The following is a 62500-nucleotide window of genomic DNA, read 5'->3' on the forward strand; positions in this document are numbered from 1 at the left end:
TGAGGGCATGTTCATGTTTTATGTCGGTGTCATGCTCTTTAATTCTAGTGATGAATGATCAACCTATTCCTCCTATGTACAAAGTGCCACAAGAGAAGATGATCTTGTAGACACCCGACTCTAAAAAGTCATCCTTCAAGTCCTTGAGTAGGATAACATGCCTCTTTAATGTAGAGACAAGTTTGAAGGCACAACAAAGACCTTTTTTCAAAAGGATTTTTGATATCTTGTAGGAAATGCCTTCAACATAAGTAAGAGAAATGAATACAGGAAAAGAAGGATGAGAGGGCATGGGTTTAGAAACTGAGATGAAATAGGATTTCTCTTGGTGGAAGGCCCAAGAAATTTTCTTGTTAGAGTAGTCATCCCACCTAAAGACAACGAAAATGAGAGAGCTCATGGTTTAAGTTACCATCGTCATAAATACAATGGGCTCTTAAAGAAAGGGTTATGTATACATGTGTACATATATATATGAATATACATGTATATATATGTGTGTGTACAAATATATATTGTAAAGTGGAAAATTGAACCCCAGTGGCTCCCCACCTAGGAGAGAGAAAGGAAACCACCGAGATGATTTTCACTTGGGAGATATTTTAAATTCAAAAGAGAGGCTTGAATCCACTAGATCCAAATCCAAGGGAAATAAGGATGTGAATAAAAAGTGGATTTCAAGGATTGGAATGCAGATTACCCTCTTTTGTAAGTAGAAGAGTTGACTTGTTGACTATGCATAAAAGGGAGACAAAATGGATGAAATAAGGAGCTACCAGTTCAGGATCGTGTTGTAACTTTGGATCTGAGATATTTAGATTGATACGGATTTGCCCAAAAAATTTGGAAAAAATTCATCGAGACCAAGTTGAAGTTGCACTTGGTCATCCTAAAAATCCGTGCACCAAAAAGGATTTTTGTGTCTCTGGAAATGAAGCCCAAACCTACGATTATAGTTGCCCAGCTACAACCTACACACAGAAAACAAGGGAAGAAGGTTTATAGATAGGGGTTTGACTTAGTCAAACCCCGGTTGAGGAATCAACCTTGAAAGAAAGTAATTACAAACACTTAAATGTGAATAATGGAAATGTATACCTTGTAGATCTGCAATTTGTTGATGATGGTTGTTTTTCTTCTTGAATGTAATCACAAGTGTTGCATGAAATGGCATGTAACATGACAAAACCCTAACACACACACATGCTTGCAAATGAATATTTTAATGTCTCTCCAATGGGTGAATGAAGAAGACACATGAAGAAGAAGAGGTTTGAAGACTTGAACACTTGAATGCTTAATAATGGAGACCTTCCACTTGTTTACCCATTTTTTGCTTATTTTTTAGTATCTATCAATGAGAGGATTAGATAACCTTTTATACTAGCCTAGGAGGATTAATTCTTCTCACCAAAGGCTGACATAGGGAGATTAAAATCCCGAAAAGAAAAATGGGTTCAAGGGTCAGATGGATCCATTTTAGGGCCACCCAAAGAGGTTGGATAGGGGCACCACACCCCTATCCTACCCTATTTTGGGGCCTAGACAGGGTTACAAAGTAGCACAAAAGCTGAAATAGGAAAAGACTTAGAATGATGGTGCAGAGAGGGGTCCAAATTGAGTAGGGAAATGCAAGTGCAAAGGTGAGGGCCGAAAATGCAGTCGAAATTGCAAGGGTTGCAATTTTATGATGCTACATTTAGCCTCCACTTTCGCAGGACTATGGCTTACACCAATACTTCCGATAAAGCAGAAGAAAGGGAGAGATGTGGATAAATACCACAAGGAGTATAAGACATCACTAATCTTGAGGAAAAAAAGCCCCCAATCTCAGGATCTTAACTCACTCAAACATATGCAAGAGCATAGAAGAAAAAAGAACAAGACAAACAAGACAAAGCACAAAAGACATATGAATAAAAAAAACACACAAGACCACAAATCAACTAGCCAAAGAGACCTCTATACTTAAATGTCTCACCGACTAATTAAAACACAAAGACTAATACCATCACACAAATACCAATAATCACATAAAAGAGAAAAGCTAACATCATCCATGAACCATCAATAGTAAAACTATGAGTTCATGAGAGGAAGAAGAGAGAGAACATGAATACACACTTTGGTGATCAATGAGAAGAAAGGCGAACAAAAGGAGCCATGGACATCTTGCCCCTAGAATTATGTGATCCATGGAGAAAAGAGGACATGGAAAACTAGCCCCTAGATTTTGTCTAGGTGATCCATGTAAGGGGTGAGAACACCATTAGTTCCACTCAACCTCGTACGCGTGTGTCCATGTGAGGTTTGAAGCACCTCATAGGAGTCTATGCCCACGTATGCTACAACCTGTATAAGATGTATAGTACAAATGACAAGAAAGGTGTGACATCTTTCTCTAAGAAACTATGCTCTAGTTTCGAGAATAATCACCCTGTATAAGAAAAAAAGTGGTGAAATCTAGCTCTAAGAGGCTTCCCTTTGGTTCCGAGAATATCCTACTATATAAGGGAAAAACTTGGTGATATCTCACTCTAAGAGGCTACCCTCTGGTTTCAATAATGACCCACTGTATAAGGGGAAAGTGGCAATATCTCACTCTAAGAGGTTGCCTTCTGGTTCTGAGGATGACCCACTGTATAAGGGAAAAGTGTTGACATCTTGCTCTAAGAAGCTTCCCTCTAGTTCCGAGAATGACCCACTATACAAGAGATACAATGAACGAGAGAAATATAGTACAAATGAAGTAGTGTGGGTGCCCCCCCCCCCCCCCTCGTTAAGATGTCAACATAGTTTAATGTTGATATTTTAAGAAAATTAGAACAAGGATACCTTCCTTTGTCACTAAGAAGATATCCATCTTGCAACAATCTCATAAATCCAAGAAAGAGATGGAATACTCTTCAAGCAAGGGTAAGATAGTTGAAAAGAGATATCTTGTTGTAAGTGTAAAGGAGATCCTTGGAGGAGAAGAGATCTTTGTTCAAAAGGCATCTACCTCCAAGAGGAGTTGTCTTTGACAAATATAACATCTTCTAGAATGAAGTGCAAAAGAGAACAAGAATTCAATTCTTCCACCTATTGCTAGGTGAAAGGGATTCTTGATGAAGGATGAATCACTTTTTACCCAATGGGGATGAGTGAATTTATTATAGATGTACTTTACCAAGTGTGAAAGAGGTTGTAGTCAAGGACTTACACCTCTTTTATTAGAGAGAACCCTTGAGTAAACAACAACAATTTCACTCAAGGAATGACATCAAGTAATAAAACTCATACCACTCACAAAATAGGAAAGAGTGGATCCTTAGAGAAAGAGAGAGAGAGAGAGAGAGAGAGAGAGAGAGAGAGAGAGAGAGAGAGAGAGATCATTGCAACCTAAGTGTAGGGACAATGAGAAGAGCTTACACAATCTTCTAGAGAGATTAAAAATAAGAAAATCCACAATGTATTTACATGAATGCATGCAAGAAAAGATATTAGTACATGTAAAATTCACATCTCAAGAATTGGTAATCTTCTAAGAGAAGAGAGAAAGAGCATCACTTATTCCTTAAGGGGGGCTAGTCATACCATACACATATGAAAAATGAAGCCCCTAAAGAAAAAAATGATAAATAAGATAGAAAGAAAGAGAAAGGAGCGGAATCCTTGCCACCCAAGTGAGAAGAACAAGGAGAAACGTGACAAATCTTCTAATGGTGATTATTTTCAAGTGATATGCCTTCCTAATAGAACAAATCAAGTCTCAAGGAAGGGACGTGTACTTCACAGGAGACTATTCCATGCTAGGGGTCTATCATACTTGTGAATAACTGAAAACATAGGAGAGGTGATCTTTCCAAGAGAATGAAGGCAAAATAAGAAGTGTATTACTCATTAAAGATGCTCCTCTTCAAGAAAAGAGGAAAATCAAAGATCAATTATATGCTCACATAATAATAACCCTATGCAAGAAAGGAGATCTAATAATGAGCAATGCACAAAGATAGAGATAAATCCATGGAAAGAAGAAGGAAAATGAAATTCATGTTGCTACCCCAAGGTGTTTAAAATTGAAACAATACTACCACAAATTATAAAGATCCCCTAGTTAATTTGGTGACTTATGTCATAGGGTAAAGAGAAACATGAAGAGAAAAGAAGTGCTAAGGCACTATATTTTTGCCAAGAAAGATAGCTAGATCTATTGTAAGACAAATTCGTGCAAGATCATATTGATTTTGAACAAATTTATTAAATGCATGAAATTTACCTAGAGAATGTGAATATGAATCATGAAAAGTGCAATATTCATCACCTTTCACTTGCTCAAGATTGTTGTTCTATTTTTTAGGAGGAAAATAAATTTTCTCATCATATTTCAATCTCCAATAGATTCTTGTAGCTAGTCTTTCAAGATGATAAATATGTTTTTATTCATCTTCTTGACATGGAGGAGAAATATTGTTAGAAGAATAAGGATCATTATCCACAATTCTAATTTTTCCATTGTCTATGCCTTCTTGAATAGATTTTTGAAAATCAGGGCAATTATTGACATTGTAATCGTGGGTTTGATGAAATGAGCAAAAGGGATGTTTTGAAGAAGAAGCATTCTTGCGGGCTCTTTTAATTTATTGTCTTTGGAGATGGTTTTTAAATTTTTGGAGCCTAAGGAATTCGTCCATAGGGAGAGGAGTCTCATTTCCTAGGCCTTCTATAGTAGCTTGTGTTGGAGGGTTTATAGTGACACAAATTCCTTGTTCAAACTTATGAAGTCCTTGTCCTCTAAAACCTTGTTTTGTTATTATATAAAAGGCATGACTATAAGAATGTTGCAAATGACTAGGTGGTGGAATAGGATCATGAATTTCTTTGAAATCTGATGTGTAAGGGGGAATAAAAGGATTTGTAGATGAAGAAAGAATATCATGTGAAAGGATAATCTTCTTTCATGTATCAGGCTTATCCTTTTTCGGAGATTGGGAATGGACATCTTCATCATATAAAGGCTCATTTTTACTTATTTATATGTGATAGGAAAGATCATGAATAAAATGCATAACATCATCCTCTCTACATATATTTTGATGTTGATTACAGGCCCTGGGAGAATAAGGAGGGTCTAAAGATGTAAGAATATTGATGTTTTGTTTTTGGCCCCTTGCTTAGGGGTATGTGTATGAGAAGAAGATAGACCCATATTTATTTCCAATGCTTTCTCTTTGTCAAAAAGATCATTGGTTGATATATTAGCTCTCATCTCATTCACACAAGATACCTTAGGAGAGGTACGAGGATTAGGATCTCTAAGATTGGGATCTACAAAGAACTTAAGGTAATTAATATATATGGAATGCATTTTGTTAATAACATCACCATAATGCAACATAAACGATACATGAAAAAATTGAGATAAAATTGAAACGGAAATGAACTTGAAATCCTAACAACACAATATGACCAAGTGCTATGAATAAAAAGAAAAAATATGAAATGCAAGAATCCATTATCCAACACATGATTGTAATAAATATATGTTAAAAACAATGTAATCATATGTGAAATGGCAAATAAATCTAATCCATTGATATCCATTGAAAGTCTCTTAATTAAAATCTTAATTTACTGAAAAAAAAGATCTAAAATTAGGACCTTTTTATCAAAATTAATTTAAAAGTTAAGAGTGTTGAAATTTGAAAAAAAATTCGATCTTAAGAGGTTTAAAAATTGATAAAGTACGCCAATTTCCTAGATTTAAGCAGAAAAATATAGTCAATTCCAACTCCCAAAATCTTGGGAAAAAAGCTAGGGACAGGGTACAAAGTGTACCCAGTCCAACCAACTTTTTCCAAAATTTTCAGGGATTATCAAAATTATGATTTTATTGTAGAATCCAAAAAAATAGTTGATTTGGACATGTCTAGATCGGTCAAATTAGTAGTCAAAGGTCGAAATAAGAGATTCTTAAAAATTAGGGTTTTACTTTTTAACCACTTAGTTTTCAGAATGAAAAGACAGATTTGAATTGCAATTTTGGAATAAAGATTAGATCTAAAACAAGCAACTGAAATTCTATACTTCACAAGCTTACTTTTCTAATGAAAAATTAGGGTTTTTATGCAGTTAACCTCTAAAATTTGCAAAAAGATTAAATTTGGAAATGAAATTTTGAAATTCAAATTGCACTTACTCATATCTAACAATAAGAAATTAGAATTAAGGTGTAAGATGTCGGGTTCACCAAAATGTAAAGTGGAAAATTGAACCCTAGTGGTTGCCCACCTAGGAGAGAGAAAAGAAACCACCAAGATGATTTTCACTTGGGAGATACTTTACATTCAAAAGAGGGGCTTGAATCCACTATCTGAATCCAAGGGAAATAAGGATGTGAATACCAAGTGGATTGCAAGGATTGGAATGGAAATCACCCTCTTTTGTGAGTACAAGAGTTGACTTGTTGACTATGTGGAAAAGGAAGACAAAATGGATGAAACAAAGAGCTGCTAGTTCAAGATCGCGTTGTAACTTTGGATCTGAGATATTTAGACTAATACGGATCTTCCCTACAAATTTGGAGAAAATTCGTTGAGACCAAGTTGAATTTGCACCTGGTCCTTCGAAAAATCTGCGCACTGAAAAGGGTTTTTCCATCTTTGAAAATGAAGCCCAAACCTACAATTATAGCTACGCACATAAAATATACACACAAAAAAGAAGGGAAGAAGAGTTGTGGAGAGGAGTTTGCCTTAGCCCAACCCCAATTGAGGAATCAACCTTGAAAGAAACTAATTGTAAATACTTAAATGTAAATAATGGAAATGTATACCTTGTAGATCTGCAATGTGTTGATGATGGTTTCTTCGCTTCTTCAATGTAATCACAAGTGTTGCATGAAATGGCATGTAACATGACAAAAATCTAACACACACATGCCTGCAAATGAATGTTGTAATTTTTCTCCAATGGATGAATGAAGAAGATATGAAAAAGAAGATGTTTGAAGACTTGAACACTTGAACGCTTAAGAATGGAGACCTTCCACTTGTTTATCCAATTTTCGCTTATTCTTCTATATCTATCAACGAGAGGATTATATCCCCTTTTATACTATCCTAGGAGAATTAATTCATCTCACCAAAGGTCAACATAGGGAGATTTAAATCCCGAAAAGCAAACTGGGTTCAAGGGTCGGATGGACTCATTTTAGGGCCACCCAAAGAGGGGGGACAGGGGCGCTACACCCCTGTCCTAAGGGGGACAAGGGTGCCACACCCCTGTCCTAAGGGGGACAAGGGTGCCACACCCTTGTCCTGCCCTATTTTTGTGCTTGCATAGGGTCACAAAGCAGCACAAGAGCTGAAATAGGAAAAGACTTGGAATGATGGTACAAAGAGGGGTCCCAATTGAGTAGGGAAATGTAGGCGCAAAGGTGATGGCCTAAAATGTGGTCAAAATTGTAAGGGTTGGAATTTATGACACTACATATATATTTGCTTGTTAAAGTAGTCATTCCACTTGAAGACTTGAAGAAGATGGGAGAGCTCATGCTTTAAGTTATCATTGTCACAAATTTCTCAAGCCTTCCACCAAGCCAAATCCTATTCCATCTTCATTTCTAAACCCATGCCCTCTCAGCCTTCTTTATCTCCATTTGTTTATCTTCCTTATCTTGAAGGCGTTTCCCTCAATATATCAAAAATCCTTTCGATAAAAAGGTCTTTGTTGTGCCTTCAAACCTGCTTCTACATTTAAGAGGCACGTTCACCCACAAAAGGACTCGAGGGATGCCTTTTTAGAGCTAATTTTCTACAAGAACATCTGCTCTTGTGGCACTCTATACATAGGAGAAATAGGCCGATCATTCATCACTAGAATTAAAGAGCATGACGTCGACATAAAACATGAACGTGCCCTCAAATTGGCCTTAGTTGAGGATTCGTCAACCACCAAACATCATATTTTTTTGGAGGATACTCAGATATTGTGTAGGGAGGATAACCTTTTTAAAGGGAAACTTAAAGAGGCTATTGAAATTATCAATCATCCCTCCAATCTTAATCATGATTATGGGTTTAACCTTAGTATCTCTTGGCACCCGTTGCTTTCATTCCTCAAGTACCATCACCGCCCCCCTCCTTGACTTCTCACTCCTTTCTTTGTCCCTTTTCCTCTGGTCTTTGCCCTTTTATTCTATTTTTATGCTCTCCCTCTTTGGTATTCTCCCTTCTTGTGTTTGGGTTCCGTCTTTGTCTCCTTGCTTTAGTTTTTCTCTCTTTTTAGGAGCTCTATTTCGGCTCGTTGTTTTTGTTGTGCTATCTATTTGGCGGTTGGTTGCATATTTTTTTGTTCTCTTTCGCTCTTTGTTCTTCTCTACACACCCACACATAAACACAAGCACATGCGCGCCCATTTATGTATAGGTATACTTGATTGTATGCTTATATTTTATGTACATATATATTTGTACACACGCACACACACACACACACACACACACACACACACACACACACACACACACACACATATATATATATATAAACACACACACACACACACATTTCTTATTTATGTGGGTAGGTATCTATATATAGGCCTTTTTTATGTTGTGGAATGTTGCATGTTTTTGTTTAGGTTTGCTATATATTTGTTGCTTGTAGGCTTTTTTTGTTCATCCTTTGTCTTAACTAATGCATTTAGCTATATTTAATTACATACATACATACATACATACATACATACATACATGCATGCATACATAAATACACACACACACACACACACACACACACACACACACACACACACACACATATATATATATATATATATATTTCTTCTCTTTCTTTGGTTTCTCTTTTATTATTATTTCTATTTTCTTTATCATTGTTGTGTTGTTTCTCTTTGGTTTTTCTTTTTCCTTCTTTTTGTTAGTTTTTCTTCATTTATTTTCTTTTTGGTGTTATTCTTTAAGTTTTTGTCCTCTAGTTTTTAGGTGGTCCCTTTCGTTTTTTCCCCTTTTTTATTTTTTATTTTTTCTAGTATTTTTCTCCCTTGATCCACGTGCCCTCTCCTTCCCCACCTCTCCTTTTATTCTCTCTCAGATCTGCAACTCACTATTTTTCATCTCCTTGGAATTCGTTTTACATCCTGATGATGAATCATAGAGTATGATTCAAAATATTGATGATAAAAAATACAAACAGAAACAAATCCAAAAAAAATTAAGAGAATACAACATGGATTGTATAAATCCCATAGCATTAAAAGTTGGCCTTATGATTCACTTCCCTTCTCACTATGTGTGTGTGTGTGTGTGTGTGTGTGTTCTTCAATTTGTATCAAATAATAATCCTTTGAAAAACCCTAGTAGCATGAAGGAATGATCTTAAGAACACACATGGCAAGACAAGAAGGGTTTTCTTCAAGCCAAGCTCCATGGTTTTATGGGAACAACTATGCTTTTTGGAGTTTTAGAATGTGCACCTATTTGATGGCCCATGGATTGGATATATGGAAAGCAATTGTGGATGGCTATGTGATGTTGTCAAGTCCCACCCTAGAGAAGATATCAATGACCAAGAAAATTGTCTTATTTATAAGACTTTAAAATTTTCTTTGGGAAGACAAAGATTATAAGATAGAGAATGGTGACCCATAGATATGAAGTGATCCATTAGAAGAGAGCGGCGACTAACCTTAAACATGAATAAATTCATCAATAATAAGAAGTCATAATCAAGGCCAACTATGATCTGAACAATGTCTTAATATAAACAAATATAGAAGGTGGTACACTTGATTACTATGAGATTGTTTTAGTGAAGACTAAAGGTGGTACACTTTATTACTATGAGGTTGTTAGTACGGTTGATGTCATGTATAAATAATTGTGATAACTTTGTATTTGTTGTGGGTGTGTGGATGAGTGTGAGTGTGCATGTGCATTGAATGTATACATCTTTTGAAGGCAGAGAATAAGTGTGAAGAAGAAAGTTGTTTTGTGTTTCAATGGGACTAAACCAGGCATTAAGAAGATGCTATTATTCATTCATAATTTCCGGAAGTGATCTGTGATTGCTTGTATAGGCAATGAGCCTTCACTGGGTGGTGAGACTTTTTTATTTTGAGCAGTGAGCTCTAAGTAGTGTGCCTGAATGCATGTGCATTCCCCATTGTGGTCTTATCTTGTTGTTACATTCCACCTTTTGTGGGTGATCCACCTCTTGTGGAATATTTTATTATTTCTCTCGCCTACCCTCACCTACCCTTGTTTCTCATTGAGCCACATGTCATGCTTGTGTTCTCACGTATCCATATGGCTTTGCCTTTATAAGTAGGCTCATCTACACTGTATGTAATGATCCAGTTGATAGCATTTGCATCTTGATTAGAAAATGGTTTATTCTTATCAAATCTATTGTCTCTCTTATTGTGTTATTCATTGTGCTCTATATCTTGGTAATATTTGACAAATTCTTATAATACTTTTGCATATATTGATAAAATGAATACTATTATACTTATGATTGCACGTGCTACTAAATTTAATTCAGATCTTCAGCAAATGGATGTTTAGTCAACAATTTTGAATGTTGATTTAAAGGAAGAAATTTATCTAGTTCAACCTAAAGAATTTGTAAAGAAGGTAGAATAACATTTTTGAAGAATGTTAAAGAAAGAATTAAATATGGTCTCAAACAAGCACCAAAATCATGGTATGTGAAAATAATTAAATTCTTCTTTCAATAAGGATATATCAAGAGTAAAAATGATACAAATTTGTACATAAATAATGACGAACATGGGAATGTTGTTTCGATTCCATTGTATTTGGATGACTTAATTTAATAAGAGGAAGTGCTAAAGATCTAATTGATGAAATCAAAGAAAAATTATCATAAGCATTTGAAATGAAGGATTTTGGGAAAATGCATTATTGTTAAAGAATTGATATGCAAGATTGTAAAATAATATGTACTCTATTAGAACATAATTTCAAGTTTTGTTGTGATTATGATTTTTCAAAAGTCAATGGGACTTTCTATAGACAGATTGTGGGAAGCTTGAGCTACATGACCACTACAAGGCCTAATATTGCATATTCAGTCAGCATACTAAGCCAATTCATGGCTAACCCTCTTAAGCCTTATTGGAAAGAACCAAAGAGAGGCATTTTGTACTTATAGGGTACCATAAATTCTAGCATTGAATATACAACCCAGTTGAATGTTGAGTTGACAAGTTATTTAAATTTCGATTGGGTAGGTGATCTTGATGATCATAAATCAACAACTAGTTATCCATTTTTGACATAAGATTAGATGCTTTTTTTTGGAGCAACAAGAAGAAATCAACTATTTCTTTATCATCTACTAAAGATGAGTACAAATCATTGTGTAATGCTACCTATCTACCTATGAAGTTGTTTGGCTAAGGAGAATTCTTGAAGATATTGGGCAAAGGCAAGAAGGACCAACTCCAATCAAGTGTGACAATCAAACTACAATCAAGTTGGCAAGCAATCTAATTTATCATACAAGATCCAAGCATATTGAAACTCAACAATATTTTGTAAGATAAAATTCAATCTCGAGAAATAGAGCTCTAATGTTGTAACACAAATGATAATATGGTTGATGTAGTCACTAAGCCATTGGGCAAGATAAAGTTTGTACTGTAAAAAAATATGTTAGGAATTCATCAAAATTCAATTATTCCTCAAGAAAGGGTGTTAGAATAAATCAAACTGAAATTTAGAAGTATTGCTCATGTGTCAATAAAATTTGAGTAGGAATAAATAAAAGTGTAGAGTTGTCCTTTAATTCCAATTCGTTGTCAATCTATACTAGTTTGTTGTCAAAAGGTAGGTTGTTGAGTCTGCTATCGAGTCTCTCTATGTTATAAATATGTATTGGTGCTTACACCTGCAATATAAGAAATCAATAAACTATTTTGTTGTTCGATCTCTGTTACTTTCGTAGTTCTATTTTTCTCTTTGTTATTTGGAGATTTGCTACTATTGGAAAGACAACTCTTGCACAAGCTGTCATTTCCACAATAGATAGGGAGCATTATGTTGACTCTTGATTGCCCTTGACGACAAAAAAAAAGGGTGACATCTTGAAAGGCATGTTGATAAACCATTGGCATATTTTTATTAATAATGATATCATGTCTCATCTGCATATTATTTAGTGAAATTAATGATGTGTACAACCACGTAATGACTTGGCATCAACTTACCTAGCATTCTTCCACGAGACTCTATTGTGGACTTCAAATGTTTTGAAATCCCATTTTATATTTTGGTTTCTTAAGTGGTAAAAGAGAAAGAATAAACAATAGCGTTTTATTTTGTTGCACAAACCCTAGAAGGTGCCGCCATGGGTAATTTGAAGGCTTTAACAATGATTTTTCTATTTCAGATTTTTACAGAGCAGTAAAAAATTGCAAAATGTTTTTCTCTTTTGTAAAAGGAGATGAGCAGGAATAAAGAGTTTGATGGTTCTTTTTTTTACAGTCATGTAACTATTTTTTTAAGATAACAAAAGTTTTACAAGGGTTTTATATGCTATAAACAAGAGATTCGTTGTTCATATAGATTTCAGTTTTCTGGAGCAGATTTATAACTATTTTTAAATGTTATACAAAAATCATGTTTATGTTTATAAACCCTAACTAATATAGTTACCCTATTTTGGAAGGTTGTTTTTCGAACAGTTTTGATTTTTTTTTTAAAAGTTCATTTTAGTTTTGGAACTGATTCTACATCTTTGGGCATTTATACATATCATGGTCGTGACATTTTGAAAAATGTGTGAGTGTGAAGAAAAAAAATAAGGTAGGGAAAATTGTGCGTTACATGTTGTGATCAGTGAAAAAGATTGAAAGGGTTTTTCATTACATATTGTGAAAACTCTATTTTCAAAAGTTCAGTGTGAATTTGATTTTGGAAATCAAGGGCAGAAAGGATTATTGTATTTCATACAAATAACAGAGTATGTGATTTCTCTGCACTTTATAGCAGTATATTTGTAAAAGGAAATTGTTTCAGTTGTACTCTTATAATCTCAAAGTTGCACAAGTATATTTTTACAATTATGATGTGGTTGTTGCTCCTTGAAGATAGTGTACAGAGTTGGTTCTCATTGTTATAATAAAAAGGATCTTTACAAGTGGTTTTTCTACCCCAAGAGGGTTTTCCACTCATGAAATCTTTGTGTCATGTGTCAAAAGTTTTCCATTAGTTTCATGCTCTGATATGTTGGATTATTTCATTTGTTTTGCATTGTGCTAATTCATACAATTGTTGTTTTATATCAGCAAGTTCCATGTTACTATGTCATTTATAAAATTAAATGTTATTTACTTCATTTCTGAAATTTCAACTTCTCTTTCAAAACTTCTTGTATGAGTTAAGTTCTTAGACTCTAATTTACCCCTCTTAGAGTCAATTCACTTCCAACACATTACAACTATGGTAGAAGTTGATAAGATGAGAATCCTGACAAAAATAACTATAAAGCAATTCAAAAGAAAATTTTGAGAAAGGCCTTTCCAACCTAAAGGGGTCGAAAGCGAATAGAATTTGAAAACGATATCTTTTTCAAAATACAGCAAATAAGCCAGTGCTTTGGTTTATTGATACTTATCTGATTGCCCAAGATTTGACGATAATTCTGCCAGAAGACTTGGAAGGCCTTCCAAAGCATAGCAGAATAGTTATTACAGCCAAAAACAAGAGCATCACAAATGTGCTTGTCGAATGTCACCTCGAGCTCAAGGACTATCGTGTCAAAACTTTTCTTGAGAATCATGTGGTGGAAATTCTATACAATGACTCTACAATTGGTGATCGTATGAAAGATGATCTACAGAAGATTGTCAAAGTCCACAAAAATATATAACATTGAAACCCTTATTAAATGTAAAATAAGACTTAAAAACAAAGCTTGTACAACAAAGTGGATTCTAAAGGCCTAACAAAGAATACTACCATAAATTTCAATTAATATGTAGTACTCAAAATAGTTATGGAAGAGTTGAAAATGATAAAGAAAAATTATATTCAAAATCTTACTCAAGATTATACAAGAAGTATAGGAAAAGTTCAACATATTACAAAAACCAATTTCACAAAATCTATAGAAAAATAGTTGTTTTCATCTATTAAAATATATTCAACCTTGAAAACCAGCTTTTGAGTTCAATTAATACAAACAAGTTTCAAATCTAACAAACATGTGTATAGATTAGCACACATTGTAGGTTTTAGCATTATCTAATCATTTATACTAGTAATATTAACTTTGTTATTATCACTAATAGACAATTAATATCACTAATAGACAATTGAATGATTTTGTAGCAAAAATACAACATTGAATGCATCTACTATAAAAATGATGAAAGTGTATCTTATTGACATTAAAAATCTTGCAATGATGGGCCTTACTAAATACTAGATCATCAATTTAACGTTTGTTGATCTTTAAATGAAAACAAGTATAAATTGTGTTGCACAATCTCATAGTACATTGGTATAAATCTTCTTCTAGTTCTTTATATAAAATGAGATTTATGGGAAAATTGGTATGTATTTGAACATGTGCATGCGTAGGACAAAATTAATACTATTGAAGTTGAAAGTTCAAATGTTGTTTTAAAAATTTAGTTTAAAGTAAATGCATTCAATTGTAGAACAATTATTTTTACAATATTTTATACTCACCTAACTTGAGATGTAAGAGTTTGAGGCTACTATCATGACCATGTCATTAGGTTTGTTTTTTAACTACATATGATATTTTTTGAGTTTTATGATATTATAAATTTTGTTATTTAAGGTTTTAATAGTCAAAATGAATAGATCAAACAAATATAGTTAAAAAATAAAAGTGTAAATATCCAATCTCTAGTAGAAAATAATGTTTCCATTGATTACAATCATACATTAAAATGAGGAAAAGTCTATTGCTTACATCAATATTATTAGTAAGCTCCCATTGTAATGCTAGAGCAATCAAAACATAGATATATTTATAAAAAAGGCCTTCCATTTAGATTGAATAGATATATTATTTAAAAAATATATATATCAAAATCTAATATCCACTAAAAATAATATTTGTATTTATTGATTATAAGAATACATACAAAATATTGTCACTATCAAATAAAACAATGAATAAAATACAAAAATATGTAATTATTTATGAACCCAATTACATATATCCATTGACATACTATTATTATTAAATACAATAATAATAAAGAAAATAATTTTAATTTTATACTATTACCAAAAACAAATACTAATAACAATACAACATTACAAATTGTTTGTATTGATTCTCAAATGAATATAATATTTAGTTATGTAAAATCCCATAGTTATTTGTCATATTCCACACTATAGATTTCAAGGTACATCATACATTTCAAAAATCATAAAGGATGAATTTTAAAAAGTAATCATGGATAAGTCTATAAGTTGCACATGACACACTCGATTGACAAACACAAACAATAAGGTAAATATTCTCATAGTTCTTCATATGAATGAGATTTTTGGTAAAATCATTACGTATCTAAAGATGCACATGTGGATAGAAAAATTAGTACTATTGAAGATGAAATTTTGAATGTTGTTTCAAAACTAAGACTTATCATATTCAAAATGGTGGATTTTAGCTTAAGTGTATGTTCTATTTGTGGTTGTAGGGTTAACAAAGGTTGTTAACTCAATGAATGGTGGTATAGTTTTATAAATTTGGAATTAAAAGCTTATATGGAATTATATATCAAATTGGGTTTGTTGTGGGTTTGTATCAATGTGATTTTGTTTTGTCGTAATATTGATAAGTATTTCAATTTGATAATATTTTGGTTGTAGGGTTTGAAAGATTTGTGCATCTCAAGTGTGATTTTAGGATTTGGATCTAATGTATTTATAAGAGGGTTTCATCTTTCTTTGAGGGAAAGGATATTTTTATTTTTTAATGTTGTTGTCTATTAGAGCAAATAGGAATATTTGGGTTTCTAAATAGTTATGAGTTAAGATTTGATATTTATTTTTTAAATACATTTTATCCCTTTGAAATGGAAATATTTAGAGAACTCATTATTTCAATAGTCAAAACATATAATTTTTTCTATTCTACATTTTAGTACTTTATATCCAAAGGCTCTAGAAAATTCAATTTTATAGACAATTTTTTTTATTTTTCATTTTTTAAGTCTTGACTCTCAACTTCATATATATTTGATTAAACAAAAACTATTTAACAAATAATATATCTCTAATAGAGCTCAAAATAAAAAAATTAGAATACAAAAGAAGAAGATACTAGTCAAGTTCTCTTACAGTTGTGAATTAAATATTACCTTAGACACATGGTTTGATAAAACAAGAACAAGAAATCTCAAAGTATTTTAAAAAATTCCCACTGCAATTAGAGATGCAAAAGTATAGAACATTCAAACCCTTATTAAATGTAAACTAAGACATAAAGAAAAACAATTTGAGTTGGGACAACAAAATGGATTTTAAAGAACTATAAAAGAATGTTGGAAGTGAACTCCAACAGACTCCTCCTTTTTGCCGCCAAATCCTTTGGCCCTTCATCTTCTACTGTAAATCTCTTTAAGAGCTGGATGAATATCATTTTAGTTGTGAATTCTGAAGCTGCTTGTAGCTATGTATGTAAAACCATAATTGGTCATCAATATAATTGATTCCCTCGCTTTGAGTGTGGATGTAGGCAATCTGTCGAACCACAATAAATTGCATGTTTCTTTTTGTCCCTGTCTATGAATTCATTGTTTAATTTATGCTCTTCTAATTCACATTAAATCCTAACAATTGGTATCCGAGCGAGGTTAGATCGTTGTTAAGATTTCGGTGTTTGAAATTTCGGAATCATGGAAGAAGCGAAGATAGAGAAGTTCTTCGGTCAGAACTTCAGGTTATGGGAGGTGCAGATGGAGTCCTTGTTGATAAAGCAAGACCTTTCACTTGAGCTTGAATGGAAAGCAAAGAAGCCAACTACGATGGCTGATGAAGAATGGGAAAAATTAGACAAGAAGGCAAGAGAAAAAAAATTTCACTCGTTGTCCAACAATGTTCTCTTCAATGTCACGGGTGAAGCAACAACGAAAGATGTAGGGGATAAATTAACAGCCATGTATGAAATGGTGTCGCCTGCAAATAAAGTGTTTATCATGAAGTGGTTGTACAAGCTTAAGATGAAGGAAGGTTGGGCAATGGCAAATCACATCAATGAATTTAATATATTGATTAGTCAAGAAACTTCGGTGGGGATGACACAAGATGATGAGAGCAAGGTTGTCCTTTTGTTATGCTCTTTACCAAGCAGTTGGGATGGTGTTGTAACAACCGTTAGCACATCGATATCCGGTAAAAATGAGTTAGTTTTTAATTATGTAGTAGCTACTCTTCTTAGTGAGGATTTGAGAAGAAAAAATGAAGAACCTTCATCCAGTGAAGCCTTAACGGTGGTAAGCATTGAAAATAGAGGTAGGAGACATAATAGAAGAAGAAATCATTATCATAGAATCAGCAAGGAGATCGAAGTCTAGAAACATAAATGGTGATTGTTGGTTTTGTGGCAAATCTAATCATGTAAAGAAGGATTGTAGAAACTACAAAAGGGCACAAGAGAAGGTGTGGGACAGTGAAGCGAATACCATCTATGACAAGAATGATGGTGTATTAATCTTTTCAACAACATACACTACTTTGGATTCATGGGTACTTGATTCCGGTGCCTCCCATTATGCTACCTCATACCTTGAAGTGTTCATTAACTACAAAGAAGGTCACTTTGGAAATGTTTTCTTAGGAGATAACAAAGCTTGTGAAATTACAAGAAAGGGTGATGTGTTTCTACCATTAGAAGGTTGTAAAACATGGTTGCTCAAAGATGTTTGGCATATCTCACAATTGAAACAAAATTTGATATCTGTTGGACAACTCTTCGATCAAGCTCTTAATGTGAATTTTCTTCCGGATACTTGGAAGGTAACTCATAGTACCATGTTGATTGCAAATGGAAATAAATTGGGTAGTCTCTATATATTTAAGACTCATGATGAAGTGGGAGCTGCAATAGTGGTTGAGGACATCAAAGCGGATCTTTGGCATCAAAGGCTTGGGCATATTAGCAAGAAAGGGCTCCCTATTATGCACAAAGGAAATCAGCTTCCAGGTCTCAAACTTGTCGATTTAGCCTTTTGTGAACATTGTCTTTATGACAAACAAAAGCGAGTCAGTTTTTTGAAAGGTGGGCATGATACGAAGACAATACTGCTAGAGCTTGTATATCCGGATGTTTTTGGGCCTACCGAGGTAACCTCCATTGGAGGAGCTAACTATTTTGTCATCTTTCTTGATGATTGTACAAGGAAAGTATAGATTTACATGCTCTCTAAGAAATCTGAATTTTTTTAAAACTTTTAAATTTTTAAGGCTTTAGTTGAAAATCAGATTGGGCATAAGATTAAGTGTCTACAAACAGATAATGGTGGAGAATTTTTTTCACAGGAATTTGATGGTTTTTGTGCTGATAATGGGATTAGAAGGATTAAGGTTGTTCCTTTCACTCCTCAAGAAAACGGTGCAGCCAAGAGGATGAACATGACAATCCTTGAAAAGGAACGATGTATGTTATCAAATGCAGGTCTAGGTAAGGATTTTTTGGTAGAAGCTTGCAACACAACAGTAAACCTAATCAATCGAAGTCCCTCATCTAAATCAGACTTTGGTATTCTGGAAGAGGAATGGTAAGGGAAGAGGATTTCCTAGTCGCATCTTCACTTGTTTGGATGTGAAGCCTTCTCACATATACCCAAGGAGAAGAGAACTAAATTGGATCCCAAGACGACTTCAGATTGTGAGATCCAGTTCACAAAAAAATTATTCGCAACAGGAATATTATCTTTAATGAAACTTCTTTCTCTGCATTGCAAGTTCCAAATAAATCAGAAATAGAGTATGTTCCTCTATCGGTTTTTGAAAATTATCTTTCACCAATTATGAATAATGGTGGTCTACATCAGTCTTCCCATCAAGTGGGAGTTCCAATGGTTATTAATCTACCATTTGATTTCAGTTTTCAGTCCCTTGGGCAGAGTCACAATGGTGAAGACACTTATAGCCCTTATAGCCCTTATATTTCATCTTCTTGGCTCATAACAGAGCCATCACTGTTTGGAACAGGGAAATCGCAACCTCAAATTAAATCCTCACAAATTCGAGCTCACGTGGAGGAATTACAGCCGACCTTGACTCTTACCCCGCGACCTGCATCTCAGTCAAAATTGCTTGGTGTAAAGCAGTCTGGACAGTACACACGACAATTTGCACGGCACACTGGGAAATCTTCATGGCATGTTCGGCAGTCTCCAAGACATGCTGGGGATTCTCCACAGCTCGCTGATCAGTTTTCACGCCTGCCCCGATATTCCCCTTCTACGGGCTCACGACAGGGGCAATTTATTACAAATGTTGTGGACGGTGTCTCTGCGGCAGACCACATGCGTTACTAGGAGCACAATCATACCACGCACTTTAGCCTGACAGCAGAAGGAAGACGCCTTACTGCGGAGGTTTCTCTCAACGGACAGGTCTCTGGTCAAATTCCTCCACGTCTTGGTGATTATAATCAGCAGAGTGGTCGTCTAGGCTCTGAGTGTTCTCGACACTCTGCTGCCACACAAGAATTCGGAATTCATTCTGTGCCCAGAACTTTGCCCACAGGAGACTTTGATTTGAATGATCAGAGACAGAACGATCAAGATAATTTCAGTAGGGATGATCCCACTACTCACATAGAGAACCAATTAAGAAGGTCTACCAGGCAGAGGAGGCCTCTGGCTAAGTTCTCTGATTATGAATTAATATTCTGTGAAGAAGCTGAGCCTACCCTGTTAATCGCTGATCAAACAGAGCCTGCAACTTATAAAGAAGCTTGTAAAACTGCAGGTTGTGATAAATGGCACACTGCAATGTGCCAAGAAATGGATGCATTATTGTGAATTCAGACATGGGATTTGGTACCACTTCTGCCTGATAGAAAGGCATTACGTAATAAGTGAGTGTATAAATTGAAAGATGAAAGCTGGAGGTCGGAAACGGTATTGAGCAAGACTAGTTGTCAAGGGGTACGCTCAGCAGCAAGACCTCGATTTTAAAGAATTTTTTTTGCCAGTAGTCAAAATGACTACCATCCAAGCCATTTTGGAATTGGTTGTAGCATGGGATCTTGAACTTAAACAATTGGATGTGAAGATGACATTTCTCCATGGCGACCTTAATGAGGAATTGTTTATGCATCAGCCTAAAGGATTTATCAAAAAGGGTCAGGAACATTTCTATTACAAATTGAAATGAAGTTTGTACGGGCTTAAGGAAGCCCCAAGACAGTGGTATCTCAAATTTGATAAGTTTATGATTGATCACAAGTTTAATCGCTGTGATTTTGATCCTTGTATCTATTTTAAAAAGCTTCCTAATGGCAAATTTGATATACTTCTCCTTTATGTGGATGATATGCTAGTTGTTAGCACAAGCATGAAAATTGTTCATGAGCTTAAAACTCACTTAGCTAATGAGTTTTCCATGAATATTTAGGGGCGGCGAAAAAAATCCTTGGGATGACCATTCTTCGAGATAGGAAAAAGAGAGAACTTAAACTATCTCAATAAGACTACATTAAAAAAGTATTGGATAGATTTGGTATGGTGGATGTTAAGTCTGTATGCATCCCCTTAGCCTCTCATTTTCAGTTGTCATCTCAATTGTGTCCAAAAACACTAGAAGATAAGGAGTTTATGGACAATATTCCATACAAATCTGCAGTTGGGAGTCTTATGTATGCTATGGTGTCTACTCGTTCGGATATTGCTCATGTTGTGGGAATGGTGAACAGATTTATGGCTAATCCGGGCAAACCACATTGGGAGGCGGGCAAGTATATTTTACGATATCTCAAGGGTACTTCATATTTTTGTTTATGTTTTGGGAAGGACAAGGCACACTTGCAAGGGTTTACTGATTCTGATTTTGCTGGGGATTTAGACAAACAAAAGTCTACTTCAGGTTATGCTTTCACATTTGTTGGGGCAGTGATTAGTTGAGCTTCAAAATTATAGCATACAGTTGCTCAATCAACTACAGAGGCTGAATACATAGCTCTTTCTGAGGGAGCCAAGGAGATGGTATGGTTGCAACTCTTGTTCAGTGAATTAGGTTTGAAGCAATTAGATTTTGCCTTGTTTTGTGATAATAGGAGTGTCATCTTTATGACTAAGCATCAGAAATCTCAGCCTCGGTCAAAACATGTCGATGTACATAGTTATTATGTTCATTACATGGTCAAAGAGGGCAAGTTTCATGTAGACAAAATTCACACCGAGGAGAACCTAGTTGATGTGCTCACCAAAGTTGTTAAATGGGAGAAGTTTGATTTCTGTCAAGCTTCTCTCAGCCTTTCCAATATATGATAGAAAGACTAAGTGGGGGAATCTACTCGTGTCACAGTTCGTTGGCCTTCAAGTGGGAGATTGTTGGAAGTGAAGTCCAACAGACTCCTTCCTTTTTGCAGCCAAATCCTTTGGCCCTTTATCTTCTGCTATAAAGCTATTTAAGAGCTGGTTGAAGATGATTTTAGTTGTAAATTCTGAAGCTGCTTGTAGTTGTGTATGTAAAACCAGAATTGGTCATCAATATAAATGATTCTCCTGCTTTGAGTGTGGATGTAGGCAATTTGTCGAACCACAATAAATTGTGTGTTTCTTTTTGTCCCTGTCTGTGAATTTATCGTTTAATTTCTGCTCTTCTAATTTGCATTAAATCCTAACAAAGAATTCTACAATAAATTTCAAATATAGGGTTGAGAGAACCAAAAAAAAGTTATGCAAAGGTTTAAAATGAAAAGAAAAATTATATTCAAAATGCTACTCAAGATTACACCAAAAAGATAAGAAAAGTTAAACATATTATAAAAATCAACTTCACTAAACCTATAGAAAAATAATTGTCACCATCTATAAAATGCATTCAACCTTGAAAAAAGACTTTTGAGTTCAACCAATGAAAAAGAGCTATATAATTTCACTAAAAAGATCAAAGCTTCAAATCTAACAAAGTTGTGCAAATTAACACACAATTGTAGATTTTAGCACATATATATCTAATCATTTATACTAATAACATTAAGTTTGTCAATACCAATAATAGACTAAATTGAATGATTATTTAGAAAAACTACAACATCAAATACACCCACTATTTAAATAATAAAGGCATATCTTATTGACATTAAAAATCTTATGTTGATCTTCAAATGAAGACAAATATTGTGTAATGCAAAATTTCATAGTTAGTTGTAATATTTTACGTTGCAGATGTCAAGATAGATCATACATTTCAAAAATCACACTTAACAATTAATGAGGGATTTGCTTGATTGAAATCATAAACATTGGTTTAAATCTTATTGTATTTCTCCATATCAAATGACTTTTTTGGGAAAATCGTTATGTATTTTAAAATGCATGTGTATGACAAAAATAATATTATTGAAGTTGATTTTTTTAAATTTTTTTAAAATTTTAGATTAAAATAAATATATGCAATTGTAGAAAAGTTATTTTCTACAATATTTTATGCTAGGTTAAGTTGAGATGTAAGAGTTTGAGGCTACTATCATGACCATGTCATTTTTATTTTTATTTTTATTGTATTTGAATTTTTTTTAGTTTTATGATATATAAATTTTGTTATTTAATGTGTTATAGTCAAAATGAATAGAGCAAACAAACATAGTAAAAAAATGGCAGTCTAATAAAAAATAATGTTTACATTGATTACTAAAGTGCAATAAAATAGACAAAAATTAATTGATTACATCAATATCATTAATAAACTCCCACTATAATGATAGATAGTAAGGTGGCAATTAAAACATAAATAGACCTTCCCTTTACATTGAATAGATATATTATTAAAACTTAAAATACCAAAATCAAATCTCCCCTAAAAATGATATTTACATTTTTTATTATACGAAAACATACAAAACAGTGTCACTACCAAATAAAACAATGAATAAAATAAAAAAATGTGTAATTATTTATGAACCCAATTACATATCTCAATTGGAATATTATTATTATTCAATACAATAATAATAAATAAAATAATTTTAATTTTGTACTTGTAAGATTCATTTAGTACCAAAAACAGAAACCAATAACAATACAACATTACAAATGTACCATGCCGCTAGTTTATTTATCTATTTATCCCAAATTCAACCAGATAAATTACACGAGTTTTATTCAAAACCCTCTCCCCTGCAACCCCACAAAAAATCAGCTAAATTCAGTATGGCAACGCGTACAGTATCTGGATCTGCAGGTCTCGAGATCGATTCACGCAGCGGATACTGCAACAGCAATGGAATTTACTACAGCAAGCGAAAGAAAGTAACCTTTCCGCAGGACGAATATCTGGACCTCCCGACCTTCATCTCTTCACAGCCTCACACAAATCACATAGCTCTTGTTGACTCTGCCACAGGCAACAAAATCTCCTATTCTGAACTATGGCACAGTGTGAGATCCTTAGCTGCAGGCTTATCACAAATTGGTGTCAAAAAAGGTGATACAATTTTCATCCTTTCACCAAATTCAGTCCACTTTCCCATCATCTGCATGGCGATCATGTCAATTGGGGCAATTGTTACCACAACAAACCCTCTAAACACTGCAAAAGAAATAGCAAAGCAGGCAGCAGACTCCAACGCCATGCTAGCCTTCGTCACACCAGAACTAACCAGAAAGATGGATGACAGCAATCTGCCATTAGTTCTGATATCTGCCCACCACTTTTTGTCTCTGTCAGATATCCATCAGGTAAAAAATCCCAAGAATGTGTCCATAAGGTTTTTATCAGAGCTTATGGCCTCAGACACCAACCAAATGCCTGCAGTAAAAGTCCATCAAGATGACACTGCCACTCTGCTTTACTCTTCTGGCACTACTGGGCCTAGTAAAGGTGTGATTAGTACCCACAGAAATCTCATAGCCATGGTGTGCATGGCACTGACGCGTTTCCATTCTGTAAGGAAGGATACCTTTCTGTGTACTGTGCCCATGTTTCATATATATGGCCTTGCTCGAATTGCATGTGGGTTTCTTGCCTTGGGGTCTACTATTGTTGTGTTGTCTAAATTTGGGTTGGGTGAGATGCTTGGGGCTATTGACAAGTATAAAGTGACCTTTTTGCCACTAGTGCCGGCAATTTTAGTGGCCCTGACAAAGTCAGAGATCCTCAACAAGTATGACTTGGGGTCTCTGCGTACTGTCCAGTGTGGAGGAGCCGCCCTCAGCAAGGAGATTATCGAAGAATTTATTTCCAGTTTTCCTAAAATTGTACTATTGCAGGTGGGTAGTATTGGTTGCAATTTTTAATTCATTCAGATTCTATTTTTTTAGTTTTATCTAGACTTGTCAGCCCCTACTTTCACAGTCCAAGAGAGCCTGTTTCTAGGGTTTACATAGCCCATAACTATTATAAAATACATTAGTGGGTTTTAAGGCATCCATGATTACAGAGAAAGGTTTTAAATTACATCAGAATTGTTTAAATTGTAGAATCAAGTTTCTTATGAGACATGTCTATTACATCATCCATCCTATGAATGACAGAATTGTTTAGATTCTAGAAACAATTTTTAGGTTTTCATGATTACAAGAAAATTTGAAATTGCATGATTCATCATCAGATTTTATAAGTTTGTTTAGATTTTAAAATCAAATTTCTTGTAAGACATGTGTCACAGTATTTCAAATCCTTTCTAATATATAAATACATTTTATTTTTGTTATATCATCTTATTATAACAGTAATTCATGTACATGGTACTAGTGGGAATGGTTTAAACCACACACACTAAGCTTACACTTCTAAACTTAAAAGTGTTAAACAATTAAAATTGACTGACATTTTTTAGTCTTAATATGTTGCTTAATGTGTGGTCACGATAAGAATACACTTCTAGACTTTAAAGTGTTAAACACTTAGAATTGACTAGCATTCTCTAGATTTAATATATTGCTTAGTCTGTATGATTTAAAACTGACCATATTAGTGGGTTTTCAATTGCTACATCTTTTATTACCAGATTATGGTTAGAATTATTTGTATCGACATATTCGATCCCACTATAATGATCTCTCATCCAGACAAAAGATGTAATTGGATTGTGCAATAAAACTATATAAAGAGATCTATTCTGCAATCCACCATGTCTTGGATGCTGGATCACTTAATGTGCTCAGAACTGTGGACGCAAATATATCTTAGTTCTTTCCATTTTTATGATATAAATGCATATGCATCATCAACTTCTTCTCCACACTCAAGATAAGCAAAATGGCCACTTCAATTTAGTTTTGGGGTATCTGGCAATTGACATTGGAGCATAAGATTCTGTTGCTTGATTGTGTCTAATTACAGTGATAAGTACAACTATTTGAATCTTAATTCTAGAATGGGCTCTTCCGACACAGAAATCTTAGACCTAAATATCACATTTGATCTTTGCGGAACAATTAATTCTTATTAGCAAAGTAATTGGCATTCGAATTCCATAGTCTCCTCTCCTATACCAGCCACCCAGGAAAGTTCAAACTGAAAACTTCTGTTTGGTTTTTAGGTGCATGTTTACATTTGCGAAAATGTACGCACAACGAGTCATGTTTAAATTCCCCAGTGGTACTGGTGAGTTCTATGTCACTAACCCAATTGTGTGCATTCATCTCTTCAAATAATATGATTCCAGTTCAATTTCAGCAGTCCCCTGTTCTGAGATAATATTTACATTCTTTCCAGTAGATTCACATTTAAACTTACACATTTGAGTAGAAATTCCACGTTGGCACATTCTAATAGAAAATTTTGTTGTTCAAGTGTGGATTTGCATTGAATCCAATGTGGCCTGTTCAAAGAAAAAACTTTAGTGCTTTGTTGCGGATTCACATCTATAAAATGATTCAAGTCTAGAGTTTTCTGCTTCTTTATACACTTTTCCTATCCCCGTTCTTATTTGGAGATGCACTTGAATCACTTTCACCGTGTTCTATCTAGACCAGTTTTTTGTTTTATTTATTAGAGATATCTGGCATCTATGTTCATTTTGGACCAATGATATTTTCTTCAACCTCACTGATCATACATAGCAACAGATGGTCATTACTCCACAGTGAGACGTTCTTGACAGTCAGCAGCCTGAATAAGAGGAACGGGTTGAAGGTGATTGGGGTATGAACTTATTGAACGGCTGTTGCTTTTTAGAAACTGCTTGATACTTCGATTTTGCTTGGCTTGGTCTGGTTTGTGTGACTCTAGCATGTGCCATGTAATTTTATTCTGTCCAATTTTAAGTATTTATCAATGAATAGCCTGTACATTATTTCTGGGAGATTGTATAGACCTATTTCACAAAACTTGGATTAACTTTATTTTTCACCATTTCTATCTTTACGAGAGGCAGGGCTCTCAAATGTTTTTATCAAATTTCTACTTTGTTTTGGTAGAGTTATGGGATGACAGAAACAGCAGGAACGGGAGTATCTGCAGACACCCTAGAGGAAAGCAGGCACTATGGATCGACCGGTATGGTGTCCCCAAATATTGAAGCGAAGATAGTGGATCCGGATTCTGGCATTTCTCTTCCTATAAACCAAAGAGGAGAGTTGTGGCTTCGTGGCCCAACAGTTATGAAAGGTATGGAACTTTTAGGTGGTTAATTTTTGGCAACCAAATCATGAAACACATGCAGATTAAATCTCAGCTGGTTTCTATCAAAGGGTAAACAAAAATCTTGAAAGTAAACTAAATGTGAGAAAAAAAAAACAGAGATTTAAAATTACAAATGAGATAAAATTACTGTATCTCCTGGAAAGGCTGCATTAGGCATTTGAAACCAGGTAATCTTCTTCAAGTCCAGCCATTGATCATGACTGGGGTGCATGCAGTTGCATTAATGCAGGTGAGCCTCTATTAGGTCTGTTTTAACTTGTATGTCTTAGGTGAATTGGTCAGCCATGAAGTTTCCTAAGCATTTAATCCAATTCAGAATTGAGAAGCAATGTTCATTCAGTGCAATGAAAGTTTTACCAGACAAAATTAGATCCTGGTGCAGCAGATGTCCCAAATTTAGGATTGAAAGACTCTAAAGTACAATATATTTTAAATATATGTAGAACATAGAAAAGCATTAATAGAAGTTTAGATGCAAAGTTGTAAATTTTAACTCATTTTCTTGTAAATGAGCACAAGATAATTCAGGACGATTTGGTGGCCAAAGATGATCCAGTAACAAAAGATGCAACACATTATCTTTGATAATATGACTCTCCTAGATATTGGTTAGGTTTTCCTTGGTAAGAGATTCTTTACCGTTTTGGGAGTTTTTCCTACAAAAATTTGAATTCTCATGTGTCGATAGAATTTTTCATATCATCAATTACTGCCAAGCTAGCAAACAAGTTCTATGAAGTTTCTCAAACACTATGAGAACTCCATAATTTGGATACTGTAATGTTTTGCAAATATCGAATATTGATAATTATCACTTGCTGTAATAGTCATAGGTTTCCACGAGACTTCGATAATATAATCTATAACCTATGCTATCGAATGACAGGATATTTTAGCAATCCAGAAGCTACAAGTGCAGCTGTGGACAAAAATGGCTGGCTACGTACAGGAGATCTTTGTTATATTGACAGTGAAGGCTACGTCTTTGTAGTAGACAGGCTGAAAGAGCTGATAAAATATAAAGGTTATCAGGTATGAACATAACATTTGTTCAGTATCTTACATGCATTGCAATTTTTCACCTAGCTTATTAAACAAATTTTCATTTTTTTCTAGACTTGTATGGTGATTTAGTTCTCCTCTGCATTATAGGTTGCTCCTGTCGAATTAGAAGCACTTCTAGTTTCTCATCCTGAAATTGCAGATGCCGCAGTGATACCGTAAGCTATGATGGACTTTGCAAGCTCGATTTTAGCTTGCAATTCCAACAATACCTCCCCCTTTGAAGAAGGATTTTTTTGTTGATATTTGAAACATTCCCTTCTAGGCTTATAAGTTGTATAAAGGAAGGATTTCATGAGCACAATATATAATTTATGAGGATCATATGAGATGGATAATTGAAATTCTTATGCATGGCTGCAGGTTTCCAGACAAAGAAGCAGGCCAAGTTCCAATGGCTTATGTAGTTAGAAAACAAGGCAGCACACTCTCAGAATTTAGTGTGATTGACTTTGTTGCCAAACAGGTCATTTTCTCTAAAAATATTGCACCCTTATCACTATTAATTTACTTTTGATCATGCATTTGAATGTTTAGGCCTTATTTCAAATTCTACAAATGCTGTAAAATTCTAAAAGGTTATGTCTTTTTACAGGTTGCACCCTACAAGAGAGTTCGAAGAGTGGCGTTTGTGAGTGGGATTCCAAGATCTACAGCAGGAAAGCTATTGAGAAAGGATCTGATTAAACTCTCCACATCAAGGTTTAAAACTTCTAAGATATAAGTGTAAGATTTGGTGGTAAAACCACCTAAGAATGTAGTGGAAATGAAAACAAAACTAAAAATAAATAAAATACAATAAATATATTCTATTTTTCAAGAATGTAAAGTATATAAGAATGAGTGATTATAATGCGACTTATGAGTGAGTGTACATAGAATTTGTCATCTAGAGACTCAAACACAATAAATATGGGATAATGCGCAAAAAGTCTCTAAGTAAATCTAACTAAGTGTGAAAAGGATCTAAGTGGAGAACTAGCTAGGAAATACACTAGTTAGGATATATACCTTATTCATATTAACACCCTCCCTCAAATGCAACTTAGGAGGAAGGAAAGAGTAAAACACTCAAAGATCAGCCTCGATATTAAGGCCAAATGAGATACCCATATATAAAGATCCTCTTAGAATAGAAGAGAAGGAAAAAAACTGGTGGAAAAAAATTCCCCTTCATGAGAGAAAAGGGCAAGAAGTCCCATGTGTATCTAGAATAGTCATTAATGAAGGTGAGTAAGTAGTAGGCCTTTCTAAAAGACATAAAGGGAAAGGGACCCACCAAGTCACTGTAAAGCAATTCAAATACTTTTGAAGCCCTCCAGACCTTTCATTTGTTGAACTTGCCCACAAGATGTTTTCCCAAGACACAACCTAAACAAATACCATAAAAAAAAACTATAAAAGGAAGCATGTCACCATGTTCTCTAAACTAAGATATTGAGGGTATTGGTAATTGACATAGTTGAACCAATCATGCCATAGTTTTTTCAAAGAATACAAATGCTTGAGAAATGTTGTAGAGGGATCATTATGTACAACGTGAGAGAAGGAGAAAAACTGAGAGTGATTATCAACCTTTCTTTCTACACTAAGATCATCATCTTCAAGATCCCTGATGGAAACAAAATTTGGAGTAAATTCAACCTTCTTTCCATTCTAGGAATGAGTGATTTGGTTGATAGAGAGAAAGTTGGCTGACAAGCTAGGTGTAATAATGCCAACATTGACTAAATCTTTCCCAATGACATCCATTTAATAGAATCATCCTAGATGAGAATATGAGGTACAGACCAAGGCTGTAACAAAGAAAAATGTTCTTTGTTAGAAGCAATTGTTGGAAACCCAAGTTAGGTTGTGTCGTCATTGATGTCAAACTTGTGTGTTAAGATGTTGTTATGTTGCCTAGTATTGATGTTTTGTATACATAAGTTGGTTCTGAAAGGTTATAGTACGAGAAGTTTCAATATGTAGGAAAGAGTATTTAATGTTCCAATGAAAGACTACTTTGCATCCTTCCAGATTATGTAGATCATTATGTGCAGATTTGGATATAATGTTTATATACAAAAATAACAAAATCAAATGAAAAAGGATTAAAATGGATTGTAATTGAACTACGTGACAAGGTGACAAGCACAAAACACATACATTATAATTTGAGAATGGATATTACAAATTGCAAATTATTTCACATTCTTTTATTTTTTTGCTTCAAACTACTCAAAAATTAATCTTTTTCTACAACTTCCTTCATATTCAATGTTGAATCCTATGTAAATCTAATAGGATTAGTATAGATTATGATAAGAATGGGTCTATATTTTCAAATTTAAAAAAAGAAACACTTAATAAGCATTGGAATTCTTGAAACATGAAAATATTATCCAAGATAATCAAATTTGATCTAAAAAACTTTAAATATTTCTCTTCTACATTGTCAAAAGAACAAAACGGTGGTGTAGAGGTGGTAGAATATGCAAAATGAGCTTGTGTGACATGTCAACAACATGAAAAATAATTTTTTGTTGGATGATGGACAAAACTAAACAAAAATAGAGAATGTGAGCTTGAATCATAGGTCAAAATCCCCTTTTTAACATTTTGGGTGTAGCTTGTTTAGTGAGCGCCAAATTTAGTGCTAGCCAAATAACCTTTATTGAGATTTAACAACCTTTAATAAATTGGGAAATAAGACATAGAGCTTGGATAAGGGATTTTACAACCTTTTATTGAGGGATATGTTTCAATACTCTAAACCATGTAATTAATACCCCTAACCCTATACTATTTACTCTGTAATCTATACCCTATACCTTATACCCTATACTTGATAGCCTCAACCATAAAACATAAACCATAAACCCTATACCAATACCCTATAACCTATAACCATATATTATAAACCCTTGACCCTATACATTATACCTTAACCATAAAGGTAAACTCTATACCCTATGCCCTCAACGATATAAATAATGTACCCTTAACCTAAACCATATAAACCAGAGGGAGAGGTAATGACCTAGAGAGAGACTAGAAGGGGAGATAGAGAGGGAGAGAAGAAGACACGGATAGGTGATCAAGGGAGTGAGAGACCTAGAAAGGGGAGGGATAGAAGAACACACACACACACACACACAGAGGATGGATGGAGATGTAGACATCGAGGGAGTGAGAGACCTAGAGAAGGAGGAGAGGTGGAGAGGGAATGAGATGGGGGTAAGGATGGATGAGGATATAGAGAGGAATAAAGTGAAGGAGAGACCCAACTTAGACATGAGAGAGAGAAAGAGATAGAGGTAATGATGGATGGAGAGATAGAGATGAATAGGGGAACAAAGAGAATGATAGACCTAGAGAGGGGAGAGAGAAGATAGAGGAGGAATAGAAGAACAGAGAGAGAGAGAAAGGAGAGGTGAAAATGGAAAGAGATGGGGGTAAATATGGAGGGGGAGAGAGGATGAGAGTGAGGGCATAGAGATGAATAGAGAGGAATAGGGGATTAGAAGGACTTAGAGACCTAGAGAAGGGAGGGAGAAAAAAGAGGAGGTATAGGAGGTATAGGAGAGAGAGAGAGAGAGAGAGAGAGAGAGAGAGATGTTGCTGAGAGTTTTCTAGAATGATGTGTTGTCAAATTGATGTCAACATATTCTTCTGTGTATTCCAATTGCAGTCAAATTAAATGAGTTGGTTTTGTTAGTGTATTGAAATTGAGCTGATGTGGTTTAATGAAATTTGAGATAAGTATATTTAGTTGATTTATCATAATTCTCTGTGGTCCACATAATGTTCTTACCGAGTTATGAGATCTAGTATTGAGATTGATATTTAGTTGTCCGTGTTATTCGGTATTCTGGTTTGTACTCCAGAATTGCTATATCTTTAGTTGCAAATGTATGGGATGTGTTCAGGATGTTGATGTGTGTCCTCAGTTCGATTGGTACATGATTTGGAAGTCCACAAGTGAATCTTTCATGTTGACAGTCGGTTTTGATGTTGTTCTTGAGCTCGGGTGATGATATGGTGATGATTCTCATAATTTGAGGTATTGTGGTTGTTGTGGTGCAACTCGCATTGCTTGTGAATATTTCTAAATAGTGTTCTATGAGTATTGGTGGTCTACATTGATAGTTGTGTGTGTTATTAAATATTTTCTTGGTCCAATGATGTTCTTCGTGTTATGAAACATTCTTGGTGATTGTAGCATGTTGTGAATGTTTGAGGCGTAATTGTTGGAAGTGTTGCATGTTTGCGATGTTAATTTGGGTCCATACTATGTCTTAGCTAACATTATTTTGGTCCGCATATATTGTTGTAGCTTGTGAGGTTATTATTTTGTGATTTGTATTAAGGGTTTATCCAACCTTGAAATATCTAGGTTGATGTCTTGTATAAATAAATGTAATAATCATGTAAGATTGTGAGTCTGTAATCCTTGAGTAAGTGCATGATCGAATTGTATGTGCAAACAAGTGATTTTATCTTTCAAAAGTAAAGGAGAGAAGAGAAGTGTTGCAGAGAAGACTATGTGCTTAATCGAAACTGTACTCAGGCATATGCAGATGATATTTTTGCAATTCATGTAATTTGGATTGTTGTCTGAATGCTTTTGTAAGTCAGTGAGACTTCTTGTAAGGTAGTGAGCCTTCCCTTAAGGTTGTAGCCTTTCTGAGTTTCTTGTTTGAGCAAAGAGCTCTAGGTAGTGTTCCTGAATGCATGTGCATTTCCCATTGTAATATTTCATTTCCTCTTAGCGAGGTATTATCTCATTGTGGGTAGATTCCCACCATGGTTTTTCCTTTAACCAGGCTTTCCACATCAAAAATCTTGGTTTTATGTGTGATATTGATGTTGTGTTGTTTTATTTTTTAATTGTTAATTACCAGATCTAGTTTGTGGTATAAGTTGCAAAAGATATTTGTGCAAATTGATTCATCCCCCCTCATTTTGTTGTCGGTTGCCAACAAGGGTAAGGATGGAGGGGGAGGTAGAGAGGGAGAGACCCAAAGAGGTGAGGAAGGGAAAGAGGTGGAAGTAAGGATGGTGTGGGAGATAGAGAGGGAGAGATCTAGAGAGGCAAGAGAGGTGAGAGAGGGAAGAGATGGGGGTAAGGATGGAGGGAAAGATAGAGAGGACTGGGGGAATAAATGGAATGGAAGAACTATAGAGGGGAGAGAGAAAGAAGAGGAGGGATAGAAGAACACACACACACACATAGAGAGAGAGAGAGAGGTGAGGGGGTAGAGACAAGAAGAGATCTAGTTCATAAAGGGAGATGGATAAGGGGGGATGGAGACAAAGGTAGACAAGGAGGGAGATAACTAGAGAGGAGATAGAGAGAGAGTTGAGATACCTAGAGGGGGAGAGAGAGGTGAGATACCTAGATGATGATTGAGAGAGGGGATCGAGAGAAAAATTGAGAGATAAAAGAAGAAAGAGAAAGAGAGGGCTAAGGAGAGAGGGAGAGAGAGAGGTAGGCATGGAGTGATTAAGAGACCTAGAGAGGGGAGAGGTAGAGAAGTGAGGGAGGGAGAGTTCACAAAGTGATAAAAGAGGGGTAAGGAGGTAGGGAGAGAAGTGGAGAGGGAGGGAAATACATAGAGGGAGGAGAGATATAGAGGTGAGATACCTAGTGCTTGGGGAGAGAGAGGTGAAAATAATTAGAGGTAGAGATAGAGCTGAGATAGATATAGGGAGAGAGAGAGATATAGGTAATGAGACAATGAGGGATAAATAGTGAGGTAAAGAGGGAGGGTGAGACCTATCGATGGGGAGAGAGAGGGTGGGAGAGATAAGAAGTGATCAAGAGAATGTAGAGAAACAATGATGGAGGAAGAGAGAAGAGGGAGGGAACACTACGTAGATAGGATAAGAGAGAGATTGAGTTGCACTTGAGTTCCAAATATTGAATTAAAGTGGGAAAGAAAGTAAGAAAGAGAGACATTGTTCCAATGCTGAACATTTGGTTAGCACAATATTTAGCACTCACTCTATGCAAATAATGCATTTTTCACATTTGGTGAGTGCCACATTTGATTCCAGCCAAATGCAAAAATGTTCTTTTTGAATTAAATGGCAAGTGCCAAATAGGGTGAGCTCCATACTTAGCATGTGACAAATTGTTTGCATTGGGAAACACCAACCCTTTGGGTTGGATTTTCCTTGGGCACCCAATCCAAAGGTTTAGATGACCATTTTAGGCTCAAGACATGTTTTTATTAGAAGATAACAAAATTTCACATATTTTTTGTCATATTATCCATCAAGTTTGCATGTGTTTCAATGAAAATAAAAAACCACCACATTGATGTTAAGATCTCTCTTAGTTATCTAACCATATAGGTTCTTTTACATTTTATTTTTTTTAAAGCTTTCATCTTTAATTTCTTTTTTTTAGTGTGTTTCTTTTTTGTCAAAAAACAACATGTGTTATTTTGGGTATAGGTTTTTACCATTTCAATAAATTTTAAACTAATTTACATTTTTAGAAACTAGACTCAGTTTTACATGTACTGAATTTTTTTTTAATATTTTATTAATTTTTAATAATTTTAGGGGGGGCATGCTCAAATTTTTGTTTTTCAAGATGTTTCCACTTCAAAAATTAGTAAAAATTTGTTTACTCATTAAAAAATTAGCCAAAAATTATAGCATAAACTACATAGTGTTAGCTTATTTCTCATCGAAGCGATTTTCAAAAAAAAAAAACTTAAAATTTTAGGCGGGCCACTAGACGCTATAATTTTTTTTGCATAAAAACAAGACCACTTTTTGTGACCCCCCTATTTGACAATCTTGATCTCTATCATTTTAAAAAAAAATAGTAGTTTAGAAAGTAGATTCGAAGAACTATGAATCTTGTTCTTGTTCCATCTTCAAATTTGGAGTGTAACTATGTTCAATTTGTCATTGAAGTTCAAAAAGTTTTGATTTCAAAAAAAAAAAGGTGACATCTTAAGACCCCCCTTTGGTACCACACAATAGTACATATAACCTGATGTCAAAATGGATCCTCATAACAATGAAAAAGTGATTAAAATTGGAAAATGTCTATAAGTTGGTGAACAAACATGATCATTCCTATCTCTTACATGATTTTCATGAACTCTCTGCTTGGAATTATGTATACATGCTTAACATCGATCCTCAAATTGTTACCCACAACATTGTTTTGCTTATTGATGCCAAGCTTGTTAAAAGAAGATTATAAAGATGAATCCCAAGATTGTGTTGCTAGTTAAGGATGAGATTAAAAAGCTCCTAGAAGTTGGCTTTATATGTCCTATTGACTATTTACCTTGGATTTCAAGTGCAGTTGGTGGGGATAAACTAGACAATAAGATTAGAATGTGCAAATTGACTTTAGAGATTTTACTAAAATCTCTTTGAAAGATGACTTTCCTCTTCAAAACATTGACACGATAGTTGATTCCACTATTAGTCATTCTTTATTTCCTTTATAGATGACTTTTCTAGATCAAACCAAATCTCTATCAATCCTCAAGATCAATCTAGCACAACTTTATATAGCATAATATATTTCAAAAAACAAGTATACTCACATAATAGGTAACCCTCATTTTGTCAACATATCCAAACCTTGAACTATAATCACTATTGCAATTTCTTGGAACTCCCACTACATGGGCAATGCCAAACCTAAAACTGATCAAGGCATCTAGAGATCTACCAATATCACTCACATAGAAGGTGTAACCAATTCATGTAGTACCAAGGAACATCCACATATATATGCAAATATACAAGAACTTTTTGTAACACAACTCTAACCACTAGTCTTGATTAACTCTTTCAAGTTTTCCACTCTTGAAAAATTAAAAAGAGCCTTAATATTATCACTAAAAAACAATGAAATACAATAACAACACATTTCCACAAGCATAGTGATCACAATAGCTCCACATAAACCTCAACTACAATTTCATGTGAACATGAACATCTAGGAATAAATTCAATACTAAAGAGAGAGCTTGCAAATTAAAATTTTTGGCATGTCCTTCCACGGACACCTTTAAGTGCTCAAGTTATGACAAGTATTATATCCTTCACAAAAACCCAATGATAAAAAACATTATCAAATTCCAGCAATATAACCATGATTTAAGCTTCTTGAACCAAATAATTCGCTCTCAAAATAAGAGGAGAAGCTCAAAATACATTCTATATACTCCTCAATGAAGAATTCAATTCAGTCACATGAGAATGAAATAAATAACTTATTCCAAATGATCCTCATAATCCCTTTACAACCAATATACATATCCCAATACTCAATAACACAAGAATGCAAAGTATGAAACAAAAGTCGATCTAAAAAGTGGTAAATACCTTTCAAATGATTAACCATTGAGAGGACCAAGAGATAGGAATGAGAATGTTCCTCTAGGATAACCAAGCCATCATAAATTACTCCAAGAACAATATCTGCAATAGACCATGTTGAAATCATGTCCAACCTAGGTGTTAGGCTCCTCAATATTCATGTTAAAACATCATAAAAGTGTATCTATCTCAACATAATCTCTAATAATAAGAGATGTCATATCTTCACCCAAATCTCCAAGAATCCATGAGAACTTAGACTAATAAATCTATGCTAAGATCCAAATGTAACACTACACTATCACAAAGCTCACAAGCACATGCACAATGAACCAAACACCAAGAGAACATATCATGACATCATGATTTACATATCCTCAAAGGAAGATAATTTTATCCAATGAGAATACCTACTCCTAAGAGAATCAATATCATGCCAACATTCTAATGTGTAATCAAGAGTCCACAATGACACAATAGAATTCATTTTTTTATTACAAGGGACATCTATCAAATCAACAAATCATAACGAACACCTCTACCAAATACTTCACAAGTCCTCTGTCATACCAAGTTGTTGTTGACATCTCCATATTTTATGAAGATAACCATATCTTATAAATAGAACTCAAGATTTACTCATTGCATACTTGAAACATGATCCAAGAGCTTCTTCATGAAATGAACAACCATTGTAGAAGAACATCCATCACCAAATTATGAATCCACATTATTTAAAAAAGATCCCATTAAAACATGAGAGTGAGCAACACATGTCTTCATGATAAAAATTTCTTAAATGAAGATCATCCATGACCCAACACAACAAAAAACTCAATGCCAAGATCTCCTAAAGGGTAAAGTAAAACTATGATCTCCAATCCAAGAAAATACAAGACCATCAAAACATCATCATCAAAAGCTCTCACTAAATTGTGTAAGAAATCTATCCATGAAATCATCTTGACCATACCCTAAATAAGTACCATACATTGCCCAACTAATCAAAGAACTCAATTGCAACACCAAAATCTCCCAAAATCTAATGTAAAACCACAATATTCGAACCAAGAAAATACAACAAAAAACAATGCATCTACATAATCAACCATGTTGCATCAAAGTCCCTAAGAATACAAGGACCACCCATGACACAATGATCACCACCAAATGTACTTACATAAAACTCTCACCAAGTCTCACATGACTACACTATATAGTTAGCAAGTCTAGGTCCAACAACATAACTTTATTAGTTAATACCATTTTTCTTAACTCACAATGACAAACAAACATAAATTAAGTGACCAAATAAATCCCCCCAAACAATATTTGTATTCACGTTCAAACATATATGGGTATGGACAACCCACATTTGAGTTATATATGCAACTTGTAAGTATAGATATCCTACAACACTAGACAACTTGTAGATCTTACAATGCAACATACAAATTTAATAATATATTAGTAACCATGTTAATAAAGATAATCAAAGATATAAATGCAATTTTTTTAATGACTCAAACACTAAATCACCACTAGATTTTATTTTTCAAAAACTCATAAGTTACCAGGGCATTAGGAAATTAATAAATAGCTCAATAGAAATACAAGTGAAAAAATCATACAATGGCATTATAAGCTTGATCCATCTTGCAGTGCTTAGAAAAAAGTTTTTTGTCAACTATAAGATGTCTATTAGTTGGCATCTAAATTTTTTACAAAAAAAAATAAAAAATAAAATTAGACTTCAAAAATATATTTTCTTTTACGACATGTTTCTTTACGATTTCTATGATATTTGTACTTGAAATTTAGAAAATGTGCATGCAATATGGCCATACTTACCATACTACTCTATAAAATTAGTGACACCTAAATTTCTCCATAGCTCTAAAATAGCCAAAAGGAAATCATTAATATAGATAGTTTCATATATGAAAATATAGGTTTCTGGATTTTATAGACTTGATGGTTAGGTTTATTTTTCCCAAGGGTCCCCAAATAAAATTCAACCTCAAACCCACACACAAAAGTGTCTTATAGAAAACCTAGTTGTCAAATGTCCATCAAAACCTAGATTTATGACACCCAAGTATGTAAATTAGTCATTCTTTTCTAGTACAGCCATAGATTCAGCTATGCACAAAAAAATGCTCTTTGTAAGTGTTAACAATAATAAGGAGATGTCCTCCAATAACTTAAGAACAAGAATCTAATACAAAAAAAAAAATATATCATAATGAAATATTTTTTCATAATCCAATGAGAAAAAATCATGTAAAAAAATATATAGAATCCATATTGCAAAATGATAAACAAGCATACCATTGAAATGACACAATATGACCCTAGAGAAATCGTTAAGAAGGAAAACCTAGCCTCCAAAACTATTTACACTCAATGCATTATCTTAAAAAAAAGATTATAGTATATCTTGAGAGTGTCCATGAATATTTTTGAAATATTAAGAAGAGCTTTGCATACAATCTATGTGAAGAAGCAAATGATTTGTAACCACACATCCCAAACCATACTTTTTTTTCTCACATGTACAACCTACAAATTATGCTCAAACTAGACCTATCCAAAATAGTCAACCTAATCAACAACTCATGTGCTTACATTGTAGAGATAATTGTACATGTGATTAATACAACAATATCATTACTTCTATACTATATAAATATCAAGGTATCTTTGTATTACAGTCCTTTACAAATTATGAAAACATCATCTTCTCTCGTTTATTTACACTTTCGTGAGTTATATTAGTGAAAAGTTTTGCGTGTAGCAACTCTTAAAAACACTTCAAAGATATTTTTTAAGTTTGCGATTAATATAAAAACAACTCTTTAATACACTTATCTACACTTTTGCTCATTATATTAGTAAAGGGTTTTTCTTTCTAGCAACTCTTTAAAGGCACGTTTGATGAAGTGGGGTATCAGCTCTGGATAATTACCATTTAAGAATCCGCTATAATATGTTTTTTCAGTGGGAGGAGGCAACTACCTACACATACTTTTAAAGTTTTTATAATCCTTCATTGAAAAATTCTAGTTGGCAGGTTTGTCATTTCTATTTTTTTCAAATTGCCAACTGGAAAATGGGAGCATAATTTAATTATAGAAAAATTGACCAATCCACATGATCCTTTGATTATTTAATTCGGCATAAATCTATAACAAATCCCAATAAATTCTAAAAACAAACAGAAAATCCATACTTAAACAGGCAAATTGTAAACAGCCCAGCCAGGCAGACTGCTTAATATTATTGTATTCACCACGCCCAACTTGTGCTTACTGTCATTTCAACGAATGAATCAACAATGTTTACCATTCAAAGATTAAAAATAGTGTACGGAACAATCATTTATGTACTCATGGTGATTGAAAACATCAAAACGGCTCTTTACAGAAGGATTCTTTCTAACAGGGAAAAAGAGTAAGTTCAAAATTTATGGCTAAGGCAACGCTGGTTGGATCTGGAGGTCTCAAGATCGATCCCAAGAGCGGATACTGCAATACCAATTGCACCTACTACAGCAAACGAAAGCAAGTAACTTTTCCACAGGATGAATATCTGGACCTCCCAACATTCATTTCTTCACAGAATCACTCTGGCCAAATAGCTCTCATTGACTTTGCCACAGGGGAAAAAATCCCCTATCGCCAAGTATGGCAAAATGTGAGATCCTTAGCTGCAGGCTTATTACAGATGGGTGTCAAGAAAGGCGATGTAATTCTCCTCGTCTCCGCCAACTCAGTTCACTTCCCCATCATCTCCATTGCCATCATGTCCATCGGTGCAATTGTCACCACAACCAATCCCCTAAACACTGCAAGAGAAATTGGAAAGCAGGCGGCCGACTCAGAAGCCATGCTAGCTTTTGTGACACCAGAACTAAGGAGTAAATTAGCCCACACCAATCTTCCATTAGTTCTGATATCAACAGAAGATTATGTGTTGCCTTCAGATGTCCATCAGGCGACAAACTCCAAGAATGTGAGCATAAGGTCTTTAACAGAGCTTATGGCTTCAGACACCACCCAAATGCCCAATGTAAAAATCCATCAAGATGACACAGCCACTCTGCTTTACTCCTCTGGCACCACAGGCGTCAGCAAAGGTGTCCTTTCTACCCACAGAAATCTCATATCCCTGGTGTGCGTTGTGCTGACACGTTTCAAAAAGGCTACTTTTGTGTGCACTGTGCCCATGTTTCATATATACGGCTTTGGTGCCTTTGTTTGTGGGTCGCTTGCCTCAGGATCTACTACAGTTGTTCTGTCTAAGTTTGAGTTAAGTGATATGCTTGGGGCTGTTGAGAAGTATAGAGCAAACTATTTACCACTGGTGCCTCCAATTTTAGTAGCTCTGACAAAAACAGATATTTCCAGCAAGTATGGTTTGGGGTCTTTGGATACTGTCCTCTGTGGAGGAGCTCCCTTGGACAAAGAAGCTACTCAAGAATTCATTTCCAAGTTTCCCAACATTGCACTATTGCAGGTGGGTACCATTGATTGTTTTTCTTTTCACTTTTTAAGTCGTTGTACATATTGTTAGCACCTCCTTCCTACTTTCTAGTCTTTTTGTAGGGGAAGCAGCAAGATACCCTGTTATTAAGCTGTTCACAGTCCATAACTACTTGCAGGTAGGTTCCCTAAAGAAACGATGACACTACATTACCCATTATCAGGACAAATAATGTATTTGGGTTGCAGAATCAAGCTCCTTAAGTGTGCCATCTTTGTCTCAGTTTTCTCAGAAATAACTTTTTCAAATATAAATGCATATTCATTGCTAGTTCATCCCTCAATGCATATGCATTGCTAGTTCATCGTTTAATGCATTAATTTATCTATATAGTATTAGTGATTTTTCAATCATTTTGCCCTGCATTGCTACTTTTTAATTTATCATCTCCAACATTCAGATTGTAAATAGATTTATTCGAGTCTACATTTTGGATCACACAACATAATCCATCATAGGACTACACATACTAGAGTTACCTATATAAAGAGCTCTATTCCGCAATCTAAAGAAATTTTGTGTCTGATGATGGATCATTTAATGCTTAAAGAAATATGTATTCAGATAATACAAATGCATATGGATCACCTAGTTTTCTCCATATTATTGGCAAAATGGCAGCTGTGTATAGTCTTGGGTTTTCTGTAATTGCAACATAGGATTCTCTTGTGTTCTCTTTGAACCAGGTTATTATTAATCTGTACCAATTTTGTATCAATTTGATGGAGATCACTAGCCCATGTGTTCATTTTGGATTAAGAAACTTTTCATCAATACAATTGGCCATACTTAGCAACAAATAGATATGAATATTGAATTGAATCAATTTATATTTTTTTCTTATGATATCTATCTCATTCTGATGATGGGTCATGGAATGTGATCCAAAATGTTGATGCAAGAACACTCACACAATCAAATCTAAAAGCAGCACATATACAGTCTCGCGGATTATGGAAATCTACTAACATTAACTTTAATTTTTTTCATGTCTATCTATGTGAGATGTAAGACTCTCAAATGATTTTTTGAAAGTTCTGTTCTCCTCTGGCAGGGTTTTGCGATGACAGAAACAATGGGGATGGGAGCGTCTATGGACACCGTAGAGGAAAGCAGACACTATGGATCAGTTGGGATGATCAGCCCAAATATTGAGGCAAAGATTGTGGATCCTGAATCTGGCATTGATCTTCCTCCAAACCAAAGGGGAGAGTTGTGGCTTCGTGGCCCAAGTATCATGAAAGGTATGACTTTTTCTAGTCCTTTATTTTTGTCAAGCAAGTCATAAAACACAAGTAGATTGAATTAGAGCAATATCAGAGATTCAAATAATACAGAGAACAAATTGTGTGAAAAATTTAAACAAAATCTGGATGCAAAATCTCTTGGTCTCCCGCATATACTACATTAAGCAGTTTAATCAAGTTAATCTTCTTTGACTCCATCCCTTGATAGTGACTGAGGATAGGTAAGCATGCTATTTGGAGTTAATGCAGCTGACCCTAAACAAGGGTGGGTGTAGCTCGTCAGTCTTAAGTGAATTATGATAGAAACCCTTGGTGTTGCTAAAAGCCTGATAGTGCAATGTGGCAAGTATACTGAATATCAGTTGTAGCTAAAAGGAGAAAGTATCTTTCTTCTAAACAAAAAATTGATCAGCTAGGAAGTTTTCTAAGCATTCATCAAACAGGGGAAATCATTAAGGAATATGCAATCATGCTTCTGGAATTGGCCAAGCACTGTCAAGCTAATAAGAAAGTTCTAGTAAATCATAAAATTCATATTAGAATTCAACTGCTTGATCTTTGAGTCAAACTAGTTGATCTATAATTCATGAGTAATGGTTCACATGAATCCACTTCCAATGAGAATGAATGATTTATTTAGCACTCATTGCATTTAGGCGATGTTCACAAGAGTGAAGCACTGGGATTTCTTGGGAAGCCACCTATCCTAGTACTATTCCTACCCAAGCATGTTCATGTTTAACCATTGAGTTTCCCCAAAATCAAGCCGTCTTAAGCTGGAGAATACTGGTTGAATGACCTCTCAAAAAGCTCTGATGCTTCACCCCTATGAAAATAACCTAGATGAAATGAATGCTAAATGAACCATTAATTCTCATAAGAAATAGGCTTGTATAAATAACTAAAAATATAGATCAATGACTATACAGTTCAATTATGATATAAAAGTCTTAATTTTAATACAGTGCAGAAATTACCTCATACTTGTCAAAGCCTGATATCATTTTAATTCGAACACTGAGAATTGCATCTTTTGAATACTGAATTGTTTTCCAGATATGAATTCTGGATAAATACTAAATATCATTCGCTATCATAGCCAAAGATATCCATGAGAGTATGGTCATAATAATTATAACGTCAAAGCCTGATATCATTTTAATTCGAACACTGAGAATTGCATCTTTTGAATACTGAAATGTTTAACAGATAAGAATTCTGGATAAATACTAAATATCATTCGCTATCATAGCCAAAGATATCCATGAGAGTATGGTCATAATAATTATAACTCATGCCATTAAATGGCAGGCTACTTCAGCAATCCAGAAGCTACTTCTTCAGCTCTGGACAAAAATGGCTGGCTGCATACGGGAGATATCTGTTATATTGATACTGAAGGCTATGTATTTGTAGTAGACAGGCTGAAAGAGCTAATAAAATACAAAGCTTACCAGGTATAAATTTCATTTGTTTAGCATATTACATGCAATGTGTTTTTTCAGTTAGCTTAATTAAAAAAATTTCATCTTATTCTAGTCTAATAAGATGATTTTGCTTTTCTCTGCATCTCATTGTAGATTGCTCCAGCTGAATTAGAAGCAATTCTACTTTCTCATTCTGAGATTGCTGATGCCGCGGTGATACCGTAAGCTCTAATAGTTTTTGCGAGTTCAATTATAGGATTTAACTTTTTATAATATCTGACTCTTGAAAATGACTTATTTGATGGTATGAGATTTCCACAATCCATAGAATTCATCTGTAAGCAAACTTCTGAAATTGATTGCAGAAGTTTGCTCACATATGAATGACTTATTTGTTTATTTTTGAAACACTCTCTTCTATTCCAAGGATTCAAAACTTTTGAAGGCTTATATAAACACCAGTGTCCTCAAGGATAACATATATAATTTTTGAGATTATTATGTACTGTGTGACATTGAAATTTGAAATTCTTATGCATGGGTGCAGGTTTCCAGACAAAGAAGCAGGCCAGGTTCCAATGGCATATGTAGTTAGGAAACAGGGCAGCACACTCTCTGAAGCTACTGTAATTGACTTTGTTGCCAAACAGGTCATTTTCTCTTAAAATATTGTTTGTTTCATGCATTTGAATATTCAATCCTGCTTTCAAACTCAACTACTGTTATAAAATTCTAAATAGTTATGTTTCATTGCAGGTTGCGCCCTACAAGAAAGTTAGAAGGGTGGCTTTTGTGAATGGGATTCCAAAAACTGCAGTAGGAAAGATATTAAGAAAGGATTTGATTAAACTTTCAACATCAAAGCTCTGAAACTTCCAAGATCAAACAAAGAGTAAAAGGGATTTGAATAAGCAGGAAGAGCAATATAATTTGAACATGTGACTGAAACCACTGCAAGCAGGTTACTTTCCTGCATATGTGGAATGTTGATAATGATAAAGAATGCAAGTTTAGAGTTTTTCCAATCAGCGACATAATCTAATTTGATGATGTGATGAGTGGACTACCCAGACGATGTTGAGTGCAGTGATATCAAAATAAAAAGTATAGATAAGCTATGTAATAAAAATGAAGCTATTGGAGACAAAGAATATAATAAATTAAATTTTACTATTAAGTACAATTGTAAAATGATGAGGTCGTTTCAATTTAGGATATTGTTATTCTGATTCAATTGTGTAGTTTTTGAGTAGAATAAATTATAAATTTGGTACTAATTGCATCTAAGTTATGTTTATAGAGGTGAAGCATTGGACCTTCCTGAATTCCAACTCAAACACATTCATTCATTCATTATAGAGCCCCTTTAGCTTATGAAAAATAGATACTATTAAATTATCTCAACATGCTCCAAGTGCAATACTCTCTCATTTTACATATCGTAAATTCAACTAAGTAATTAGAAAAAAACTAGGTTACCGGGCTCGGCCCCCTAGACCCCTGGTACTGGTTTGCGGTTATGGTTTGGTCCACCTGTGGTTCAGACAGGGTCCGTGATTCACAGGCTTGGTTTGGACCAGGTCAAACCTAGAGGTCTGACAGCCGAAAAATGATCTTTTTCTTTTGCAAAATTTAATTTTTTTTTTTTTCTTTTTATTTTTTTTATTGGTAATTTTTTGTAAAGAGAGGGTTTAAGGTTGCGTGTTCCGTCCTGTGTGTTTCAAACTGCATTTACTACGAGATTTTTGTGTTTATTATGGCTCTAGCCAACTTTAGCACAACAGTTGATGTTGGTGCTGGAGTTGCTGCAACGAACCCTCATGGTGCCACCGAGCAAATGCCCTCGCAAGTTTGTTTTGAAAGTGTTTCACGAGGTATGTCCTCGCCTGATGTTGTATTTCTTGTTCAGGATTTTGACAATGCATGTGACTGGCTTGAAAAATGTACTCTGATAGGATATTTTGTGGCTAGGATCCCTCCTGAAAGCATGCTTCGTGATTGGGTCGCCTGGTCTCCTCATGGAGTTAGGCTTGATGGTGTCCAAAGCCTCACGAAAGGTTTTTTTTTGTTTCGCTTTTCAAACCCTTCCCATGTAGAGGCCATTCTCTCCCATGGTCTGTGGACTCTTAGGTCGTCCCTTCTGGTCTTCCAGCGTTGATCTCGCGATTTTTTTGTCTCAAATGACAAAAAATTGCGAGTTCCTGTCTGGGTTGAGTTCCCTGGTCTTCCTTTGCCTTGTTGGGCTTTCATGCAAACCATTGTTCAATCTGTTGGCAAAGTTGTTTGCCTCGAGCCAGACCGGGTTTTTATGATCGCCCTCAAAAGAGGGTATGTGTTGAGGTCGACCTTTCTCACGACCTGAAAGAAACTGTTGATATTCAAGTGGGTGGTAACACCTTCACCCAGAAGGTGCTTTATTTGAACCTTCCCAACACTTGTTATCAATGCCAGTCGGTGGATCACAAGATCAAGGGTTGTCCCTTGGCAACTCTGAAATTGAAACCTTTTGTTAAGGAGTTTGGCTCTCAACCAGTGGAGGGAGCCAAGAAGGATGAATGAACCACTGTGGTTCGTAAAGGAAAAACCCTTGTGGTTTCGACCCAAAAGACTCCTGTCGGTTCCAGTTCTCAACCAACGACGGATCCTCCTATGCAGTCTCCATCCTCCCAGGCGGCTCTCACTCCAGTTTCAAACCCTGCTCAATAGGGGAATGCTTCTTCTGAGGGTGTTGCCCGCCCTACTTGGGTGCACACTCCTCAAGCTGTGTCTGCGATTTCTACTCCACACTCTCTATGTCGTTCTTGCAGCCCTTCAGGGTGTGCTGAGATTGTAGATTGTGGTTCAAAAAAACGATGAGTCATCTCCATTGGGGACCCATATTTTTTGCGCAATAACTTATCCTCTCTTGGGGACGAGGAAGATATGTTGGTTTTGTCATCCATTACATCTCATGGAATGTTCGAGGTCTCACAGACCTCGCTAGAAAGTATTATGTTTGAGATGTTTGTCAACGTATTGTAGGCCTGTATGTTCTTTGCCTCCAGGAAGTTAAAATTGTAAGTTTCATGCTAAATGTTACATGTCGTGTTATTTGGCTCGATAGCCTTGTTTTTTCTTCCCAGCATGAAGCTAGTCGAGGGGGAGTTGTCACTCTCCTTTCACCTCAGTGGTGCACTGCAGTTATTTCTCATGGGGTTGATCCCATGCAACACGCCATCTGGGTTTTGCTCTCAATTGACAATCATTTTGTTGGGATCGTTAATGTTTATGCTCCCAATGATTCGGTTGAAAGATCATACCTCTGGCAATGGATCGTAGATAATCTTCCACCTGCCACTTGGGTCATGTGTGAGGATTTCAATATGGTTGAGGTGGCTTCTGATAAGGACGTTTTTTTGCCTTTTCACTGGACTGCTGGAGAGCGGGAAGCCTAGTACTATATGCGTAATAAATTGGGTCTTTTCGACCCCAACACCAACCGTCATCGTCCTAGTGGGGTTTGGCACACTTAGTCGAATTTTAGAGCTGGCTTTGACATAATTCTTAAAAGGCTTGATCGTGCTATGATATCTGAGCAATCTTTTTTCTCTTTTTCCGAAGATCATGAGTTGCCCGTCACTCCTCTTGTTGATGTGACGTTGTCAGACCACTTCCCCATAAAGTTTAGCATTGAATTGCAGACAGCTAGGCAGTGTCCTTCCAAAACGCAATTCTACCTCAACACGTCTCTTCTGCACCACCAATCCACGATGACCCACATTCAAAGAGTGAGGAATCTTGAGCCAATGCCTCGTCATCACACTGGTTGGATTGAGTGGTGGCATGATGCCATTTCTCGCTCTGCAAGGTTTCTGCGCATTTATGGTAGGCAAATTGCCATCTACCATAGGTGGTCGTATGATGTGACCACCAAATCTCTATGTGTTACCATAGAAGCTTTGGCTTTGAATCCCTTTGATTCTACCCTACAACTCTGTTTAGCCTAGCTCCGCCATCAGAAGCAAGTTGTTGATAGTCACTCTACCAGAGGAGCTCAAATCAAATCCAGATTGCATTGGCTTAAGGTGGGCAATAGGGATTCTAAGGAATTATTCTTGGCTCTACGTGCCAGTCATACCTCTGCTGGGATTAAGAAAATAAAAGAGGGATAGACTCTTCTCACCGAGCTTCTTGACATATTGCAAGTCTTTATCTGTCATTATGAGAAGGTGTTCACAGTGCAGGGAGATTCTCTGGCTAGAACCCAAGCCTTACAAGATTGCTTAGCTGTTGTTCCCAAACGACTCTCTGATTTGCAGTAGGCCTTTTGTGATCTCTTACTGACCATTGATGATCTCAAAGAAGCCACTTTTTCTATGGCAGATGACAAAGCCCTAGGTTGTGATGGCTTCCCCTATGAATTCTACAAAGCTCTTTGGCCTTGTGTTGGTCCTGACCTTCATAAGGTCTATCTGGAAGCTTTTCATTCCCGCTCCTTGGGAAAAATGATTAATCAAAGAAACATCAAGTTTATCCCTAAGGCTGGGGACCCAGAGGACATTTGCAATTGGCGACCTATCACCTTGCTTAATGTCTCTTATAAGATCATTGCCAAAGCTTTGGCCCTTAAGATTCGACATCTCCTACCGCTTATTGTCCGCCCAGAATAGACTAGATTTATTAAATCTAGGTTTATTCTGGACAATATTATTGTTGTTTGGGAAGGAATGGATTGGGCCAGACGCTCTCAATAGCGAGCAATCTTTTTTAAGATTGACTTTGCTAATGCGTATGATCGCATTGAATGGTCTTTTATCTTGGCTATGCTCAAAGCCCTCGGCTTTGGTCCCCAGTTCATCCAGTCTATTCAGTTGTTATTCAGAGATGCCTCGTCTTGCATCACCACTAATGGCCAGTAGTCTGAGGCTTTTGACCTTTTCAGATCCATTTGCCAAGGGTGCCCTCTAGCTCCTACTTTATATGTTCTTGCAGCGGAAGGGTTTGGTTACTTACTTGCTAATGTTATCGTTGTTGGGCATGTCTGTGGTATCTCCTTGCCTGAGTCACCTTCCCAACTTGTCAATGGCCACTTTGTAGATGATTCCTTTCTCACTCTCATTGAGGATGAAGATAATGTGTAGTCCACTCTTCAGTGTCTTAACACTTTTTGCTTGGCTTCTGGCTCGACCATTCAGTGGCACAAGACACAATGTTACAAATAGTCTTTTCTTTCTGCTCCACCTTGGATCCTTCAGTATGATTGGAAATGGCTTCAACATGGCAAAATATTTCGCTTTCTGGGCATTCCTTTTGCCCTCCAAGCTTCGCCTTCGGATCTCTGGCAAGCGGTCTTAGCTAGAATCGAGAAAAAGCTTGCCTACTAGATCACCAAGCCTCTCTCTTTGGCTAGTAAATTTGATAGAAAGTTTGATAGGAAGTGCTCACAAGGCTAATTTGCCCAAAAGGATCAATTTGTTACCAAAGACTTATAGATTTTCTTGTGTATGATTTCTCAATCTGTCAAATTGTCATGATGCCAAGTACTCCAAGGTTTACTTGCCTAGCAAACTCCCTTGTTGGTGATGACTCTCACCATGCTCAGATCTACTAAAAAATGCTTATTCCTTCCAACTACACTTTCTCATGCTTGGCTCTTGGGGCCTTCAACCTTAGGTTCCAGTGTGTACTAGGGGTCTTCCACATGGAAATGCAGGGGTAGTAAGGTAATGTTCACCTTTGAATGCTCATAATCTTGTTTGAGGTCTATAACCCTTAACTTGCTCAAATTCGCTAACAAGGCTCAACTACCCCCAAATGAGGTTGCACACGGTCTAGGAGTCCCAAGGAACACTTGTTGGACTGCTTGGAATGTTTCCATCACGTTTCATAAGCCCCAAGTTTCATTTTTCAATCGGATTCATGCAATTTGCAAAAAATGTCAATGTCGTGTGTTATGCAACAAGGCTACTAGCCCGTGGAGGCCTAATTGGCCTTTTTTTGCTCCTTCCAGTCAACGATGGACATTTTAACCACAAAGCATGTTTGGGATGATGTTTTAGAGGTGCATACTAAAGGATTTTTAAGGTTTAGCCCCCTGTTACTGTAGATTTAAGACTGTCCACCTTTTGTGGCTCATTTGAAGGGTTTGGTAGGGTTTTGGGCAAGTGATGTTGGACAGTCACTCAAACTCCACTCTTCAAGCCTCCACAATGGTTTAGGACCTCTACCACATCTTAAAGAACCTTCCCCTGTCTTTTTCCTGCAAGTAAAATGTCAAACACTTGGCAAGCAAGAGGGAAAACGGTGAATCGCCTCTATCACTGTCTTTTTTTGCCTTTTACCAGTCAGCAACATTTGTTCTTTGGAACCTGAAAGAATGAAGAGTTTGGGCATGGACAAGTACCTCAATGAGGTCTTAAACCATATAACACTCTTCCTATTACACTGCCTTCAAGTTACAATGCATGGATAATGCATTTAGAAGCATCCCAATGAGCATTTTACAAATTATCATTCACAAAACAGTGAGCACATTGGTTGTTTACAAAAATAGGAAATTTTGACAAACAAGCTTGATCCAACAAGCCAAGGTGATGATCAACACTCTAGACCATACTTCCATATCACTGCCTCATTGATTAGTTCATTCCAAATTGCTTTTGGATGACAATCTTGAGTTTCAACCATGAACTAGCCTAGTTGCTCCAACTTGCCTAGTTCACACTCAAAAGCATCTTCAAACCACTTCTCTGGCACAAAAACAAATATATGTACATTGTATACACATGAACCAACTTGGAAGAATCCACTGGAGGGACCCCAGACCTGGATCAACCAAGTTGATGCATTTTACAACTCCAAACCCCTGGCAGGGCAGCAGATACCCAGTTCACAAAATAATTTTGTACAAACACCTTGCAATTGAAAAACCATTGAAAAAATTACATGAAAAGCCTTATTACATCAACATTTCAACTTCCAAGAAGGTACAATATGGATTTGCACAGCTACAGTACGGATTGCCCTTCAAAAAGGAAAGAAAAACAGTCATAAACACCAAAAAAACATGATTTCTATTAAGTTTCACTTGTAAGTACAAAAACCAACCCTTTCCAAGGAAAATGGAGGCCTTATATAGTTTCTCTAGTTTGTTTTCAAGCTCTTGTATGGACACGAGGCTTCAATAATTTCATTTTGCAAGAAAATCACAATTTTGACAACTTTCTTAAGCCAAAATGACAACTTTTCTTGCTCAAAAAGGCATTTTTGCCAACCTAGCCTTATCAACTTTCCTAAACAACTTAGACATGCTTAAAAACACTAAACAAACATGTTTCAATTCTCTTGAAGACATTAGGAGACCTTTTTGGCAATTTTTCCCATTTTTGCCAAAAAAGGCAAAACTTCATCTCTAGAGTCCAAAATGAGATCAAAACCACTAAACATGACCCAAAACAACCTAAAACAACAAAAACAACCTAACACAAGACTTTAAAAACATAAAAACGTGAAATACCCAAAAACTGGGAGTTTGACTCAACTAGGTGCTCCTACACCATACTCCCCAAAAAACAAAGAAGTCATGTGACTCCTTGAGGCAGCAAAGAAGAAGGAATGCCAACTTTCTAAAAGTCAGCTTCAGGTATCCAAGTGGCCTCTGAGAGAGGCTGATCCTTCCACTTGACGAGATGCTCCATGTAGGTGTGATTCCTTGTCTTTTTGAGAACTCTGGAGTCTAGATACTGTTCAGCATGGGGAAAAGAAAGAGAAGGGAGAGATAGATCAGAAAGGGAGTTCGAAATATCTGAAACTCTTTGAACCTCCTCAGGTGGTTTCCCTTTGAAAGCAATCAGATCTGCAACATTAAAAATGGGGGACATAGAAACATTAGTAGGCAAATCAATTTTATAAGCATTAGACCCATACTTAGCCAAAATCTTGCAAGGGCCTATCCTCCTCATTTGAAGCTTGCTTGGAACTCCCTTTTGTAGCTTTTCCTTATTCAAATGAACCATCACATAATCACCTATGGCAAACTGAACATCTCTCTTTGTAGCATCCACTCTTGCCTTGACTTTTTGAGAGGTGTCTTGGAGAGCTTGTCTCACTTACTCATGAACCTCCTTCATGGAGTGAGCCATGTCATCTGTTGTCCCACTCTTATGCTACAAGTTAGTGATATCCCTCAACTCCATTATATCCCTTGGATGCATATCATAAACAACTTCAAATGGACTTTTACCTGTAGACCGGTTAACACTGTCATTGTAGCCATATTCTGCTTGATGAATGAGCTGATCCCAACTTTGTCCATATTCTTTTGTCAAACACCTAAGCATGTTTCCAAGAGACCTATTCACAACTTCAGTTTGCCATCAGTTTGTGGATGATAAGCTGAACCAAAAGAGAGATTAGTACCCAATCTCTTCCACAATGTCTACCAAAAATGACCAAGAAACGTAACATCCCTATCTGAAACAATGCTAGTAGGCAAGCCATGAATTCTAACAACTTCTTTGAAAAACAAATAGGCAATATGACTTGCATCATGTGTTGTTTTGCAAGGAATGAAGTGAGCCATCTTGCTGAATCTATCAACTACTACAAAGATGCTATCAAATCCTGATTGAGTTCTAGGTAACCCTACTACAAAATCCATGCTAATGCAATCCAAAGGCCTATGTGGAATGGGAAAAGGCTGATATAAACCAACATTAGAGGAGTTACCTTTTTCTTTCTGGCATACCAAGCACTGCTCAACATACTTCCTAATGTCTCTCTGCATCTTAGGCCAATAATAGAATCTCTGAACTAGCTCTAAGGTCTTATTGAGACCAAAATGTCCACTTAAGCACCCATTGTGCTTCTCTTGAATGAGGTTCTATCTCATAGAACCCTATGGAACACACAACTGTCCACCCCTGAATAACAAACCATCCTGCAAAGTGAAATCAGCATATGCACCATGGAAGTTATTCTCAAAATCTTTACAAACTTTATAAGCTTCAGCAAAATCATGATATAAACCAACATTAGAGGAGTTACCTTTTTCTTTCTGGCATACCAAGCACTGCTCAACATACTTCCTAATGTCTCTCTGCATCTTAGGCCAATAATAGAATCTCTGAACCAGCTCTAAGGTCTTATTGAGACCAAAATGTCCACTTAAGCACCCATTGTGCTTCTCTTGAATGAGGTTCTATCTCATAGAACCCTATGGAACACACAACTGTCCACCCCTGAATAACAAACCATCCTGCAAAGTGAAATCAGCATATGCACCATGGAAGTTATTCTCAAAATCTTTACAAACTTTATAAGCTTCAGCAAAATCATTATCAGTAGGATACATGTCCCTGAAACTATCAATACCAATGCTCTGAACTTGAATCTCATGAATAGTTAATAACCTTCTACTCAAAGCATCTGCTACTTTATTCAACTGACCCTTCTTATGTTTAAGAGTAAAAGTGTAAGCTTGTAAGTATTCTACCCATTTAACATGCCTATGATTCAATTTATCCTGTGAGTTCAAGAACTAAGTGCTTGATTAGCTGTGTATACAACAAACTCTTTAGGAAGAAGATTGTATCTCCATTTTCTAAGTGCTTGTACTAATGCATAAAGTTCTAAATCATAGCATGAGTATTTTTACTTTGCATCATTCAATTTCTCACTAAAGAATGCAACTGGTCTATTTTCTTGACTTAAAATATCTCCTACTGCAATATTACTAGCATCACATTCAATAGTAAAAAGCCTATCAAAACTAGGCAAAATGAGCACTGGTTGGGTAGCTACTTTAGTTTTCAGTAATTTAAACCCCTTATTTGTTGCACTTGTCCATTGAAACTTTACCTTTACACCCCCTTTTATGGTGTCCAACATTGGAGCACAAATCTCGCTGAATCCCCTGATGAATTTCCTATAAAACTGTGCCAAACCATGGAAGCTTCTGACATTACTGGCTGTCTTAGGAGTTGGCCAACTGGTTATTGCTGCCAATTTTGAGTGATCCATTTTCAGATTTCCTCCTGATACAACAAAACCAAGATAGACCAATTATTGCTTCATAAAATTACATTTTTCAAGATTTATGGTTAGTTGTTCATCAAATAATTGTTTGGAAACATTGGCTAAATGTTGTAAGTGCTCTTCTTTAGTATTCCTGAAAATAAGAATATCATCTAAATAGACTACAACAAATTTTCCAATGAAATCATGTAAAACTTCATTCATGAGTCTCATGAATGTGCTGGGAGCATTTGAGAGTCCAAAAGGCATGACTACCCACTCATAGAGACCCTCATTTGGTTTGAAAGTTGTCTTCCACTCATCCCCCTGTTTGAATCTTATCTGATGGTAACCACTCTTCAAATCAAACTTACTGAAATACTGTGCACCCCCCAAACAATCCATCGAATCCTCTATCCTGGGTATGGGAAATCTGTATCTAATGGTGATTTTGTTTATGGCTCTGGAATCTGTACAAAGTCTCCATGTACCCCCCTTCTTAGGTGCCAACATTGTAGGTACTGCACAAGGACTAATGCTTTTCCTAATCAACCCTTGGTCTAAGAGGTCTTGTATTTGTCTTGCTACCTCTTTGTTTTGTTCAGGGGTCATCTCGTAGGCTGCCTTATTTGGCAAAGAGGCTCTAGGAATGAAGTCAATCTGATGGCTAATCGCTTTAGGAGGTGGTAAGGCTGTAGGTGTACCATCACTGATTATTTGTTTGAAGTTATCAAGGATTTGTTGCACCTCATATGGTATCTCAACTTTCTTATCTACCTTTTCTTCCTTAGGCTTCACTATAAGTGCAAATCCTACTCCTTCAACTTCTTCTAGTGTTTTTATGAACTCTTTCTCATTCACTAACAAGATGTTAGGCACCTTATCGCTGCTCTCTCCTTCTTTAATGAGGGATTGGATCTGATAGGCTACTCCATCTTTCTGAAATGTATAGGAGTTCATTTCCCCATCATGTTGTGCTTTTCGGTCAAACTGCCATGGTCTACCCAACAGCAAGTGGCAAGCATCCATAGGAAGGATGTCACATAGGATCCTATCTACATATCCCCCAATGTGGAAATCTACCCAGGCTTTCTCATTTACCAACACATGTTGTCCCTTATTCAACCAGGTGACTTTGTATGGCTCCTTGTGTTGTATCCTAGGTAGTTTCAATTTGCTTACTGCTTCTTCTGATATGATGTTATCGATGGATCCTGAATCTATGATCACCTTACACACCTTTCCCATGATTTTACACTTAATCCTGAACAATGCTCTTCTTTGTGAGTCCTCTGTACTATGTGGCTTCTTCATTAACACTCTCTTGATCATCAAACTCTCACCATCTTCAGAAGCTAGATGGTTCAATGTTGAAGTTGTGGTATTACCTCCATCTTCCTGAACATAATTTACCCTCTTTTCACCTCCATAGGATGAACTAGGCTTCTCTGGGCATCTATAGGCAGGGTGGCCCAACTTTTGGTAGTTATAGCACTTCATGGTTGAGAAGTAGGACCCTCTCCCTAGTCCATTAGATCTACCGCTACTCAGGTTTCTTAATCTACTACCCCTATAGTTGGGTTTGCTCTAAGAATCCCCACTTTTCTCAATAATCTTAGAGTCTCCTTGGGACCATTGATCTATGTTTCTTCCCCCAAAACTACCTCTATGGCCTCTACCATCTCTTCCTCTACCTCTTCCTCTATTGTTTTGTTGTTGCTTTCTCCTTCCTTTCTCTTCCACCTTAAGTGCCAATTGATAGCACTTGTGTACGGTTCGTGGGCACAACAAGCTCATCTCTTCCTGGATGTTCCATCTTAACCCATTCAAGTACCTTGCCACTTTGATACTCTCATCCTCTACTACTCTAGATCTCATGCACAATTTTTGAAAATATTCAGTGAAGCTATTGACATATAGGTCTTTTTGTCTCAAGTTTTATCTTTTCTTGTGAAGTTGTATCTCATAGTCTTCAGGAAGGTAGGTCTCTTTGATTTTGGCTACCATTGCTTTCCAGGTGGCTAGTGGTTGCTTACCTACTTTCACCCTTTCCTCTTGGATGAACTTCCACCATGTTAAGGTTGCCCCTCTCAGCCTTGATTTTGCCACCTTGACCTTTTGTGCTTCAGTCACTCCATCACACTCAAAATGGTTTTCGAACCCTTCAATCCACTCTATTAGAGCATCTGGATCCATCTTCCCACTAAAAAGAGCCACTCCTTCTAAGGTCTTACCACTCATGGCTCTCAAGGCTTTCAAGAATGGTTCTTTCTCAATGACAGGGTCGGGCATGGGGACTTCATCCTCTATTACCATCATTTTACCCTGATCTCCAACCTTATCATGGACTTCCTCAGATTTGACTTCTACTTCAGCTACTTTCATTGCTAGTTGATCTAATCTCTCTCTGAGTGCCCTATTTTCCTCTTCTTGGTCTTCAACCTTCTTAGCCAATTCTACTTTGGTCACCATGATTGCTTAATGTGTCTTTCTCCTGAATCTTTTGTTGGCTCTGATACCAATATGATAGGGAGTTTGAGAGGAAGTGCTCACAAGGCTAATTTTCTCAAAAGGATCAATTTGTTACCAAAGACTTGTAGATTATGTTGTGTATGATTACTCAATCTGTTTGATTGTCATGATGCCAAGTACTCCAAGGTTTACTTGCCTAGCAAACTCCCTCACTGGTGATGACTCTCACCATGCTCAGATCTACTAAAAAATGCTTATTCCTACCAACTACACTTTCTCATGCTTGGCTCTTGGGGCCTTCAACCTTAGGTTCCAGTGTGTACTAGGGGTCTTCCACATGGAAATGCAAGGATAGTAAGGTAATGTTCACCTTTGAAAGCTCATAATCTTGTTTGAGGTCTATAACCCTTAACTTGCTCAAATTCGCTAACAAGGCTCAACTATCCCCAAATGAGGTTGCACACGGTCTAGGAGTCCCAAGGAACACTTGTTGGACTGCTTGGAATGTTTCCATCATGTTTCATAAGGCCCAAGTTTCATTTTTCAATCGGGTTCATGCAATTTGCAAAAACTGTTAATGTTGTGTGTTATGCAATAGGGCTACTTGCCCGTGGAGGCCTAATTGGCCTTGTTTTACTCCTTCCAATCAACGATGGACATTTTAACCACAAAGCATGTTTGGGATGATGTTTTAGAGGTGCATACTCAAATATTTCTAGGGTTTAGCCCCCTATTAGTGCAGATTTAAGACTGTCCACCTTTTGTGGCTCATTTGGAGGGTTTGGTAGGGTTTTGGGCAAGTGATGTTGGACAGTCACTCTAACTCCACTCTTCAAGCCTCCACGATGGTTTAGGACCTCTGCCACATCTTAAAGAACCTTCCCCTATCTTTTTCCTGCAAGTAAAATGTCAAACACTTGGCAAGCAAGAGGGAAAACGGTGAATTGCCTATGTCACCGTCTTTTTCTGCCTTTTACCAGTCAGCAACATTTGTTCTTTGGAACCTGCAAGAATGAAGAGTTTGGGCATGGACAAGTACCTCAATGAGGTCTTAAAACATATAACACTCTTCCTATTACACTGCCTTCAAGTTACAAGGCATGGATAACACTTTTAGAAGCATCCCAATGAGCATTTTACAAATTACCATTCACAAAACAATCAGCACACTAGTTGTTTACAAAAATAGGAAATTTTGACAAACAAGCTTGATCCAACAAGCCAAGGTGATGATCAACACTCTGGACCATACTTCCATATCATTGACTCATTGATTAGTTCATTCCAAATTGCTTTTGGATGACAATCTTGAGTTTCAACCATGAACTAGCCTAGTTGCTCCAACTTGCCTATTTCACACTCAAAAGCATCTTCAAACCACTTCTCTGGCACAAAAATAAATATATGTACATTTTATACACATGAACAAACTTGGAAGAATCCATTGGAGGGATCTCAGACCTGGATCAACCAAGTTGATGCATTTTACAACCCCAAACTCTTGGCAAGGCAGCAAATACCGAGTTTACAAAATAATTTTGTACAAACACCTTGCAATTGAAAAACCAATGAAACAATTACATGAAAAGCATTATTACATCAAAATTTCAACTTCCAAGAAGGTAGAGTATGGATTTGCACAGCTACAATACAGACTGCCCTTCAAAAAAGAAAGAAAAACAGTCATAAACACCAAAAAAACATGATTTCTATTAAGTTTCACTTGTAAGTACAAAAACCAACCCTTTCCAAGGAAAATGGAGGCCTTATATAGTTTCTCCAGTTGGTTTTCAATCCCTTGTACGGACATGAGGCTTCAATAATTTCATTTTGCAAGAAAATCACAATTTTGACAACTTTCTTAAGCCAAAATGACAACTTTTCTTGCTCAAAAAGGCATTTTTGCCAACCTAGCCTTATCAACTTTCCTAAAAAACTTAGACATGCTTAAAAATAGTAAACACACATGTTTCAATGCTCTTGAAGACATTACGAGACCTTTTTGGCAATTTATCCCATTTTTGCCAAAAAAGGCAAAACTTGATCTCTAGAGCCCAAAATGAGATCAAAACCACTAAACATTACCCAAAACAACCTAAAACAACAAAAATAACCTAACACAAGACTTTACACACATAAAAACATGAAATATCCAAAAATGGGAGTTTGACTCAACTAGGTGCTCCTGCATCTGGGTTTAACCATCATGGTTTTCACAGGGTTCCTTGGGATTACTATTGTCTCCCCAAGGAATCTGGAGGACTCGACCTTATTTCTACCTTGAACCAAGGGTTGGCCTTATGTGCTAAATGGGTTATCAGAGCCTTATCTGGCAACGAGGCTTGGAAAATTCTTCTTCGGCATTGCATTTCTTCAGGCTTTCCTTCAAAAAGGCCAGCCTGGAAGGGGATAGGCTTGCAAACCTTGCTCACCATGAAAGGCCTTGTTCAGATACAGGGTACTTTTGTGGTCAAAAGTATTTGGCATGCTTGGGAAGCTATCAAGCCTTGGCTGCGATGGGTTGGCGACGGCTTTCGGGATGGCTTATCCATGAATTAGCACAACCTTTGGTGGTCCCCTCTTTTTCAGGTGCAAGGGTTACCTTTGGCCAAAATTCAGGGTGCCAGTGCTCTGCGCTTTCACAAGCACGACATTTGTACCCCTAAGGATTTTTTTTTCCAGATATACTATGAGCCTCCGGTCTTGGGAGGACCTCCAGGTCCAGTTTCGCTTGTCTCGACCAGATTGACAAACTTATGACCTTCTGGTCTCGACCCTTCCCTTAAATTTACTTCATAAGCTCAGTATTTGGTCTGTTAGACCTTGGTGGAAAGACTGGAAGTGGTATCCTTGGACTCCTTTTACCAACTACAAACCCAAAATGAGTTATCTCTGGTTGGTTCCTCACTTGCCTATGGTTCATACTCTCAATCAACGGTGGCACTTGCAGTCTTCCTAGACTGCCTAGAGATTCAGGTTTTTGGTTGTCTGGTCCACCATCACTGAACCTAAGATTGCACACTTTGCTTGGTGTGTTCTCATTCAAGGTCTGCCTTTGGGTTCCAAACTCAAGCATTTGGGAGTGTCTGATCCTCGATGCCCTTTTTGTGGTCACCTAGAAACTTTTATGCACATCTTTTGGTTCTATACAAGAGCTCAATAGTATTGGAGCTAGATTCATGACTTTTTTCAGCCTTTTCGACTTGAGCCATTTTCCTAGCACATGGCTCTTCTGGGTGATTTGCCTAGAATCCCCTATAAGTTCTCCCAGATATGACATGCTTTCAGAATGGAGATCCTTTTCACTCTTTGGAAGGATAGAAATGTTGTTAATTTTTCTCACAACTGCTTGGATATTAATGGTACAAGATGACAAGGTGGCCCTTGCGGTGGCCCACCTTCAGGAGCTCCTTCAACAGTGGGGCAATGCCCCTTGTGCGATTTCCCGAGTACCGCCAAACTCTGTCTCTGTCGAGCGTACTCCACCCTGTGGTCGTCGCCGCGGTCATAGCTCCTTTGCCCACCGCTCACAGACCCCGCGGTCCCAACCTCCCCACCGCCCCTCGGGAGGGAGAGATGTTGCTTGGCGTCGTCGCTCAGCTTCCCCGCCGTGTCGTGGCTCTAGCTCGGAGTGTCCCTCTGATGCTCATGTGGCCTTTGCTCCTCCTATTGTTGCTGATTCTGGGTGGCCCTCTGATGCTCATGTGGCCTTTGCTCCTCTTGCTACTGCTGATTTTGGGTGGCCCTCTGCCACCACCTCCAAGTTTCCTCGCCTGGCTTTGGCGATCTCGCCTCCCGGGCAGGAGGAAGGAGAAATTGAAAGAGATCTTGAAGATGGGTGGTCTTTGCCAAACCCAACTCCTGGCCCCGCTAATGTATGGGGCAAAAAAGATGACCCTGATCCTCCACTCTCAGCTGCCTCTGCTTTGGCTGCCTAAGGAAGTTTTTTGATGAATAGCTTGTTGTTTTTTTGTTTCCGGTCATTGGCCGAGTGACTCTCGCGGGGTGATCTCATATCCCCCAGTCCTTTTTTTATGAATATGTACTTTAATTTTTCTAATTAATAGAGAAGGCTTATTCATCAAATTTTATTTTTTATTTTTAAATTCCACCACATAAAAAATTAAAATATAACCTTAAAAGTGAGTTTTAAAACATTAACTTGGTTCATTCCACACAAGCAACGTGACTAGAAGCAAGGGGAATGAAGATGTGAGATATAGAGCTAGAGCATACTGATTTGGATGCTTTCATTTCTCAGCTTGTTGCATTTGATGATTCAGATAGCAAGCAAACTTGAAGTGTAAGTGGCATTGGCATTGGCATTGATTCATCTATAATATCAATGTCAATGATGAGGTGGAGAAGAATGAGGATGATGAATTAGAAAATCCATTTGATGATCAAACTTTAAATTGTTGAAAGTTGAAACAATGATACTTGAATATTTTTTCATTTTGATATTAAACTTGATGTATATGTTGTTGTTATGGTATGATAATGATGCTATGTGACATGCTAATCTTAATTAAATCTTGCTATATATATGTTTTTGTACTAACCAACCCAAACGAACCCAAACCCCTTTTCAAAATTTTGCTATACTGGTGTACGGGTCCTTCAAACCCAAAGCGGTGCCCAAACCCGAACGGACAACCTAGAAAAAAAAATTAAACTTTAATTTACTGCAAAGGCATGATCTTCTTTTTCATTTACCATCTCAATAATATTGAGGTTTGATCATTGTGAAAGTTTCCACAAATTCCAAATAATATTTTTATGAACATTTGTATTTTTCAAAATTAATATGTAATATTTAAGTAATTTCTTAAAAAGAAATGTGTACATCTCAATATTTGTTTCACTAAATCCCCTCATGTAAATCACAAGAAAGATGTCTTGTAAAGCTAAATGCATACAGTTTTTTCACCTTTTTTATATACTTCTAAATTCTCATACAACTCAAAAAAATTTAGATGTGCACAAATAAGAATCCAAATATTGAAATAAAAAATGTAATAAGCAAAATAAAAATTTCTTGTGACCTAATTTGTTTTTTGTGTATATTTAAAAATCATACTTCTATTCTACATGAAGAAATTTCTCTATCAATGAAACTTCTCGAATATGAAAAAGGTGGGCAATCATAAAAGTTTGATATTTGAGTGACGAGGGAGCATAGTAACGAGACTGTTAACCAAACAGAAAAATAGGGACAGGACGATTGGGTAAATAGTAACGAACACATGAAGAGATTCTTTAAATTGACATTATTCTCTTTCAATTATTTCATTGTTAGATAAATTCGATCCAACATAGATAAAACCCTCCTCACTTGCCCACTAAATCATGCTATTATTATTAATCATTTAAAAGTACTACTATTATTAATCATTTAAAATAAAAGAAAACACAAACAATCATATCTGGTCAACAAAATTGCTATTGGTGAAAAGAGAGATATTTTTTAAATATATAGATGTGGACATCTCTTTCTTTATATTAACAAAATAATTTTGAATTAGATACTCAAAATCTATGATATATATAACAGTACAATTTAATATTTCTAATATTTAATTCAATTAATTAATTATATACATATTTTTTTGATAAAAGTAGATAAGACCACTGAAATATATTAAAATATATGTATTTTTTTTTAAATTAATTCTATATTTATTTTTTTAATATGAATCATAGAGAAGATAAATGATATTATACAATTATTTCAAAAAAATTAAATATAGTCAATTAAATTTTTGTTTAAATTTGTTTTATGAATGTCATTTTTGTAGCACCTTTGTCTTAAATTGTAAAAAAAATCTTTAATACTAATTTGTCACATAAATTTTAGAGAAAAAATTGGAAACAAATAAAAAAGAAGGAAAGTTTTTTGGATTATTATGAAGAGCAGATAATTTAAAAATAAGTTAAAGGCTAAAAAATTAAAAAACAACTTTCTATTATTGTTATTATTTATTAAATATCCAAAAAAATTATATTTTTAAATCTACATTTAAATTATATTGGTCCTAACAATGACTCCATAATATCAAATTGGGAGTCATTTAATTATAAATAGAAAATAATGATAATATTAGTGAAAATAATAATAATATTAAAGACAGTGAATCTGTTCATATAAAGGGCATTACATAAATAATAATACTAATTTGTGTAACACAAAACAATAAAGTTATTAACTAATCAACTTATTTTCATATAGAATAATGTTTTTATTTGATAATATACATTTATGTGAAATAGATTGCATTCATATTCTTATGTATTCATTGAAGTTTATTATTGAAAATGTGTACATATGTTGAATTTAATTTTTTAAAGTAAAAAATATTGTAGCTTTATGAGTAAAATGTTGCTTAAGTTAAACTATGCATGTTAAAATAAAATATATATCTAGATACTCTAATCCTAAAACACAACCAAATTAAAATATTATAATTGTAAATCAAATTGAATATTAACAGTAACCATAAATCAAATTCAATTTAACCCTTATCCTAATTAAAAACTAATGACAATAACAAAATTAACCATAACCACAA

The 62500-nt window shown here is 35.7% G+C and overlaps 2 protein-coding genes across 2 annotated transcripts; both read left to right on the forward strand.

Moving 5' to 3' along the window:
• Window positions 1-23305: 23305 nt before the first annotated feature.
• LOC131033674 (probable CoA ligase CCL5) lies at window positions 23306-28705 on the forward strand. The gene is made up of 6 exons (XM_057964953.2): window positions 23306-24462; window positions 26617-26806; window positions 27729-27874; window positions 27995-28062; window positions 28268-28370; window positions 28500-28705. Exons 1-6 carry the CDS (start codon window positions 23404-23406, stop codon window positions 28626-28628), a joined length of 1695 nt encoding a protein of 564 aa, XP_057820936.2. The 5' UTR covers window positions 23306-23403; the 3' UTR covers window positions 28629-28705.
• Window positions 28706-39641: 10936 nt separating this feature from the next.
• On the forward strand, window positions 39642-44643 carry LOC131033683 (probable CoA ligase CCL5). Its single transcript, XM_057964962.2, has 6 exons — window positions 39642-40765; window positions 41847-42036; window positions 43351-43496; window positions 43620-43687; window positions 44014-44116; window positions 44223-44643. Exons 1-6 carry the CDS (start codon window positions 39716-39718, stop codon window positions 44334-44336), a joined length of 1671 nt encoding a protein of 556 aa, XP_057820945.2. The 5' UTR covers window positions 39642-39715; the 3' UTR covers window positions 44337-44643.
• The last annotated feature ends 17857 nt before the right edge of the window (window positions 44644-62500 follow it).

Source organism: Cryptomeria japonica, chromosome 5 (genome assembly GCF_030272615.1).
Source record: "Cryptomeria japonica chromosome 5, Sugi_1.0, whole genome shotgun sequence".
Classification (NCBI taxonomy): Eukaryota; Viridiplantae; Streptophyta; class Pinopsida; order Cupressales; family Cupressaceae; genus Cryptomeria; species Cryptomeria japonica.

Excerpts from the sequence above, each read along its gene's own strand:
- LOC131033683 (XM_057964962.2), top strand. The coding sequence starts at position 39,716 with ATGGCTAAGGCAACGCTGGTTGGATCTGGAGGTCTCAAGATCGATCCC. Across the intron at positions 40,766-41,846 it reads CCAACATTGCACTATTGCAG|GGTTTTGCGATGACAGAAAC; the intron begins GTGGGTACCATT and ends CTCCTCTGGCAG. Across the intron at positions 44,117-44,222 it reads TTGACTTTGTTGCCAAACAG|GTTGCGCCCTACAAGAAAGT; the intron begins GTCATTTTCTCT and ends GTTTCATTGCAG.
- LOC131033674 (XM_057964953.2), top strand. The coding sequence starts at position 23,404 with ATGGCAACGCGTACAGTATCTGGATCTGCAGGTCTCGAGATCGATTCA. Across the intron at positions 24,463-26,616 it reads CTAAAATTGTACTATTGCAG|AGTTATGGGATGACAGAAAC; the intron begins GTGGGTAGTATT and ends TTGTTTTGGTAG. Across the intron at positions 28,063-28,267 it reads GCAGATGCCGCAGTGATACC|GTTTCCAGACAAAGAAGCAG; the intron begins GTAAGCTATGAT and ends GCATGGCTGCAG.